This window comes from Phaethon lepturus, unplaced genomic scaffold (genome assembly GCF_000687285.1).
Source record: "Phaethon lepturus isolate BGI_N335 unplaced genomic scaffold, ASM68728v1 scaffold3841, whole genome shotgun sequence".
Taxonomy (NCBI): Eukaryota; Metazoa; Chordata; class Aves; order Phaethontiformes; family Phaethontidae; genus Phaethon; species Phaethon lepturus.
The window spans coordinates 10665-66289 of record NW_010518295.1 but is presented as its reverse complement, the minus strand read 5'-3'; the positions used below and the strand labels follow the sequence as shown (position 1 = coordinate 66289).

General features: G+C 40.6%; 1 protein-coding gene across 1 annotated transcript; it reads right to left on the bottom strand.

The window, feature by feature from the left end:
* Positions 1–4683: 4683 nt before the first annotated feature.
* KIAA0922 (KIAA0922 ortholog) lies at positions 4684–51757 on the bottom strand. The gene is made up of 33 exons (XM_010296663.1): positions 51693–51757; positions 50598–50721; positions 49447–49563; positions 47358–47473; position 46040; positions 40957–41034; positions 38912–39065; positions 36539–36597; positions 36069–36177; positions 35010–35115; positions 34202–34355; positions 33373–33543; positions 33026–33095; positions 30957–31074; positions 30061–30202; positions 28937–29046; positions 27233–27305; positions 24986–25128; positions 24334–24476; positions 23809–23995; positions 22599–22784; positions 20869–21018; positions 19685–20301; positions 17315–17469; positions 15868–15992; positions 14167–14324; positions 13101–13286; positions 11931–12009; positions 10781–10866; positions 9312–9432; positions 7561–7649; positions 6581–6723; positions 4684–5095 (listed from the first exon to the last, which is right to left on the bottom strand). Exons 1-33 carry the CDS (start codon positions 51749–51751, stop codon positions 4817–4819), a joined length of 4608 nt encoding a protein of 1535 aa, XP_010294965.1. The 5' UTR covers positions 51752–51757; the 3' UTR covers positions 4684–4816.
* Between the last annotated feature and the right edge of the window lie 3868 nt (positions 51758–55625).

The following is a 55625-nucleotide window of genomic DNA, read 5'->3' as shown; positions in this document are numbered from 1 at the left end:
TGCCGCAGCGCGGCGGTCCTGGGGAGACAGCCCACCCCAGGGTGCTGCAGAAGAGGACGTGCTAAGCCCTGCCCAGAGCCGTCTCCCCCATAGAAGGGGACGGGCAGGCGGAACACGGGGATGAAGCAATCGACGGTACAAGGAAGACGCGCCCACGGCAATGGGGAGGTGCCGCCGTGCACCTTTTCCACAGCTTGCTGAAAGCAAAACAAGTACGTGGCGAGGGCCAAAGAAGATGGGGGTGACTTGATGACTAAGAAAAACAAACAACGGGTGTTCGCCAAGGCAGAGAGGGAAGAAAGCAAATGCTTGGAAAGCAAGGCCCAACCTACCATCGTGAAGACCGGCCAAGAGCTCACCTGGCAGGACGGCAGCGCTGGCTCTGCAGGAACCACGGCCTTCCAGGCAGCACCGGGGCTTCTCCCGAGGCAGGGAGAAGTTGGGTGCTGGCGCTGACGGCTCGGCCAGCCCCAGCGCAGGTGCTGAGCACCTCCCCGCTTCCTCCCCTTCCGCGGATTCGGAGAGTTAACAGCTCTCTCTTAATGAGCTCATTTGCCCGCTGGCAATCGGATCTCTCAGCTGCCCTCGGAGCTTTCAGGCTCATTTCTGCAAGTGCAGCAGCGAGCTGCTTGCCGGTCATTGCTCCTTGGAGCGGCTGGAAGGGTCCTGCACGCCCAGGTCCAGCTGCAGGAGCTGCAGGACAGACCCGCCAGCCGCCCCCCTGCTCCAGATCAGGTCGGGAGAGCGAGCAAGGATGGCGCTGCCCGGGTGCGCCTGCCTTCGAGGCCGCCTTCCCGCGCGCTTTCACACTCACGCATGGTATTCGCAGCTCGGTCTGGCCAGCCTGTTGCTCCCAAGCAGCTCAAACCTGGCTCCCGGGCCAGAGCGCTGGTGGCCAGGCTGCTGGGCAGCCCAAATCCCTCCCTTCAGAAGCAAGCTCAACACCGTACCAGCCCCACTTACCAAGAAACAGGGTCCCAGCAGAGCACTGCCCTCTCCTACGGCAGGAGAAGCTGCGTTGGACGCTCCTCTTCCCTTAGCTGCCCGGCTTAGCGCTGAGACGGGCTTGCTGCACCCTAGCCAGGCTGGGGCAGGTGGACACCCGTGCAGTAGATGCTGGCTTTATCCAAACGCTGCCTCTCACAGGACCTATAAACCTTCATAAGACGTGCCAGGAATATTCCCTGGCTCCAGGATGGAAATTCCGGACAAACTAGGCAGGCTTGGCCAAGATGTCCCGTGTGTCCTGCCCAAGGAGGGTGACACCTTGGGACACCCAGCTCCCAACGCACACCTAAGAAGCTGCAAACCCGCTGGGAGCAGCCGTGGCTGTCACTTCTCCCAGCTCTCTTTTCAAGAAAACACTGAATGTCCTGAGTTTATATAGCGTTTGCATTGGGACAGAAATCAACCCTGAAAGCTAGGAACCCTTCATGATTTCCCCCTCCCCCATAACCAGCCCTTATGAGAACTGTGCAAGCTATTCCTTTTCTACACTGGTATTTTTGTTTGTGGGGTTTTTTTTCCCTTTGCAGTCTTCAGCATTTCTTGGGTTAACTGAGAACTCCTTTTGCTGACGTTCTCAAAAAAGTGGTACCAGTTTCAGAGAGATCAGTGAAGCTCCCAATCTTGCTATAAGGAATTCCTGGCACAAGGCAAGAAATTGGGAATTATTTTGCTTACGACAATGAGATGTCTTTAGAGCAACCTCTCCAGTTTCACTCTAGTAGAATTACAATCATTTTGGTACAAAGAAATTTGTAGTGGAATTATTTATTTCAACTTAACTGTAGGAGGAATGATTTTTTAACTGAGCTCAAATCCACTTGCATTCAGTGGATTGCTAATTAAGCTACAGATGTCTCCTGATGGCAGCAATTATTCCTGGTAACCTTAATAAGCTTGTTACATTCCTTAGTTATTGTTATGAAAAGTTATATGAAATACTTTGCCTAATACTACACAGCTCCCAGGGGAATTACTTCTTGTGATCTGTTCTGGTGTGATTAAAGAGAATTATTGTTTTCTTTCTTAGCAGTATTTCTCAAGTTTGTTGTGGCTCATTTCCCTTGCCTTTTGCTGGCACTTTAACAACTCTGACCAACTTTTTCAGAGAGGTCTTCTTTCCCAAACATTTCTAGCTTTTTTTGCTCTCCCTGAACTCCCCTGTGTCTTTGCTTGGTTTATTGCATGGTTTTTTCCCTCTTTTCTTTCAGTGATTTATTCTGTCCGGAACATACACGTTACAAGAGGGACTCACTCGGTGCTGATCAGAACTCTGTAGGGTTTTGTCGTTGTTGTTGTTACAGTTTGTTGCAGATGGAAGAAGAGCATCTCCTTACACGGGTACTTGAGGAAAAGCTTCACTTCAGTGCATGGAAAACACAGATCTCCTTAAAATAATTAACAGCATTAACAGAATGAGCTGGGTAAGTTAAGTAAGCACAGCTTTGCATGTCCTCTCTTCTCTCCTGTGCCTCTGCATGTCCAAAATTCAATGAACATGCTACACAACAAGCAACATTATCCAGGGAATAAAGAACTTCACTGCATTTCAAACTGTATTACCACTTTTTTTTCCCTCCTCTGTATTTATTGTGTTCGCACTCCCTCTCTATTCCACCCAAAATCTCCTGCCATAGGCAAGGGGTGCACAGGAAGCACGTCAGTGGTTACAATAGCTTCTCATGGCTTAGTACTGATTTCAGAAGCATCGAAGTTCATATGGACACGTGAACTTTCCTTCAGAATCACAAGCAATTACAATTAAACTCCACAGTCAAACAGATGCCTGCCCAGTACAACGCATCACGGAAAGCAGCCCAAGGCTCCAAGCGTTAGCTCCTGATCAAGCCATTAAAATACCAGGGTTTTGAAAAGCATTCAGTGATGATCCCATTTTTCTGACATCGAAACCAAGGGAAGGCTTAGGAGCACCATCCACAGAAGCAGCTAAAGCAGGTAAATGTAGCAGCTTTTGACTATCCCCACCCAGTCGCCACCTCTTTTTGAGCTAACTCGAAGTAGAGTTAGCACAGGAGAGCATAGCTAGTACAGTATCTTTCAACAAAGCTTTGTTTGCAGGAATTGTTGATGTACTAAAACAAACTTCTTGCGGAAACGGGCTGTTTCTGGTGAAACATTTCAGGATCTGGGATGGCGTTTCTGGCTGAAACCAGCAAGTCAGAGGGGCTAGTCTGACAGCTCAGCAACATGGTGAGACTGGCTGGGCCAGAATTCAGGTTTGGGAGCTCAGACTGCCGAGGAGCCTGGCATGCAGGCTGTCAGCTATTTTGCGTTGCCTCTTCTGCTCTGCCTTCAAATAAAAACAAATGTGAAAGCCTCAACATTTTGGTGTCAAACGGAGGTCCTGTCTTCCAGTCAATCCAAGTTCAAAGGGCAAGAGGAAAACAATTAAAGTACCAAAAGTAAGAAACTCGCTCAAGTTCACAGAATCCTCAAAATGGTGACCAGACCCTGGTGGTCTCTAGTCTGACCTCCCATGAGGAGCAATACACTGCCGCCACCACCACCACAGCAAGTCACGTCATCAACACCTCCAAGCACAGAGATGTGTCCACCCCTTGGGGCAACCCATTCTCCTGCAGCACCACCCTCCGAGAGACGTCCCTTGTGTTCAACCTGAACCTCCCACGCCACAACCTGTGACTGCTGCCGTTGGCTGTAACGCCTGCAGCCAACACACGGGCTTTGGTTCTGCCGTCTTGATGTCTTCAAGCAGCTGTACAGGCTGCTACTGGATCCCCCCTTACCCTCTCTTTCTCCAGGCTTGACAAGTCCCCTTGTCGAGGACATCTCTGAATCTAAGGGATGCCTTCGCCTTTCTCTGCCACCTATAAGGGTGAAGGTGCCCAGACATGCTCTGCCATGCCAGAACAAAGGGCCCCATGGGAACCATCTGCGGAGACAACTTAGGGCTCCACGGGAACGCTCAGCAGAGACAGCCTGCACGGTGGAAAGACTCAGCCCCGAGCTGGGTGGCAGCACTTCCCCGGTTGCCTTTCCAACTACAAAGATTCAGTCTCGTCACACGAGCTAACACAATGCTGTTCTGTTTCGGAAAGTGGTGTGAACTCCGCTCTCAAAGAAATACTTGTTCCAGTTCAAGCTTTGGTATTTTAAACAAGGGCAATTAAATGCACTGAAAATGCTATTGCAACATGAAGGCTAAAAATAAAAACACAAAATGTCAGGAGTCACTCGCAAGAAAAGTTCCTGAAAGAAACACCCACTCCCCCACGCTGCACAAGCGTAACGTCATGCAAGTGACAGCTTGCATTTTGAAGCCAGATAAACAAGCCACAACTCAGCCTTTTTTCTATTGCCAGAAGTTTACACCCACAAATAACTATGTCAGCAGTAGAATCTGGCACCACTTGGAAAATCTCTGATCTGCATTAACAGGTAGGTCCCCAGTGTTACTGTTTGGTACAGATGCGATTACTTTTGGGTGCAAGTTTGTACCTACAAACGCTAAGGCACTCCTAGATTATACCACAGAATGTAAACTTTAGAAGAAACATGCAGTACAGGTGCAGGAATGATTTTAAGAACCTAACACTGACCTTAAACTTGAAAAAAAAAAAATATAGCCTTCACCTGACAGAGGGGAAGGGCGTCCTGAATATGCTTTGCTTTTTAAAATGCACTGAATGCTCAGACTTCAGTAAAAAAAATTTATTTTCAATATAAAAGTGCCAAAATATCCACCAACATTGTAATCTATTCAACAACCAGCTTACTCTAGTAATCAAAATTGCAAGCATCTTTATTCACATTTTAAATCAAATTCCTTTCACACGTTTCCACAGTAACCCGAGTCCCTCGAAAGTGGGAAATTTGCATTTCGATTGGCTGCTGTAGTCCATATGTCCAAGTTCATGTAGGCACGGAAGGGGTTAAACCTCGGATAGTATTCCTGCTTACACATAACTGCCTGGTTTTCCACGTGGGTCGAGTGTTGGGTCGTGGCACTGACAGGGCAGCAGCCTTCATAAACATCACTCTGAGGTGCCCAGATGGAACCAAAAAGTCCAGACATTGGAGACAAGCTTCGGGTGCTTGAGAGGTAGGGCTGTAGGGCAAGATAAAATTATCATGGGAAACTGCAAAATGGACCTTTTGCCAACGAAAACGTGGAAATGTAGTACCGAATGGGAGGAAGCAGCATTTATGCAGAGAGCTTAGGAAACAGACAAGTAGAAAATTGCACACAAGTTTACAAAGCAATATGGTCGCTGAAAATAGTACAGCAGCGTTTGTGTGTGTGTGTGTGTGTGTGCGCGCGCGCAAATGCACTTTGCTAAATGAAGCCATATGAACTCCTCCCTGCACGGCATTGGTATTACTGTAACAGGAACACAATATTCAGTTCTGGTCAGGCTGTTAAGAAAAATAAGGGAGAAACAGAAGACGTGTGAAGAGCACCATGAATGTTTTGAGAGTTAAAAGAGAAGGACGCCTAAGAAATTACAAGAAAACGGCAGAAATACGTGTCAGTACTGAAAGACTATGCACACCGGGAGCAGAGAGGGATATTCAGTATGGAAAAGAGACTATAACTGGGAGCTAGGGAATTTAGTTAGAAAATTTCTAAAGCTTATAAAGAACCTCCTGGAGGGCAAGATGTGTTAGTCTGCAAGGAAGTCTCTCAGAGAAGGTCATGAAAGTCTTGGGACTTTTAAAACTGAATGAAACACTGAAATGTATTGTGGGGAAAAGCGCGCCGGGGAAATGAACTGAATTATCTAATGTATTTTCCAATCTCTACCTTCTGTGTTTCCTGGCATTCCTGAATAAAATATGAAATAAAGCCACGTTTATTTTAGGAAACAGTCTTCTACCAGTTTTGCCACTTTTTAACACAGCAGAATTTTCACTTTCAGAGTTGGAATTATTTCTTGCTTTATTTGGTTAGTTTTTTCAAAATAAACCTATTGTAAATAAAAAAATAATTCTAAAATAGAAGATTTGAAATATGACCAGAAGAGAAGGTGGTTACAATTAAAGACCACCTTGAACTGAAGTCACTACATTGCACTACGGGATGACATAACATGGCTAGTCTAGAGCATAACAGGTCAAAGTCAGCACTCAGAAATCTGCACAAATCCAGCTTAAATCACTTGGATTTCCTAGCAAAAAAACCTGTCAAAGTCACTGCGAGCAGCTGTCCATTCAGCTCTACAATTTCCTAATCTCTTTGGGCTTTGCTGTCAGCACTTTTTGTGTTTTACCCTCATCTGGAAAGGTCGAGTTTGATAGAAAAAAGTCTCAGTAGACTATGCAAGTCCAAAATGTTTTTCCGTATGTAAGAAGATTTTAGTCAATTTTCAGGCAAAAGGATCCGTCTTACAATTTCACAGACAAGGTCCAGTAACAACCTTGACCAACAATTGGGAAAAAGCCACGCTACCAATGCCAGCATCAGATACATACATTAGGCTACTTAAAGGATTCATGAAGATCATGTGAGCAATAGGTAGGGGAAAGACAGGAATGCACCGGGAAGCCTTTGAAGAGGCACATGAAGGCAGTGCCTCGCAGTGACAATACTCACTGTGGAGTTGACGTAACTGGCAGGCTCCCAGGCAGGTGGCATGTTGGGAGGTGCGTTCCAGGTGGAGGGACAGTTCTGGTCAATGAAGGCTGTATTCTGCACTGCTGCAGTACCTGGGAAGCCACTGGGGTAGTTCATGTTTTCTGCAGTTTATAAAAGCAGGAAGACAAAATAAGGCTTTTGCAATATGAACGCTACTAACATTTCTGTGGAGGAACATTGAATCTTCTCGGAGCGAGCCAGGCTGGAACCAACCTAAGCCTTCAGTGACTTCAGGCAGCATCAGGGCAGCACAGCAGCTAAGCGTAACAATTTCTGTTAACAAGACTACCACTCTATGTTAGGGACCCACTAACAAATTGCTATCAGGAGGACGGGATAAAGAGTTGGCAATTCTCTACTGTAGAACAGAGTCTTTATTAACCACAGAACGTGCATGGCAGAGCCTACCCAGGCTTCACTGCCAACATGCCTCAGCTCTAAGCACCCGAGGGACCACTGTGCTGCTTGTGATACTGTAGCCTGACCTTTAATTATTGCTTAGGTAATGCTAAAGAATTCTAGGTTGTTGCCAGTGTGCTTCCCAAGCCAAGAAACTCTAGCCTGGAAAGGTAATTGGTCACAAGAGGTCTTCTGTTTCACACACTGGAAGGCAGAAGCCTGCCAGAGGGAAAACAAAGAAAATTGTGCAAAAAGATTTGTGTAATACTGCGGTCACAAGCGTTTCTCTCTATTCCCTCTCAGACAGAGTCCTGTATACTGGCTTTTCAGGCTTAACTCCATATGAAGATCAGTCTTCTCGTCTGCCACACGCAGACAAAGTTTATTACTACAGAGCACCCAGTCAGCTGGAAACCGTGAAGTCCGCTTAAGCAATGAATGCCCAGACGTTTATAGACAAGCTCAGCCTTTTGTTCTACAAAAGGTGAGAGAAAAATAAACATGCTCAGTGATAATTCATAAGCTTTATTTCATCTTACCTTCTGGGAAAGCACCATATTCGTTCATCTCTAGTGGACAATACATGTTGGAAAACTGGCTGTCACAAGCTGCATTCCAGTCGATGAAGCTGTCCCAAGAAAAAGAAAAATCTGCTGTCAGAAAAAGTTCACAGAACTTCTGAAAATTATTTAGAAATACTTCTTTAATGTAAAGCTGTTGGATGCAAAACGTCTGTAACTGATGATGAGGCTTTTCACATTGTGCTTGCCAGTTCTGCCAGTATCTACTCTGTGCCACTACGTAATCACAGCGATTCTCTCACTGAGCTCTTTTTCCTCTGGGAGGATGAACAACTTGTAATGACAGCTACCAGAGTCCTGCAACACCTAACTGGGTTCAACTTCTTCCTCTGTAAAAAGAAAATAATTGTACTTCTTTCCCACAACCATGGAAATGGTAGGTATAAAGTGACATAATGTGATTCAAAATAGCAGAAAATGTAACGCATTCTCAAGTATTTGAATGCTTCAGAATAGCAACTACAACGGGGATTTCTACTTTCCCTACCACACATGTTCAAGTCCTGTTAAATATGTTTTCTAAACTACACATTCATTTGAGGGATTATACTTGTTTTAATTAAAATAATTTCAGAATTTCAAGTAGATTTTTCAAAAGTAATTCTTAAAGATATGTCAAAAGTGAAACAAGCCCTGCTATGCAGTGAGCTTGAAGAAGTTCAAATCTGGACCAAGTCTGGACCTAGTCTGGACAAGGTAGGCATATGAAAGGATTTCACGTTGTCCTAATTCAGTTTCACTATTAAGGCAAGAAGTTATCATAAGTTATCATTACTACCTATGAATAATTACATGGATTTTTCCATATACAGTCCAATTGAGATGGGTGTATGAAAAGCAAAGTAGCATAATACAGAATCTGCCACAAATCACCATATATTTCATCTGACTAGAGAGTTGGACAGACCGCTGGCCATTGCTCCCAATCGTTAGGGCTGCAGTTTGTTGACATGACAGTTAGAATTGAGGTTAGCAGGCTGGTCAGGGCCACAAGATCATCCCTCGGGGATTTCTGTGTTACCACTCTGTCATTTTAGACGACAGGGTATGACTTGAACAACTAGCCGTATTGCATTACTATGTGGTGGCAAAGTATTTCTTCTCACTAGTTTGTGGTACATCTTTCATTAATAAAATTTGTAGCATGGAGAGTCTGAAGTACAAGAATTATTCAAGTTCACTACTACAGGAAGATAAACACAAATCTACAGAGACTGAAACAGTGAGACCAACTTGTATCCTTACACCACCTTCAAACTGGACTATTTGCCTTTATTTAACAATGTCTGTTCATGCCATTTAACGTGAGTACACACTGCATAACACACCCCATAATACAAAGAAGGTATGTGTTTAGCAAGAGGGCAACGAACCTAAAAGCCAGGTTCTGGCTTTTTTTCTGCCTGGCCATGCAAAAGAAGTGGAAGAAATTAAGAGCTTTACAAAAATTATTTAATTAAATTTGAAAGAAGTTCTGGAATATCTGTATATGAGCAGGAACGCCAGTGAATTTGTCTTAGCAAAATTAATCATGATGTACTAATGGAAGAGCATAAACAACTAGCACTAAGACTGAAGTGACAGCAAGAATTTTACTTTAACTATTATCTGCCTTACAAATATTATAAGATAAGCCCAAGTGCAGCCCTCTGCACCACAGGAACCTCAAAAAAGTGTTATCCATACTGTTTATATAAAACATAACTTGCCTGTTGTGGACAGAGGGGGTTTCTTGGATCATGCACGGTATATTATTCTCAAGGTTGTAGTTTAAACTGTTGGTCAGGCAGACCGGCTGAGCAGGCCACAAGTCTCCTGTTGGGTAAAGACCTAAGAAGGGAAAAGGGAATGAAATGCACAACAACAGGAAGGAGGCTCCACAAACTCTCACTATCACAATGACACTTTATTCTCAGATCCACAAAAAGGACTGTATGCTAGATAAAAGATCCCGAGCTACCAAACAATCTATTTTTTTGTGAAAGATGAACGTCCATCTTTAAACAAATCTCAGAATTTCTATTTGTTAAAAAATGTATATAAAAAGACTTGGATTGAGTCTGAAATTCAACAAAACAGGGCAAAAAATTGCTACAGAGAGTCCTTAAATCATTAGCCACCAGCTCCAAGGCAGCACCTTTCCTCACGGCAGGATGGATGGCAGGGATGCAGTCCCCACCAGCCTCCCCTTCACCCCCACCCATCAGTCCGTAACCATCTCTGAAGTCCAACTGCACAAATGCAGTGGGAACCGGGTCGGGTTTTTAATAGACTAGAGCCATTCACAACAAACAATATGTGAATTCGTTACGGCTGTATTTAGCCCCTAGGGCAGATATTCATTGTGCTGCTCTCTACGGTCTGAGTTCCCTGACTGCCCACAGATACTTGGTTCCTATCAACTCTGCAGGAACAGGCAGCTGGAGAAAGGAAAAAGTAAAAATCAGCAGTTTCCATGAGACAACGGTTGCAAAGTTGGCTCTGTTTCATTATTTCACATGTATTATGAATATTGCTACTGTGGAAAAGGTTTAATCAGCATTTGTATCCTACCAGACACAGGTTAAGCCTACAGCAAAAGGGACAGCCATGGGCAGGCAGTTCTGCTGCCCAAAGAACCATGCGCCCTCCTAACCAGCTTTTGAACTCCACCTCACCATGTGGCCTGTCGTTTTTATGAATCCCACTCAGTAAGTTAGTATTACTTCCCTTTGATATACAAACAATGAAAACTCAAGCGTTTTAGCAGCCCAACCCAACCTCATTCACTACTGCTTTCAAAGAGAGCAAGTCCCAACTATGAAAATTTAGAGAGAAAAATGGTCCTATTTGATTTGATGACGAGCTGCTTTTTAACACAGCAAGCAGTGCTCTTGATCTCCCAACCGCATTACTTTTGGACATAAATCTGTGCAAAGCAAAAGGATGAAAAAACAAAGAACACCTAAAACATGAGTTGAAAGCTAAATGCTGTCTTCACACAGAGAAGATGCAGCAAAAAATGTCAAGGTTGCAATATTCCATTTGCTAACTTTGCTCTTAACTTGTTTAGAAGTCAGTCAAGCCCAGTTACAACAGGTCTGTCAAGTTGGTGTATACAAGTGTTATTAGCAACATAACTGAAACTGCTTGACAGAGTGTGCAGAAACCAGCTTCAGTTGTTAATAAAGTAACTGACCTTTATTTTTGTCAGGATCTGCAGCTATGTCAGTGAAATTGGGACATAAGGTTTCAGGATATTGGGGGATGCTGTTCATGTCTCTGCTGAACGAAAAGAAAATTCAGTTTCTTAAGTCTAGGCACTGTTACGTTTCATAGCGCAAAGTATTTCAAAGGAAATATACAAAGATCTAAAAAATATTCTAATGAACATCATGATTGCTATTGCTTTCCCACATTCTTTCCAAATTTTTCTCATTTTGAATTACCACGTGCAATTTTAACAGTTTGTTTTTCCAATTAAAAGCCAGCTACTTATTACACATGCAAAATACATACATACATCTTAACTACCCCACTTTTATTATCAAAGTATCAACCTATTGCAAATTAATTCAACAGCTCTTCTCTAAAATTCAAAAACAAGCTATAGTCCATGAAGATGAGCAGGATCTCTCATGTTTCAATGCTCCCAACAACCTTCCAGCAAGTTTACTTTCATGTGCATGAAGACACATGGGCACACATGATGCATCAATTTCGTATTCGTTGAATCCCATCAAAGAAACTAGTCAATATGAATGGAAAAGGAACATTTTCAAGACCAGAATCCCAGAGGAAAAGGATTAAATTACTTCTGCTAGTGAGGAGAGTCATGAATGAGAAGTGAAATGAGGACTCATAGCAATAAAAATTGTAGATGCTATTTCTACTACAGTAAAGAGGTGGAAAGGAGTGTGGGGGAGAGGGGAATCAATTTTCATGCTGTATATCCTAGGAGAACATTATTCCCATTAAAAGAATAACATCAACTTGAAAGTCTCACTCCCACCTTTTTTTTTTTTTAAAGCCATTATTACTTTAATATAACTAAGTGCTAATGGAAATGTAGTTAAGTTGCTAAGATCTGGAAGAAATGAGTTGGGAAAAATAATTTCCTTTTTTCCCCAATTTTACTGTACATTTGGAAGCATTTATCATATTTCCCCAGTATAATCCACTTTGCGTAGATCTTTTCACATACTGAAGAAGATTCTTCTTCTTCCAAGAAGTACAATTAGGTGATCACAAAACCCGACAACAGGTAGGTATAATTTATCAAAATGAGACAAGATTTCAGGTTGGTGTGTTTCTTTAATGCCTTACAGGTGTAGATTCAATTTTTTTACCTGGTATTGCAGATGTTATGAGACAGATTTAAAGTGATAGGAGTTTCAGATGGAAAGTCATTTTGTGAAATATTCTCTCCTAAAGAAAAGAATGACTGTGAAAATCGAAGATCCTAAAAAAAGAAGTATGCACAGAATATACATACACACAGACACATCAACTGTGTTAATCGAATTTTCTCGCAGACCAGAGTATCACTAACTGCATTAATTTCAAAATGTGCAATCTATGTCCACGTGTTCTTAAATGTATTTTGTAACTTGTAAGTGATTACCACACTCACAGAGAGTGGAGAGGTTCCTTGTTACTAACAAATTAATTTTGAATTTGAAATTACTTATTTTCTTTTTTCTAAGAAGCATTACAATTTTAACAAACAGAAAAGTCATGTGCACACAATCCGTTACCTATTAGATTCCAGGTTCAGATACATCACACACTATCTTTTGGTAATGTAAAGTTTATATACACAAATACACATGCACATTTTTAGATTATTCAAAACAGCTTTTTTTCAGGGACTCAAAGCTGGTTTTACTTGTGTCACTTCAGCACTTTCTTTAAAATTTACTTCTAGTGCTACATCAATCCGGATAGTGATGGTGGTGACAGGGTTTAGGCTTTCAACTATTTTAATGGTATTCAGGCATTCAAACAACTGCAGTAATGAACCACAGTTCCCATTTCTCACACTAGTCAAGTGGCTCAGGTCTCCCGACTACTTATGCCTTGAATACCGCTATCCAAACCCAGCCTCCTCACATCTGAGCTCCTTTCACACATTCCTCATTTGTGGATTTCTTAAATAGCTAAAACAGAAAGATCGTATTTTTATCAAAATAATGTGATGTAACATAAATTCAAAGGCAAAAATTGTTTTGACTAGTGATTCTCAATTCTTCCATCTTTCCAAGAAAACGTATTGTGCAGCTTGCTCAGTGAGAAGCCTGACACTTTCTCAGTGAGCCTGACAGCTCATCTTCATCTCCACAAAACTTGTGCTACTTTTTTTTTCCAAGTACCAAGTTCCTTAAACCTCTCCTCATTTTCCTGAGGGGTGCCCTATAAAAGACAAGGTACATGCCTCATGCCACAGTCCCCCTTTCCGTTCAGAAGGAAGGCTGAAACTCTGCCCACTACAGTGCAAAGGTGGTATCTGCAGAACTTACTGGATGGAAGAAAATGCCTGGCAGTAATCATGGGCTTTTTATCTCCGTCCGAACTGCTGGTACTGCTCCAGCTACCCCAGCTCCCACGACTGGCACGAACACTTCCCGATGAACTTCCGCAGTCTGAGCTTGAATCAGAACAAAACTTCTCCAAACACTTCTTTTTGGACCGTTGATAAAAGCCTTCTAAAGAAGTTGCAAAAACAAAACAACACAAAACACTTAAGAAAGCCTTTCAGCTGAAGATTCAGTGAAAAGTCATCTGAAACATGAATTCACATGGATTCTCTGAACTTCTTGATAATAGGACAGCAAGTAGTATTTACTGATAGCCTCAAGAAAAATGTGCCAGCCCCTACCAGGAGGAACTTATGATCTACACAACATCCCCAGTACAACAATTGCAAGTGAGGATACAGTGCAGTTAAGAGGCAATAGTTTGAAATAGGAAGCCCCTACTGCTCTTTGAAATATATACTTAATATTTGAAACATATCCTGGCTGTAGGAACATGCGTATTAAAAGCAACAACAAATGTTGCAAGTAACAAATTCATTAAGTGATAGATTTTCCTTTCAGGAAGGCAAAGGACAATCCTATAAACATTGATAACCTCTTCAGCCCTCCTCTTCCCAAAAGTCAAGGAAAACAGCTGATTAGAATCCTGATGGAAAGGCAGGAAGCAGGTACCCAAGCTAGCGGTGGTTTTTAAAACTGATGTGCCTATTCAAAAGGTGGCCTTTGCAATACAGCCGCTCCAATTAATACTGGCTTTAATTTGAACTCACAAGCAGACTGTCAGTCCTTCACCCGGGACTGATAGATTATGGCTTCAGACTGATCCATCTTCCGATTTGCACCACCAACCAACCACACGGGGAAAGCGTGCGGAGCCCTTCGGAAGTGAGCAGGTATTTCAGGCACTGCGTCGTGCCAGTCCCGCCGTCTTTGCGTCAGGGTTCGAAAGGGAGAGAAGTACCAGTCTCTCAAGGAACGAGTACAGCTCTACCGTCACAAAAACCACATGACATTTCTTCCCCCGGGTAAGACAATTAAGATTGCGTACCTGTTTCTCCCTGTATAGACAAGCTCCCAGCTTTCTGGTCTGCTTTACAATTTTCCCCGTTACCCTGAGGACACCAGGCTCTTATTCCAATATTCGCTCTCAGATCCGGCCTTTCAAATTCACTGCACATATGCTTCAACTCACTCTGCTCAGGGACCCTAATACAACCACACCCAAAGAAACATGTTTGCATTTTACATTTCAGCTGCATTTTCCTTTTCAGGCATTAAACACTTCAATTCACATGGCTATCGAGGCAGGATGTGGGGCAAGGCATAGGTTTAGGAGTCTTATTCCCCAACTTTACAGAAACCTAGAAAAATCTTTCCCAAAATGCAATATCCCACCACACAGCCTACTGCTTCTCAGGGGGAGAAGCAAAACAACATGTGTATGTTTAACTCCGTTCTCCAACGCACTTGCAGAAGGCACTCGGACGTTACCGTGGTAAGCACAGCCCAGCACCGTACAAAGATGGAGATACACAGAAACACGTGCCCTACGTCTAATTTGCTGGCATAAGTATAACTAGAATAAAACCATCATCTGCAGTAATCTTAAGTTTTTGCTAGTACAACAGAAATACCTGGATCCAATATCATAATCAGAGAGTATTAAGGGAAAACAAATAAAAACCAGCTGCCAAGTTTCCAGAGGAAGGAAATGGTTACATCTTAACTCAGAAAGTAGCGGCTCGCTGAATCAGTTCAAGGAACAGACGCCAAATTTCAGTGCTTTTTATCCTTCCTACTACAAAGGTGTGCATCCTGCAAAGATTTACACATGTGCTGACTTCCCACACAATGAATAGTAATTTGTTTATAATGAGTTATAACAGCCCCTTCAGATTTACAATCTCCTTGTTAAGTCCACTGACCTCAACAGGACTACTCGCAATAAAAATTAAGTCTGTGAAGGCTTTGTAGGATTGTGACCTTAATTCAAAAGGCTGGGGGAGGGGAAGGAGGAGCATTTTCTCCTCATAAGTGTTTCTATTCTAGCAGCGGTTTGTAACTGGTATTTTTTTAACAACAGTCCAAATAAATTTAAAAAAATCAACACAAAAAAAAAAAACCAACCATCAATTAAGAGTAATGTAGCTGACTTTAGAAATGCATTTAAACAAACCTCAGGGGAGGAAATAACTTCCCAAATTGCTGTCAATATTCTTTCAAGCTTAGTGCTGCTCTAACCTTTTTAATCGTTACGGCAAAAATGCAAGCCACTGTTTCTTTTCTATGGATTTCTCTTCCTCTTTCAAAACTACTAGAAGACAACATTCCCTCAGTTACTCAATATAGCAGATGCTTCTCCTGAAGGTGGAATTATTTAATCAATTTTGTTTTCCTTTTTTCACTGAAGAGAATACACGACTGGGTTTTATCCACACAAGACGCAACGGAAAGGAAGCTAACTGACCAAACTTCGGAGACAGCAAATTCCAGACTAGAACGGGGAGCGACCACCGCTGTGCAGAATGGGGTGTGTCTATGTACATGCAGATTTAGAAATGGAAAATTTTTTTTTTTTTTTTGCTGGTGATACTTAGTCGTGCACATTCTTAAAAGTTAAGGCTCAGGCCAGGATTAAAGTGTGTTTATTTAAATAGATAAAGCAATCCTGCCTAATGTACTATGCAAAACTTGTGGAAACATTACAGCAACTCTGGATTTCTTCATGATTTGGTGAGGCAATACATACCTTGTAGATACATTAACATTCTTCTTCTTATTTTTTCTAGATGTCCTATTTCTATTCCAATTCATATTTGGTACGTTTCCTTCCTTCTTCTCCTGAGGTTTCTTCTTTCTATACGCATCTTCTTGCTAAAGGTAAAAATATGAGCTGAGACAATACATACGTTATAAAATGACGTTACCTCAGTAAATGAACTCCATTGGATTTTTCTAGCTAAATTTCTCTGGACAAAATGACCCGACCCAAATGCATAGTTACTTCATGATTTAGGGCCTTTCCACAGCACATCCTCTTTCCAGCACCATCAATTTGACCAGCCTTTCCAAGACTCTTGTCCTTCAAGACACCAACTGATGATGAGAGAGAAATTTTTGAATTCCCAATGTTAGCATTTTCCCCCTCACAGCATCTAGCTCTGACTTCCAGAGAAATAAAAAAATAGGGGGAGAAAAAGAAAAGCAGTCAATAACATTCCCAATGTGCTAAAAACAAAAAACATCTGCCAGATTTATGATCAGTTTGTGTGCAAGTTCAGCAGCACTAAATCCTCCCTTTCCTCAGCAGCTGGGGGGTGGGGGGAGGCATTCATTTGAATTACAACTGAGGAAATTATGGGGTAACTTAACCAACAAATGGTTGGTTAAGAAAAATGACAATAGTCATTTTTTAAAAATGCAAGAAACCAACTGAAGCACCATCAGCCACACACAGAAAGAAGTTTGTAACAACAGTTCCCAAAACAGTTCCCTGTCTTTTCTGATACATATTCCTCAAGCATGGTAAGCAATTCCTCCTTACACCTTTTTGCCATGGGATTCCTATCCAGTAGACAGGACAGAAACATAACCCAAATTCTTGGGTTTACTAATTACCTGATGAACTTCTTTACACTGCCTGCAAGACAGGTACAGTCTGTTGTGTTTTTCATGCTCAGAAACCAGGGATAAAGAATGATCCTTCTCAGTAGCTTCACAATATGTTAAGGGGGTTTCTGCCTGCTGTATTCTCAAATGCAAATTTCTGACACAAAGCTCTGTATTTGGAGATCAGGTCTGCAAACGAAGGACGATATGCCCATCTAGGACACCTCCCCTCCGGAGTACGTTCCCACATCATTACTGCGGCTGACATCTGGCATTAGATTCCAGTATGTTTGTGCCTGCTCCGACAGTAACAAAGAATATCTCTGGTTGTGATATGGCCAATATCACAATATAAGGGCTGTTTTAATTTTTACCCAAGTTGTTGAGCATTCTATCTAGCAGCATTAATATGCAATGGCTGTGGGATGGCACGTCTGCATACTTCCTCATTCATCTGATTTAGAGTTTCAGATCTGTGACTGTAATAGTCCCTACATACACGTACATACCTATATGTGTATACATATATAAATAAAGAACAAAAAGATCATTTTAAGTTTGAAAAGCAGAAAGATCACAATACAAACCTCAGAAGAAGTAATCTCCTCTTTTGCGCAGCAGGGAGTCTCTTCCTTAGGTCCCTTATTAATCTTTTTCTCCGTGGAAGGCTTTAGGTTGATCTGCTTTTTTAAAGTCTCACAGTTTTCTGTTTCATTCCTGAGAGGCACTTGCTGGCTATTCCCTACAATTAAACAGTAACATCAGTTTGCTTGGGAAAAGAATGGGCTCCCCATCATAACTACAGTTATCTTCTACCTTTCTTTAAAAACAGACTTGTGCTGCTTTCCAAAACACTAGGAGACTAACCTCTAGGCTGATGATACTGAAAATTTCAAAATCAGAAGCTAATGCTGTATAAAAATTCTTATAGCAGTTGCAAAAACGTAGCTCTGTATTGACTCATGCTCATGGGCACACCACTCCTGGCACATGCATAAATTACCCAAGTCCTGCTCATCTCATCTGAATTTGAGCTATTTGGGTCCCAGCCATGGGTCTGTAAGGTAGAATCTGAAGCCAGAGAACACTGGACTAAAAAACCCTGCAAGCTGGGTGGGGAGGAAACTTTTCAAAAATGGGTCGATCAAAACAAGGACAGCCTCTGTTTGGAGCTTTACATCTCTGAAGTGCTCTCTGCATTCACCATGAAAACAAAGGGAAGTCATCCTTTCTTTAGGATGAGTTCTGCATTAAAAGTTGATTTTCTTGAGAGGCTTGCAAGGAAGAAGAATTATTCTTGCATAACAAAAGCCAAGAGATGAAGAAAATGAGAGGAAGCTGAGTTGCCCAGTCAAGTCACAGTCCTCCACCTGGGCCCTGCCAATGCTGATCAGGACAGAATTAACTTCAGCTCTGATCGATTCCAGGTATCTCAGGTATCTGCAATACGTCCACAGTGGTCTGCTACCGAGACTCTTGGCTGCTCTGCATGAGAAATACCATCACTTATCACACTGAACTTCTCAAATGGGAAAGGCACATAGGAACGTTTTTACGGTTTCCTATCTACCAACCAACCACAACATCTTAGCTGTGAGTCAGCCACCCTCTCCTCCCTGGAGCAGGCAGTCATGATGACTGCAAAAGGAGCCCATGTAGATGAAAGACTGGGGGAGACACCAGGCAAAGGAGGCTGCCAGAGCTCTAAAGAACACTCCGTTGCTCTCCAGCATACAAGCACACGAGAAGTACTTGAGGTCTTGAAGAGTCCTTGTTTGCACAAAAACAGGCCTGTAACTATAACCAAGAGACACACACTGCAACATGGTACATTTTACACTTTGTTTATCTCACCAAACTTCTTGAAACACAGAAATACTCACATCCCTGACAGTGCAGAAAATCGCAACTGCTAGTAGACAACACGACAGATTACTTGTAGCGCACTACCACTGAATACAAGTAACTGCCAGTACTCCTGAAACACTCCCTCAAGGTGGAAGTTTTGTCAGTGAATTGTTTGTGAGATACCAGACAATTGGTTTATGTATAACCATGATTTCCACAGCCTGTACTCAGAGTTACTTTCCTCTGCACGTAAATACAGTTAAGACATAATTACTATTTCTTCCCCCCAGCTGATTTCCTAATTCAAAGCAAAGAATGAACAACATTACAGCAGGGCCTGAAATCCCTCTGTGATGGCTCACTCACTAAATAAACAGACTGCCACAGCTACAGCAAATGCCAGTGTTCAGCATTCAACTACTCTGCTGAGTGCCTAAGTAAAGTCAAGCTTCCAGAGGACACATTCTCCTACACTGCTCTTGATTTCCCCCACGTGCTCTTGGGCTGCTCTTAAAATTTTGACTTGTGAAGCTAAGAGGTTAAGACTTACCAAGAAGCTTAATTCCACAACTAAAATAAATATGAAAATAAAAATATAGCTATGCAGTTACTAAGGGAAATGTTGATTTGCAGATTCCTACAAAATATAATTTCACAACACTCTGATGTCAGCTTTTGTTATTTTAGGTGCTTTTATCAAAGGAGTTCTGAATATCCCATATGAAGCGTACTTGCCTGATGACTCTAAAAACAGGCATCAGATTTTCAGTGGACCTGAAAATCAAGAACTGTGATGCTTCTGAATATTTGACAAGGGCAATTTGCATTTTCTAAGAAGATCTATGACATCAATTATTTTAACCATTAAAATGCTACAGCACAAGCTTGAAATCTGTAAACCAAGGCAAATTTATGATTATGAAACAAATTGTAATGCAAGCTATTTCCTTAGGCATGTAAACAGATAAATCATAGTGAACACGTAAGAAATACCACATCTCCTTGTCCCACGCAAAAGACAAAATCCTAATCACAGTGAACTCCACAGAAGATTTCACCCAGTAGTTTCAATTGACAGAAACTAAAAAAAAAAAAAAAAAAAAAATTACCGCTATTTTTCCTAGAGATTTCTTGCAGTTCTGGCTGTTGCTGAGGTGAATTTCTGGACAAGTGACTTTCAGGTAGCTTCTTGGACATCTTCACAGGACAGAACTCCTGTTCTTTGAGCTCAGCTAGATTTTCTGAAGTTTTAAGGTTAGTTTCCTTAGGAAACATACATGTTTGAAGATCTTCCTTCAGATCACACTCTGAAGAAGTATTTTTAATGAGAACTGTATTTTTCAGTGCACTTTCTTCTTTACCCAGAAAGTTTTCTGGAAGAGTTAAATTCTTGTTAACATTTATGCCATCTGCATATTTTAGAGTCACCCAGTTCTCACTGACAACATCAGTGCAAATGTCCTCTTTTGGTGCTGAGATTTGGTTCTCCACCATCTGATTTTGTTTCTCATCAGTAGTTGCAATGGCACTGCCAGCTGCTGTGTTTGGTTTCTGCTTACTGTAGTAAACTGAACATTTGTGTTTCTTCTGGGAGTGGCTGTAGGTTGCAGGACTTCTCTTTGCTGCATTCTGACTTCGGCTGGAAGAAGTGCCTACAGACAGGAAGCCCTTCCCTTTACCTTTATCTGAGGAACTATAGGAATCCATAAATGTCTTGCAGCTTCCCCTGGAGAAAAAATAAATTAGTTGAGATTTGTTTTTATCTATGAAGCTATCATGAATTGTTTTATGGGATATTTTTGTAACAAAAAGAAAGGGGGGAATATTGACAAGCCACAAAACTGCATTAGGTTGTCAGTTTATCATACCAGCTAAGCACATTCTGATTTCAGTGGGAGTTGAGCAAGACTCAAGCGTGTGTTCAGACTTCAAACACACTTACATGCCTGAGTAAGCACCTAACTGACCACTCAAGAGGGTCAGATTGAGAACCATTTTTCCATTCCTTCCACAGCTGCTGCACATGGTGCATCCTTTACTTCCACCACCCAAATTTTACTCTTTGTACTATTGACAATATACAAGATTAATAAACCCTTGAGTTCTTCCATTTCTCTTGTATGGAGATGAATATACACCACACTGAAAGCTCTCAGAAAGAAGTTGCCTGGAACACTATCTCCTTTAAACCAGCCCGCAGCAATATCAAGATACAAACAGACAGAAAGCATCGCTCCACAATAAACAGGGTACAAAAAAAGGCAATTCAAAAGAAGAAAAAAAGTATTTTTACTTGTAGGAATCAGAGCTGATTACGTTAACAGAGTTGCTGTTCTGCTGCAGTGAAGAACTAGGATTTGGCCTCTGTCTCGATTTCATGAACTCTGCTAGAATATACTGGGCTTGCTGGAAGGCTATCAGAATCACCCCGAGCAGGGACAAACTGCCAAAGAAAACAACAGATACTGGTGTCTACAGTTTTCAGGGGTATTCAGTGAAAGGGTTAAAAAGCTTCTAACAAGATGCACTTTTCAATCATTTCGTTAGTAAAGTCTAGGTAAGACAACAAACAAGAAAACTCAAAATACAGTTTAAAATAAGTAACAGTTGTAACGGTCTTTTCCTATTTTCCTTTTAGCCCTTGCTAGTTATTCTCTCAACAAAATAAATCAGCCATGAGTTTTACAAAGAAAAAAAATCTAACGAAGAAGAAATCCATTCTAAAAAAGGCAATACTTGGTTTGAAGATCAGTTAGAAGTCTCACTACAACACAATAATATATCAGAGTATGATACTTAATTTTCTGAGTACATTCTATTCATTCATAAGAGTTATATCACTATTTTGATATTTAATACTGTCTTTTCCTAGAGAAAATGCTGGCATAAAATGGGCTACAAATGCCACCATACTTCTGAACTAAAACCGAAGCTGCAAAACACCCTTTCTTTCTCTCTGGTATATTCATTGCACCAAATATCAATCGATCAGAACAAAAATCTTCACAGTGCATCAAACCACCATCTCTAGCAGGAAAACAGAATGAGCAATTCCTGATTTTTCAGATCCCTGTAGTCTCCTTCTGTTGCACCTAGAACCATGTAACATGGTATTAATTGTTGTTTGATTTGTGCTCTCACTGTTTTCAGTGTCAAAACAACAATGCAAGCAGAACAGCGTGCATCAGTATCTCAGGTATGCACCAGCACACATATGTATCACCATGACATTCACATTCACTGCTTGTTAGTACTGATTGTAGGAATTCAGGGTTGGTGTGATGAAAGCACTGGACATCATCTGTGACAAACACATCATTCAGGTCACGCTACACAGTGTGAACAGTTAGTAAAGGAAAGCAAAAAAAGAATACGCGTAGGAGCAGAAATCTTAATTGTTGTACAAAGGTACAGTCCCCTTAAAGGCAGTTTACCACGTGCAAGCAATGAGTCAGCTAACACAAGCCACATCATCTTTCTTGGGTAGCCTGTTCGGAGTGTTCTTAGCAAAAGCTAACAATGGACATGAGTATTTTTTAACAAGTGAAAGGAGGAAAGAAGCAGAAGGAAAAGCAGGTCCTCACTTGGTTGTCTGAAACTTTATAAATAATATTCATGTTTATTTTCCAGAAACACTTAAAGATAACCTACCAGTCCACTCAATTCTTTTTATGACGTTCGGATACTAATACGTTATATGTGCATCTCTACTGCAGGGGGAGTAAGTCTTCTAGCAAAGGGGAGTATCGACTGCATATTCCTGTGGGGGTATCCAAATCCTTTTTCTCTACAGCCTTAACATGGAAATTTATCAGAAGCAGCATAAAATGCTTGAGAACTCCATTGCCAGCTACTGCATCACACCTAGGCTGTCACAGCCAGCTAGCAGGACTCTCAGGAGACTTAGATGCAGTAAAGATTTAGGCCCTATCACCACTAAAAATCTAACATAAGCCAAAAGTGCTTGCTGATCTTTCACTGGTGGGCCCCTTTCCATCTGGTGCAGGAGCCCTAAAGCATTACCTTACAAAGAGGACAGTGAGCCTCCAGAAAGACTCTTCCCAGCTGGGTCCTGGCACCACATCTGCACACAGTGGTAACAGATGGTGAGGAAGAGTCACATTGAGCGTGAAGTGGAACTCCAAATCAGCAGCAGTCACCAGTGTAAGCTCACGGATTACCCACGAAGATGTAAAGTCAGGGGTGAATCTGTCAGGGAAAGCAGAAAGAGCTAGTGTCATTTTTCCATTGTGGCGCTGAATTTCATTTTCTGAAGCCACACTGATACCAAAAACCACAAAATAATCTCTGATTTAGTAACAGGAAACAAAGAAAATGAAATAAGTGACCACTGTCTGCTTAGACTATGCAGATGGCATTAGCACCTAACAGAGGTAAGACTCTGAGGCCATCTTCAAGCAGTAAAATATGTGGTTTTATTGTGACTCTTCACAATACTCTCGTTACTGTGAGTCATTTTTGTCTTCTCAACGAGGTGCACATCAACAAATCATGTTAATCAAAACACTCTTTACCAAAAGTTCAGTTGTCAAGAGTACAGGTAGCATTACTTCAGAAAGGGCCAGGTCCTAGAGTAAGTCTAGAACAAGGCTGGAAAGATAGGGAAAGCAGAAGAAAACACCAGATTTGTCTCTTCTTCCACTTATTTCCCTGAGTCATACCATGATTCTATTTGACTGCCAAGGGTACTTGCCTTTCCTATCAGTAGAGGTGATACTTGTTGTACATGAAACCGCAGTTACTATAATACAGTAATATTAACTCTGCTTATGCTTAAGTCATGACTTTCACTCAACAGGACTTAAAAAATCAGTTTTAGACTATGGGCAATGTTAGGAAAACATGACTAGATTGTGGTCAGGCTACTTGGAACAAGCTAGAGAATAACAATCAAATAAAAAAAAAAAGCCAGTGGCAAAGCATTCCTTACTCTTTTATCGTGACAACTCTTTTGCTTTAATTTATTAGTCATAATGCACTAATAAAAGCATGTATGCTGCTTTTTAAAAATAATGGAATCTCATAAAGAAACATTATTGTATTATCAATTTGCTAGTACTACCCTTATTGAAAAGGGGAAATGCTTATGAAATTTATATTCAAAGCTCACCAAATTTTGTGTGCGGGTGTGCTATTGGAGTGTCTGTTACTGAAATCAATTATTTCAAATTTCCACTTAAGTTAATTTGTCAGCAAAATTGTCAGTGCTTACACAATGCTGATTTCTCGTGATGAGTTCTGAGCCAGGAAAAATTCCTGACAGTCTAACACTTCAAATCCATATCCTTGGCAACTGTAGCCATTGATTTTCATTGATGAAATTGTTATAGGAAGAGGCCCAATATTCTCTACTTTGAAGTTCTTCGTAATGGATAGAATTTGCTTGCTGTCTTTCATTTCTTAAAGGAAAAAAAAAAAATTATTTTACAGTGCTTAAAGACTACTTTCTTATGTTTATAAATAAATTGCCATTTTTACTTTCAATTTAATAAAAAAATTCAGAAGTTACCAACATTTTAATACAGACTGTTTTGCAGTAGTGTATTTCTAGAATTTGTAACTATCCTCAGTCAGTGTTTTGAGAAAACAGAATCAACACCTCTCATGACCAAGCTCTTCAGCTTTTCCTATTTCAACATTCTGTTTACTTAACATCACTGTACCATGTACCGTATTAGTATCACTACAGAGCAACGCAGCCAGCTACAAAATCAGAGACCTGTTTCTTCTTACTCACGTCGTCTGCAGTCCATTAGTGTAGCTTCTGGCACCTTGAATCGAAGAGATCCTCCCACACCAGGTAGTCTCCCCCCTACTTTAAGCAATTCTTTGGCTCCAAAGCCTTCTACATTGACCACATCCAGAACAGTCAAGTTGTTTCTGCCATAACATAAAAATCAAGTAATCAGCCACTAAAACACAAATGAAGTTTGCAAAGTCATGGCTTTGCTATCTAGGTGCCAATCCAAGACAACAGCGTTTCAGTAACAGAATCACTGGCCACACCTGGACAGGTTTCCCCTAAATACAGGCAGGATCACTCCAGAACAAGTCACCAGTAAATTTCACACAGTGCAGGAACAAGCTTTGTAACCACTGCCACTGGATAACAACAGTGCTACCTAGTAAAAATGGTTGCTTCTTCCATTAACTCTCTTAACTTCCAGAGATAACCAACGTGTGGCTGCACATCGATCACAGATCAAGAAAAAAAGGCTCTATTTTTAAATGACTGAGACATAAGGCACAAAGACCCCTTAAGCGATTTTTATTAAACTGGGGGTATTCTGACTGTCCAATTTTGATCATTTGTCTTTGCTCCAAGATTTGGCAAATTCATTTTTACATTGAGTTGTTTGAGTCTCACTTACAACCAAAACCTGGCTTACCTGATTAAAATAAGGGAAGCTACTCTTTTGAAGTCAACCGGTGTAAAAATTACACCAACTTTTCTGGTTTCCAGTGGCTGTAAACTTAACCAAAGCAGCTCAGAACTGCATTTCTTGTTGATGAGATCCTCTTGATGGGCCTTCTGTTAAACAAAAATGCACTTCTTATTCACAAAAACCATGTGTGTTTAAAGATCTCAATAAAGAAAGCACTACATCTTTACTTCGCACCACAGAAGATATTTTTGGCAAGGTGCAACAACTGCTAACTAAGTTGTTACACAAAAGTCTTTCAATTTGACAACATAAAACATCAGATAAGGTTGTTTATTTGAGCAAAAGTTCATATTACTGCACTTATTATGAGGAATGTATTATTTCATTTTTTAAAACAGCTTTTATTTGCTCAGATGGAAAAGAAATTATAGTGTCTTTCATATTCAAGGAATCCTGAAACACTTCACAACACAATGAGAACTGACAGTATACTGATTGCACAGGGAAATGTGGCAACCATTATACCCTCAGCGTATGACTTGCAACTTGATTTAAGTGAGAAAGGGACTGCTGGCAAATATGTTGATCATTTGAGTCACTGGAAACAAGCCAAAGTGAACTCCCTACCATATTAATTGAAGACCAGAACCACCATAAGTTCACTGAGTCTAGAAATAATGTAAATTTTCTTTTGGTTTTTTTCAGTGCTGCTGTTTATTCTTTTTCCCATTAGAAAAAAAAGAAAATATCCCTAAAAGTTCCTATTCCAGAACTGGGGGTCTCCACTTAGAAAGGGGGGATCAGACACCTATAGCAGTTAAAACAACCATAAACATTACAAAATGGGCTCTTGCTTGGTTGTTTTTCAATTTATGGCTGTTGTACTAATGGCTTTTCTGATTTTTTCCAGTCCAAGATGTTTTTCTTCTTAGTGTATTTTATGAAAAAAGAACATACGAAAAAGTTTCAGAACCTGCATTTAACAGTCAATATTTATTAAAAGCAAACCACATATGGCATTTGCAAACTTCACCCTGTCACTCCCTACAAACAAAGATACGCATGCACTCAAATGTGTGCCTAACAATTCATTACACATGTATATAAAGTGACTAGGGAAATGATGACAAATCCAAAAATGTAAATATTAACAACCAGTGATTTGGTTAACAAGCCAAGATCCATCTCATACATGCCGAATACCCATCTAACCATACATGTTCCCTCTAGCTCTTCAAGTCTCTAATGAAAAACAGATATTACACACACTGATGTAAAGATTTGCCGCTATTTTTCCATTTGGAAACTCAGTCCTACCAATGTACTATTGGAACTACCTTCTCTTTTTCATTGTGTGCCTACAGGCTATGGTTTATGAACTGCTGTCTCCTCTCTGTTACAACAACTCTTACAACTGTTGCCAGAAAGGAAAGGTTAGCTTTGATTAGTATAGCAAACATAGTCTTTACTTTTTATAAGGTACTAATCTTTCATTAAGGTCTTAAAGCATATGTGCAGAAGCGTGTATCTACATAGGACACTAAAGATATGGCTGCAGCATGCCCAAACAGCAAGGAAATACATCAATTCCAGGCTTTTGCACAAACTAGAAGTCTAAGAATAAATTCTCCGGGTACCCTGGACAGTACTCCGGTCATCAGAATATGCCAACATCCCTGATACAGCATCTTCTCTATTTCTGTCATCCATGACACAACACCTCAGAGTATAACCACAGCTCAGCACTGCTGTGACACAGTCTCATGTTATCACACTCATGTTAAAAATGAGGCAATGGGAACCAGAGAGCGCCAGGACATTCCAACCTGAATCCAGGAGTTGCAATGAGACTGAGGTGAAGTGTAGAAATCCAGCCTTCTCCTCCCTTGAGCTATCAGACAGTATTTCCCTCTACTGAAAAGATTATCAGCTAGCTTCTGACATCACTGACTCAAAAGCCTAACATTTCATTGTCAACCTGGGGCTAAATGTAAGTCCCAACACAGAATACAAACGGTGGCCTCTTCAATACGTACACACACGCATACAGACATGCATACACTCCCTCCCTATAGTTTTTTTCAAAACAGACTCAAACTCTGAAAAAAAATTTACTGCAAAAATACATGCCTGACAGAAAATCAAGAAAACACTATTAAATTGCTTTAAATAGCACTTGGGAACAACTCAGCGTAGCTCGAAAAAGCTTCTAGTGTGTCTGACCACTTCTATCAAAATTAGCCATCTTACCCTGTGAGAACATTCATCCATGAGCCTGAATTCAGTGGTTGTGAAATTAATAGCTTGCACGTTTATGCCGAACCTAAATAAACCAAAACAAAAAATTAAGTGCCTCAAACCTAGTCTGTCAGAACTACACTGACTTATTTTTATATGCTGGCATTTATTCTTAAATAAAGAATACTTTCACAATTGCATTTTGGCAGATGTGAAATACAGTGGAAATATGGGTCTGCATTTCAACCGAATATACTACAAATCAGTTTTATGTGGATTCCGCACATTTGGAAAACAGACAAATGTTTGATCTCAGCATACAATATTGCAAAAGATCACAATCAAGAAATACAATTTCTAAGCCACACAAACACAAATGCCCCAAAGCTTCTTCTGCCAATATAACTGTTAAGAAATAATCATTATCAAATCCCATTCATTTACTTAAATATCCCTCTTTCTGCTCATGATTTGTTTGGGACAAATTCTTATTTTCTTTCACATACTTTGCAAATTGAATTACCTCGCAGCAGTTGATTATTTGCCTGAGAGCAAATTATAAGCATTTAACATTAAGATATTAAAAACAGACATAAGAAAACCAATAGGTAAAATTTAGATTATAGAGGACTAATGGATCTCCAGCCACTGAACTGGAAATCCACTTTTCACAACTTTCTATGACATTAGGTTAAAAAGAACCAGTCAGTGGACGTGATTTCTGGTAAACCTAGAAAATCTGCAGAAACAAAGGTGTGCAAATACAGAGAATATGTAGTTTCAAACCACTAGAAAGAGTCTATGTGGAAATTATATTTAGTATGTAAAGAGATGTAGTTTTTAACATGCATATATATATACACACACATACAGACAGACACACACACACATATATATATGCACATACACATACCTATGTAAAGAAATGAGGTTAAGGAAGCAGTTACACAGGGGTTTGGACCCCAAATAAGCAAGTTACACTTAAGCACGCGAGTAGTCCCACTGGCTCCAACTAAGCAAGTAGTCCTACCAAGTACACATTTTTTCAAAGTCAAGTGTGACAGCCAGGGCTTATTTTGGTGAACTTCAGCCCTCCCCTTCACCATGTCCCTTTATATGTTCCTCTCACTCTTAGCTATATTCCTCATTAGATCTTCTCAGTTCTAAAACAGAAAGTTCAAAACAATGTAGAAACATTTGCTTAGCTGGCCCTAAACATTTACGGTGGGGTTCCTGGCTCTGGACTGAATTTTTGTTCCTGGCTCCTGTTTCCTCTTCTTCAACCAGGGTTTTTACCTAAGAAAAAGCTAAGAAGAAAACTTTTTCTGGTGGGAAGGTTCAGTTACCTTCCTCCCCACTGATCAGTCTGCAGACCCTGTATACTTCCCAACCTGCCTTGCAGGGAGAAGCACATACCCAATTCTGCAAGTTGCTCAGGGGCAGCTTTGCACAAGTTTACAGTAAGCCTCGTATCTTAAAAGATGACCTATTATAATTTATGGCTGGCAGACGTATTGGTTTTATCAATGATAAGGTACATTACAAATCATGCACCATACAGGGAGCGGCTTATATCTTCCAAAATGGGTCAGAACATTTTCCTCACCTAAGTTACGTTTTGAAAAACTGAAACAAACAATAAGCAACAATCACAAGGCACAGCAAATAGATCTTTTAAAAGGGAAAACAGTATCCTGAGATAGTTATACTCATTACCATTTGTTGAGCAGACTCAGTGAAGCTTGGGGATCAGGGTAGTAAGAAAGAGGCAGAAGCTGCAACGTAACTGGGAAGGATGAAGGGTTTCTTAGTACAAAATATTTTACCTAAATAGTTTGGAAGGGAAAAGAAGAAGTTAAAACCTACATACTTGACAAGTGGGAGGTAAAATAATTCAGCACTGGTAATATGATCTGCATTTTCAAGGGACTTCAGCCTGGCTTCTGTCTTAATGTAATAAAATCATATGTGCACAAAACCGCATGGAACAGCAGGTCACATGTCACCACAACGTCATCATTTGCAAACACAGCTAAGAGTGCATGAAAAACTGCATGTGCAAAAATACAGCCCTCCCCCAGCCCCCAGACAACCCTTTCATCTGGATTTTGATTTTTGCAGGCACACATGAACAAACCTCTTCCACAGAAGAAGGTGAAGTTAATGAGGTGCCACCCTTTCTTACAGAAGTCTGATTGCAAGCAGGTTGTACACATTACTATAATGACTGACAATTAAATGTCACAAATGGAGTATTAAGGTAATTCACAATATGTGCATATAAAAACTATCTCCATATGACAGGTTCTGGCCCAGGCTAGGTTAGTAGTGACCTATATCTGACAAACAAGAAAGAAACAACCACCAGTGTGGTTGGAAGACACATAGCTCTGCTGATCTCTCAAGTGCTGTATTCTCTTGCGGATGTTTTACACACTTCTGTTACATAAGGCAACAGCATGAGGAAGGCCTTCCCGTAACCACATGCATCATTAACGGCAGTACATCCTATCCCTAGTCCCTTGTTCAATTATTTTATCGCAAGCATGTAACTTATACAATGATGCAAGGAAAGCCTTAACAACTAGGAACAATTGTTAGTTAAGACCTACACTGCTTTACTCCTCTCCTTGTACTAAAATATTACAACTAGGTAGCGAGAGAACTTATCAAAGAGCCAAAGGGATACAAATCTGGTGTCTTAAAATTAGACTTCAAAACATTGATCTACAAGCAGCACGAAAACGCCAAGCATCACCAAATATTAACTGCAAACTTTGTTATCTAAACAAGCTAAACACACATCAACTCAGAAAAAACATAACAACAACCATCCTCACCATACTACTTTTAACTGCTGTGGCACTGAAGTTGAGCGTAAGGCCAGGCTCTGTAGTCAACCGTGGCAAGAAAAAGGCAAAGGACTCCTCTTCAGGCTTCTTCTGGTGAATAAAGCGAGCTGATCCTAAAATACTTCTCCTGCTTTATTGGCAAAACCAAAAAGCTTTGTTAATTTTCTCTTCTTTTTTCTTTCAAACAAAGAAAAAAAAGTAGTTGCCAGGACCTATAATTACATCAGCTAATCTTTCCTTGAAAACGTACTTCACAAAATAAAGCCCATAAAGCTGCAACCTAGTAGTTAGAGAGTCAGTGTAACTTATATGCATCCCTTCAGTCTCCACTTTTCCACCTGCAACATGACTGTGGTTTTCACAGCTCCACCTCCTTATTCTGGAAAGGGGCTGATGTCCCTTGATGCACCATCTCTACAAGAATTGCTCGGTCACAGTGACTGCTCCCGTCCCACCATCCCCAGTATGCAGTATTTATTAGGCCTGGGACTAAAAACCTTAAAAGCTATTCAAAGACCACGATCCTGAAAAGGCTGCTATGTGACCTGTTGATGAAGGACTCATGCAACTCCACAAATGATCTGGTAAAACATGCTTTGACTGGTTTCACACTGGGTAGCTGTGGTGGGGTTGTTATAGTCAGAACATTATTTACATCCTAAAGTTCAGGCATATGAAATGTTTACTTATGGCTGGCAGTGCCTTGAAATGGAAGCTGGGGGTGTCTGGGGTACTCTGAAATTCCAGGTGCTTCAAGATAACTAACTTAAGTGCAGGAAGGTCAAAAATGTTTGTTCTAATTAAGAATACTTCAGAACAGAAATACTGTTTCTTACAACACTGTACTGGCTTGATTTAAGAACCTCAACAGATTCTGTACAGACCTGCAGGCTTCCCCACGTCTTATTTTTTGCCATCTTTCATAAAGTTCACTTGCAAGCTCAGAATCCACATCCCAGGCAGAACGGTCCAGAGAGAGACTCTTCTGCCAAAGCAGATTTGCTAAAACGATAACAGATTTTTCATATTTTACAGAGATAACATTTGCTCCTTCCATCAATCTACTTCTGAACGTGAGATAGCAGTATCTGCAAAAGGTCCTGACACAAAAATGAAAAAGGCAACCCACTTTTCCCCTTCAAAGCAAGTGTATGTGAGGGTATATATATTATTGTCTGTATCTGATGTGCTTAAAAGAAATACATCTGCAAAACCACAGTAATTCTACATGCAAACAAGAGTATGGATATTGCACAGGCTTTGTATGCGCTAGTAAGCCCTTTTTACTGTTGCTATTTCTAATGGATGCCATTGAAAAATCATGATGTTATCAGTAGTCTTAACACAGAACTCTCCACTGATGCCAATAAAGTATCAAGATATATACTATTCTCTACATTGTGGTACAAAATTGTAATATCACAACACAGCACGGAGCAAAACAAATCCCACAGTTTGGCAGAAATGGTGTTTTCATTTTAGCTTCTTTTTTCGAGGTGCCGATATTTTTCTCAAATTCTTCTTAAGATAAAATTGCAAGGCTTTACATCAGCCTAAAGATTAATGCCTTTTAGAAAGATAGACTCATATTGGTTCAGGCATTTTCACATAGCAGAAAGGAGTTAGAAAAGGAAATTTCTTTTGAAAGAAAACAAAAATGGCTTATTTTTAGAGTACATGTACTTAATTTTAAAATCCTTAGTGTTTAAAGTAACCAACTGAGATTGGTGATGACTGGAATAATCCAGCTACAAGTTCTTTAGGTCAGTATTTTCAGGTTTGTGCATTAGACTTTTCTATTTAACAAACACTAATATCCTAAATTAGAAGGCAGAATACCTGCACGTAAAGATCTGTTTATGTGTGTTATTAGAATGGAAAGAAAATAAGCAACAAGGACTTACTTGTATCAGCAAGTATTCCTTTATATAGATTTTTTTAAAAAAAAAACAAAAATCAAACACTTGCTTCTAAGATATGTACCTAAGTGTGCATATGTATCAGTAATTCTTCAAGCCACATGTTTCCATATGTCACTTCAATTCTCCTTTTTACATTTGACTGACTACTATTGTCTTCTTCGTATCCTCATACAAAAATACATTTTAGGAAAGCATCATCATGAAAACACGTTCAGGAGAGCACCCACTTGAACGTTTAAAGCCTATGGTACCCAGCTGCCTACTGAAATCCCTTACTGAGCAGAGATTAAAAAAACCAACACTATTCTGAATCAGTTTTCATCAGATTCAACATTCTTCAGGCAGTACCATGTCCATGTAATACTTAACACTGTATTTTGGTAAATGCCAGCCAGGTACTTAAAACAGCTCCCAGCATTACAGTATCTGGAGACAGATTCCTCAGTTCCAGAAAGAATGAGACCTCTTCTTTCTATTTCACATCATAGGGCATGAAGGATGATGTTTTATAAGCCTGATAAATGGTCTTTTGTAGAAATTTATTAAATTATGGCTGTGAGAACAAATAAAAAGGCCTTCAGATTTAACTCTGGCTAAAGGCAGGATACTGGTCAACATTTGTTGTTTGGTTTATGTCAGAGACTTCCCAAGTTCTGGACCCAGACTATGCACATTTTCTAATCACTTTGAGCTTTATCATTCTACCTTAACATCTGTGGAGAACGTGCATATGAAGAAAGCAAGGAGCAGTACACCACCAATGAGAACTTATAGGAGAGTCTTAAAATATTAAGTAAAAAAAAAGTTTCAAGACAGAACAATAGCTTAGCATATGCTATGGAATTAGAGGTCTGAAATACTGCACAGTGGACTCAGTACAGGTTACTCAAAGCCAGAAAAGTGGATGTTTTTAAAAATTAAGTACTTGGTACAAACAATTTCAATAGCCTCATTACAAGTCCTGCCACATAAAATGAACTTTCTACAATAAAACTATGGTCAGATGCCTAGAAAAAAAAAGATGAGTCTACCTGAATGAGACTTTCCCAAGTAACACTGAATATCACAGTGGGCAATGGCTTCAAAATGAAGATCTCCCTGCTGGAAAAGCAAAACAAAAAAATACAACTGACCATATGACAAAACAACAGGACAAATTCCAGTTTCTCAGTGCATAATTTGGACGAGTCAAAGAAGAGAATTAAGATTGCCTAGAGAACTGCAATTCCATCACTGTTCAAGTATAAGGGCTTGAATGGTTTCACAGAGTGGTCTGGTACTGAGTTTTCGTTTCAGGACTAAGGGACAGATTTCTGGCCTAAGAAAGAGGTTTGGTTTGCAGTGCATAACGATCATTCAACACAACTGAATACGATACCTTGGACACAGTCGAATATATCTGCAGAGGTATTTCAAACATTACTCCCACATTTGTGGCCAAACAAATACTAGAAAGCACATTTGTTACAGTGTCTTTCACACTGAGCTTCAAAGAGAATACATTCCAGCAGCCTGGAGGTAGAGTCAAAGGTTCGGCAAAGTTCAGAATCTAGAAAGAATCAAATGACAACTGAATTAGAATTAGTACAGTATTTTTGGTGCAAGTGGTACCTTGAAGAATGCAAACTTTCTCTTCCTTCACGTTTTTGCTGTTATTACACACACATATGTGCCCATAACTGATCCATACAGTGCACATATGTAAATCTCCTATCTAAATATACGAAGAGCCAATTAGATGTCTACATCATGTGCTTATTCATAAACCAGATTTGTCTGGTTTGAATCAAGCAATTGCACGAGTAAATTATTGGCTTCGCCTTCTAAACTTCAAAGCTGATCTATGTACTAAAGACTTCCATTACAGCCTATGAAGAAATGCTGAATCCTATAGAGCACAAACACACATGCAACAATTCTGAGAACAGAGCAACTGTCTATAATTTGATGCATCTGTAGCTGCAACTCAAATGAAAGAACAGTTGCTAATAAAACAATAGAAAAACAAGCCAGACAGTGAATAATGCCTATTGAGAGAGTAAGCTCTTCAGGACCTAACAGTTACAGGCATACATGTACCCTTATTTTCAACTGATTTCAACCAGCTCTGAAAACAGAGAGTTCTTCAAAGAATCTCTTTTGTATGTCAAAGGACCGTACCCTTAAATCAAAGACAAAACATTATATGAAGCAGAAATAAAGCTTACCTTTAAAATATTCTTCGTTTCTCTGGCTATGAAGACTTCATTCATACCAATGCTGAAGTCAAAATTGTTTGTAAACCATATGGACCAAAATCCTGAAATATTATGATGTGGTTCTATATGAAACAATGCTGCAGAAGGATCTACACCAAAATACCTGTAGTAAATACAGAAGAAAAATAAATACATCTGCAATTGTCCTTGAGCACACATAAGCAGTCCACACAAGAGAAGGTAACTGTAGAATTCTTGCACAATGAGGCTCTTTCAAGGTTTTAAGGAGAAAGAACAAAATTATTTTCTTTGGAATATTTGCATATAATATCAGAGTAAAAATTGAGAAGAACAACGTCCAAGAGGTAGGCAGGTAATCACTCTACCCTCTTGCTATGCTACAGTACAACATTGCCTACTGCTTTGTGATATCGCAGTTTGGATGAAATTGGCAAAAGACGACTGAAGAAATGACTTCACATTTTTTCCATAGCTATCCTGCTTCTGCGTTGGATTAACAAGGACGGTGGAAATTTTATCACAGACTCTAGCAACATTTATATGTTATGAGGTGCTAAGGCCTATCTTTTTACTGGCTCCTGAAATTCTTCCTGGATAAAATACAGAACTATTGCTTGAAATGTCACAGGTCTGTTTTGGCAAATGACACAGCAACAACAGGAATAAGCCTCTTCACTGTCCCTGGAATCGTTCAGCGGCAAAGCAAGCTAACCTCCTATCTTAAAGTAAGGTACAATATTCTTCTTGTAATACCCGTGAACGTTAACAAACAAACAAAAATCCACTGTTAACCTACCCTTCCATCACAGGACAGGAAAGACAGGCTTTTAGTGTTGTAGTGCCTTCCAACAGATTATTCTTCGTGTTGTCAGCATAAGGATTTTCACTGTCACAGGACGCAGCTGGGCAAAGAACAGACATACAGGAGAATACAACATCAGCCAGAACAAAAGCACATCCACAGTGATTTTCATGTGAGGACTTGGAAGAACACTAAAAAGGGGAACATTTGCTGGTTCTGTTCTCACACAGGTGAGCAAAGCATCTAATGGCTTATGTCCTAATTTTCAGAGGTACCATACCTTGCTTTGAGAATAATTTATGAATGGTACACATACAACAAGGCTGTGCGAAGAGCAACCTGACTATTTTTAACTACATGTCACTGGCACAGCATTCTTACTTATCAGTGCGCGCTGCCCCCTTTTAATAAAGGGAAAACTGGTCTGAAAAAAAGAATAACTTAACATATAGTCCCTTCTTTCTTCTTATTTGCCCTTTTTTTGCTAGGAAAAACAAGTCCCAATGTCATTATGAAAGCAGCCTGTTTCATAAATGTTTGAAGTCTATGCACTGCAGTCTAGTGGTCAGAATAAGAAACAGGCTGGAGTCAGGAATGCTTAAATGTTAATCTTTGCTCTTCCACAAACACGCCTAGTCTCAGGCAAGCCTCTTCAATGATTCTGCCAAGAAATGTCATAGAAAATGACCACCCAAGCACAATAGCCTTTTAGAAAATATACTGGAAACAGAAAAATAACCACAAATTATAAAAGTATGTTGAAAAAACGTAGTCAAAAATTATGCTTATTGTACAATCAGTTAACAGTTTAGCAAATGTTTTCTTCCCGTTTTTGAAATATGTATAGCTTAGAGCCTTCGACTGGCATAAGAGGAAGCATATATATACAAAAATGGTGGAAACAATTAGCAGAAAGAATTCATTCTCCTCCTCAAAAAAGTCCAGACAAGTTGATTTTGAGATCTTTCAGGGTCTCTGTCTGCTGAAAACAGACACCCTTTTATAATCAAATCCTGTTTAATCATATTATTTGTAAGTATATGTATCCTGTACCTTTACAAGAAATAGAAACAACTTTTGTAAAATTAGTAGATGATGAAGATAGCAGTACTGGCTCAAACTCCACAGGTGATCTGTCTTTTTGTGACAACTGCCGTATTTCCTGCATGAAGAAAAGACACAATGATCCTTGTAGCAGTACTACCATTATTGTTGTAGCTCCTGTATTATTGTATCTTCTTGTCAAATTTGCAAGCCAATATCTGCCATTTTCTCACATCTTTTAAATCAACCCATGGATTTTTATTCAAGTTAACAGCTATTAAAAAAAATCCATCACTGAACTACAACTCATCATCTAACGATCTATGTGTCTAGGTGTTTGGGCACATATTAAAAATACAGAAGCATGACATTTGCCACCAGCAAAATCAATCTGCTATCAGAGAGTAAGTCAGTGGGCTAAATAATTCCCCAATCAAATTCAACACCCTAAAATATGACTTCCTGAAGCCCACGATTACCTGTATATGCACAAGGCTGTTCCCAGAATGCATGACGTACACATCTACTGAGGAATCACCTGTCCAAAAGAATGAACACTGAGGTAAGTTCACCAAGGGTGGAAGCACTCTCGCTTTGACAGATACTCATATGAGAAGCAACCCTGATTTAAATTATAAAATCTTTGTGTGACAGCTACCCCTGTAAAAAGGAGGAACTATTTCACATCTTGAGCTGTCAATCGTTTCATAAAGGAATAAAAATCCACTCAAAATGTTTTTTGGCCACAAAAAAAGCTAAGCATCAACAGGGAATTATCCTTCATTATCTCCTAAATCCAAGATGGAACACAACTCCTTCCTTTCCTATGGGCAGGGAGATGGGAGGCACAGCTGAAGGAAAGAAGGATGGCTGATTCTGCCGTAACTTTCTAAGTCTAAGGGCCAACCTATCAAAAGCACGAGAGTCTCCAGTAAAAACTGTTCTGTATATATACACAGCTATGCAAGAACCTGGCTCACCTGCTATGAACAGCAAGCATTCTCAGGAGACAATGCGAAGCTGGATTTGGTGCATAACACCTTTTGGGCTTAAAACAGGAATGGTCCTATCACCTGGTAGGGTAGTAACCTATTGACTAGAGCAACAGGAGATGGGAACAACTTGGCTTTCACCGGCCAATAAGGTGGTACAGCTATATTGGGTAACCACCCTGATTCTGGCAAAGCTATGTTCCTGTCCACAGGACACTACGAAGATGTAGAGGACCAGAAGGAGGACAGAACGAGTGATGACTATTATATCAGGGTGCTGATCGACACTTCCATGAAGGAAGATGACCCGAGTTCTTGCCCTTGCTTATACTTACATTACGTCAGTAGACATGGGCTGACATAAAAGGACGTTCTTCCGATTCACCAGGCACAATTTCTAATAGTAAGTGTGCTTTGCTCAGCTGCTTGAAAGTAAGACTAAAGGTGCCAGCTTCCCAGAGAGGGTTCAAGATGTTGATTCCGAGTGAGCAGATGCTCCACATACCCATAGCTGTTTAAAGCACATACTCCCCTTTCAACCTTTCCAGCTGTCTAGTTGCCCCATGCAGACCTCGCCTACCTTCTGTCCCACTGTAGGTGCTAACACAGGTGCTGTAGACGGCGACTAACACAGCACCACATTCCCTTTTGTTAGGTCTTTCCCTCAAGACCACGTCTCTCATTTAATTACACAAGCGGAAGGCAAGCAAGCATTGCTGTTTGATATGGTAAAGCCACCACCAGTACTGATGGAGCAAGACATGGAACTTCCCACTGACAGCAAGTACCAGAGGGCTTATATGACCAACCTCTAATACAGTGAGGACTTATAATTGCATTATATTTAATAGAAAACAGCCTCAAAAGCACACTTCTAGAACTTTAACCATCAAAAGTGTTAAGAGCAAGCACCCTTGACACAGCAGATGTGAACAATTCTTTACCAGCATCAGAATAAACCTATGTCCACAACTGAACATAACAAAGCACTGGCATCTCACTGGCAGGGAAAGCTTACAGTGGGTATTTCAGTTTCAGCTCTGTGTAAATACCACATCACAGAACAGGCACACAGGGAACAGCATAAATTGTTTTGTGACTAGATCTAGAATGCAACTTCTTGAAAGACAAAAAAATAATGTCCTTTTTTACTAGTGTGTTAAAAAAATATTATTTTAATCCGGATTCTTAAGCAGTTCCTTCTTCTTCAATCAGAAACTAGAACTGGCAGAAATGTCTAAAAATGCTATTCAAACAGACTGTAAAGCTTTATAAATAATTTAAAATCCCCTGGATTTAGAGGATTTGTTCGCCCAATAAATGTAGCATAAAGAAACTGCAAGGAGTTGATTGCTTTGCCTGTGGAATTCTAGCTTACAAGAACAAATGATGCACATATCCGTATTACCTCATTACCCTACTTTCCACAACAGCCACTATCCCCACTATTTTGTACTGTACAAACCACTCTGCCTTCAACGATCTGCCTACAAATCATTCATGCCTTCTGTCCTATTATGGTTAATTTAATTAATGGGAAACCATAAATGCGGTTGTAGGAATTGAAGGACCATGACATCTTTCCATAGTATTTAAGCAAATGTATAAGCATGTGGGACTACAGAATGAAACAGATGTAGTTTACAACTTTACAATCATTACCTTTATAAAAGAGGACTACGCTTACAGTAACTCTGCCCTAAACAAAGTGGCTGACAAGCTGTGTTTAACTAAACTGATTTGTTTTCCCTTACTTGCAAAATTTGGCTGTCACTGAATTTGATTCAATTTAGCACAGCAAATTACAACTTATGTATAAAACCAAGTCTATTACAATTAACAGTCATATTTAGGACTTACCCGAGGTCTTCGTTTTTTCCATTGCTACATAAACTACAAAAAGATTCTCCAGTAAGTATTGTCTGTGCTCCACAAAATCTTGTTGGGCATTTTCCATTCTTACCATTAAGCTCATTTCTAGCAGCATTGGATCATCAGACATAAAACAGCAACTCTGGAGCGAGACAAGGGGATATCGTGTGTGTGTGGTGGGGGAGGGAATGGAAAAATTTCATTACAGTAAGGTATCTTGAGAAGTTAATCAAAGGTATTATCTAACAGACAAGGTTTCCAGCACCAAAGTACTGGCAAAAAAGGAGTAATTAGGACCTCTGCTAAAATCTCAGCAGAAACCAAAGATAGTGCAGGTACAGAGAGCACAGCAAAAACAAAGACGAAAAACAACTAAAAAGGACACTGAACCTTGAAAGAATGCAAATTTATAAACTGTCTTAGTCAGTCTCACCTCAGGGACTGCAAAACAGTTTCCTTTGTTATATCCTCTGCCTTCAATAAAATGTGCCATAAACAGACTGATGCATGTGTCTTAATGGTAGGAAGACAGTTCATGTTCACTGGTCTGTTTATAGTTAATTTTTCCAAATCCTGTGTTTTTTGTCTCCATTTCTCACTGAAGTAATTTTAAAAAAACAAACATACATGTACAATTCTTAATAGAAAACACTGTCGTCTGGCTAGAATACTTCAAATAAATACAAATAGGATCTTATTTCCTTCTCTAATTAGTGGCTGCTGTTAAGACAAGCTGAGTCTCAGCAACTACAAAGACACAGACACCATTTCGCAAAAAATTAAAGCCAACAAAGCAAAACAAAATTAGACAATCAACAGTGAGTAACATAAATTTGTCCCTGCATCACACCATGAAGGCTGCTAAACTCAGGCTCCGATGCCCTACCAAGAGGACTGATTTGCGCAGGGGGAGGAGGAGGAGAAAACCTCCACCCCTGGCACGTGAAGTGCTCTTGTCAAGCGGCACCAAACCACCTTCAGCTAATCTGAAGTGCTGCAAGGAGGTACAGCTGGAGTGGCGAAGCATCTCTGGGAATGGGATGCCAGTTCGCCACTCACACAGCATCAAAGAAACCCTCGGCACTTGAAATGGCTGCCAAGGAGCAGGAGAGGAGGCTGCTGTGGAGACTGGAGCACAGAGATGGTCTGCTCTTGGAAAGCTCGCATCAAAGAGCGGGCAGCTGCACTACGTGCAATCTCAAACGCCCAGGTGCACCTCAAGCCTAGCCTTATTCACCAATGCAACGCAAGAATCAAACATGGGAGTAAAACAGCACGGGATCACTGTGATGTGTAACGTACAGAAAAACACCTATGGAGTCTGGGCCCCATCACACTTGAAAGGTGCCGCAGACCATCGCACGGGCCTATGTATCTGATCCAGCAAAACACCCCATCAAGTACCACCATTGCTGTGAACCAACACCCATTTACTGTGTAAGGTCACTGGAGGAGAGGGGGGAAGAGGAGATTCAGATGGCACCGCCCAGGAGGAGGAGACCCACTGTCTTGAATGCTCAGAGCTTTTGGAGGGGGCTTTTTTTGCTAACGAGCTCACCCCTCCACACCTCTGCCCAAAGCCAAGGTCACCTTCAAAGCCTCCTGAGCACATGGCCCAGGCAGCCCAGACTTCAGCCTGTCAGTTCATTGCTCTGTTGTCAGTATGAGCCAGAAACTTGTGAAACGTTTCTGGAGAAAGGAAAGTACAGGAATATAATCACTTTTGTACTCCATGTAAGTAATACAAGACCTACATATTAAAATGCTTAACCTGTCGGGTTGGGTTGGGGTTTTTTGGGGGGTTGGGTGTCTTTTTCCATCTCCCGCTCTCCTAAAGGTTATAGTGTGTCACATTTAATTTATACCACAGGGTATGGTTTTATAAAAGCATAGCTAAAAGCACAATTCCCCTTTAAACTGAGACATTGAAAATTGCATTGTTGCTAAAACTTCTAGAGCTCTGAAAAGTGCCCCTCTAAACTTGGATTAAAATAAGACAACTTAAATAGATATAAAATGATAATAAAACATACCTTAACTTGCTGATATGCATCATTAGGTAAACTGCATTCAAGGTGAACACGTAAGAAACTGGCATTCATCGTTTCTGCCTGTAAGAAAGAAAAGTGAAGAAAACATCAAGCAGATTGCTTCAAAAGATGTTATCATATAAATCTGATTCACAAGCCACAATTTATAAAGATAATAGGGCTGTTTTGGCATATGCACGACAGACACCTAAGGAAATTTTTTAAAATAAATACAATTGCTCTGTACAGTAGGCCAGCAATCAATCTGCAATTCTCAGGCACTCCACCAGGATCTACTTACTTATCAAACTATTATTAGTCATGACTACTAAATATTTATACAGCATCAACATAAGCAACCCTTATAAACGTTCATTTGTCAATAAACTGTATTCAACAGAGTCTTTTTTGTATAATATAAAAGCTTCTTTCCTTGTTTTCTGTATATTTTCTTTGTTGATCGGGTACTGAAATATAGTTGCTAGGCCAAGAGCATAACGCTTCTTGGACATGGTCTAATATGAAGGCATCAAGCCAAAATGGACAGACAGAAAATACTTCTTTCACCTTTTTATTGATTGGAAAGGGAAAAGAACAGAAAAGAAGACACTGATTGTGCCATGTATCTCATAAATCTAATGGAGCAACAGCACTGACAAAGCCAAGCATAGTTCATGAAAGCTATCTGGAAACCTGGACCGCCAAATTACTTACGCAAAATGCTCAGCCAGTGTATCTTGATTCTTCATTTAAAAAAAATTCATACTGGCGGTCCTGTCACACTATCAGTGCCTTAATTACAGTAAAATTACCTGGTGACTTTGAGACTGACGTGGACACCCCCTACCCCCAGTTTCTCTTGCGATACTGAACTAAATAGCTGAGTGGGGTACCTGCAGGTTCAAGTTTCTGAAGGTGTCGATGCAACTGACTTTAACTTAAAAAGTTCCCATAATTTGATGCTGAAAAGCAAAACTGGAAAGAAATTTTTTTAAAATATCCAACACCGTATTTCTTATCTCTCTGGGAAGGACGAAGTGGGCAGGGTGCATCTGAGCAGAAGAGAGTTGCCACACACACAGCATTTCATGGGGTCCAGTTTTATAAAAGCACAGCCAAAAGGAAGCCAACACACATTCCGCATTCCCGATCCAACCAGATTTCATACCAAAATGACTAGGGCTTCACACAAGAGGGCGATGTAACCTCTGCAAAGGTGGTTAAGCGGTGACCCAAACCCTGTCCCCAGCGCAGCTCTCTGAGGGATACAAACCCCTGCCACTTCCTTTCTTTTTTATAAAAGCTTTTGTCCTCATCAGATTCTGAGCACAGAAAAAACATCCACTTGATTCCAAAACACGCACTACTTACTAACCTCTCACGGCCATGCCTGCTAGTGGAGTTTTAAGGAGGCAGCAAGATAACATAAAGAGCAACTTTGGGGGTCGCTTTTCTGGTCAGATAAACCTTGATGCTTAGACTTCCCTTCTCAGTGGCTCTTGAGAGAACACTATGGCTTTCATGGTCCTAAATAAGGAGTTGTTAACCGTTATTCAATGCCATTGTAGTTTAAAACCCCACACCCCTATTAAAAAAAAAAAAAAAAACAAACCAACAGCTAAATCATATTCTTCCAACTTCTTTTTTAACTTCTTTTCTTGACCTGGCATATGGGTTTACACAGGAAACTGCTGTCACCTTAAAAATGAAGCTGCTAATATAACATGCACCGAGGGGGAAGAAATGTTACTGGAGTGTATTTGATGTTGATCTGTTTTTATGGGAATTTTTTATTTCTCTTTGTGAAGCTATCTTCAGAAAAGGAAAAGGGTTTTCATTTATCTAGGGCAGACAATAGATGCGTAACTGTCATGCCTATTATCTTACAACACTGGTACGATGGCTGTGTTAACCATAAAGAGAAGATAAAGCATCTGAGAGGAAAACACTGTCAGAAACAGAGCTTCCAAGAAGACAAACCCAGAACCATGTCCACATCTCCCAGCAGTCCAAGCACTCCGTTTACACTGTAAATATCACTGCCTATGAATCAGAGCAGAGAGCCAAGCTATGCAGGGTATGTTTGCACCAGGGGCAAACTGAAAAGGAGAGGCTTAGCACAAGGGGAAAAGTTAGGAAGAGCGCTGCGAAGCAGTACAAGCACTGCCACTTATCACCTGGTGCCTCTGTTTTGTATTAGGAACACATGCATACACGCTTGCATGTACACACACGCTCAGCACCCACGAATCCTATATGAACTGAATAGAGAAGTCTGAGAGAAGCCGCACAAATTAAAGTCTTACCACTTTTGGTAAGTTCTTACATTTAAACTTTAAAGAAACAGAGGCCTCTCTCAAAAAAAAGCTAAAAACCTGAACCATCTGATCTGCAAGGAGCCCTGCTCCCCTGGCAAATGTCTCAGATTCTCACTGGGGGACAGTACAGTAGGCAATTACTTCGGAAATAATTCATCCATCAAAAGAGAGACAGAGCATCAACAGGACGGCTGGCACAGGCCAGCTCAACAGCCACCAAGCAACCACAGACCCTATGTTGCTTTTAGGGGAAGAATTCCTTATTCTGCCTTAGGTGCCCTATCAGACATGGCCCTAATACAAGATTTTCACAGAGATATTCTTGCACCATTATCAGGACTGTAGATTTCAAAGTACTTCCTGGAGTTTGGCTACAGTATAATTAAAAAGAACAAACATTGAACAAGCCTCTCCTTCTTCCAGCAGGCTGATACTTCGAAATTTCCATCCTGGGCAGTCCCTGGCCCTACAGAGCTATTTCCACTCTGAATGGTGTTAATAAACTGTCCCTGTAATAGTGATTCAGCAGAGTTTCATCAGTTTTTGCAGGCAGTTATCAGGATGGCACACCAAGAAAACTCTACTGTCCTACTACCTTCCTTCTCCACGCCCAAGCACCGCATTTGCTCACATCTGCTTCTCTTATCCTCTGTCCATCGGCACAAAACATAGCTTAAGGAGTCTTGGGTTCCTGCTAGTACTTGCAGTGTTCCCCATTTTGTTGGTTCATAAACTCTGAGCTCCTCTGGGAAGTCAGCAAAGCGATGCCTGTGTCTCCTACAGTAAGACACCCTGCAGGCCGCTCCTCCGTTGATATTTCCAGTGTCTTTGTGCAGCGTTTTGAACACAACGAGGCAGTGATATAGCTGCCCTGTTAGTGCCATCCAAATATTAAACAATGCCAAAAAAACAGGCAACTGGAGCAAAGACTACATCCAGAAGCTGGATAAACAAAGATGACCTATATGGGCTCCACCATCTGTTACGGCTTAGTGGTAACTAGCCTCTGCCGAAGGCCACGTGGACATACTATGAATTCACATCACAGTGTTGGACACAGCTCTTCTTTCCTTCCGATGAGTGAGCCAGGAGCCCAGAAATCCGGGGATCCAGGACCACAGCCAGAGCATGCTGAACCTAAGCACTTCAAAAGCTGAAACACTGAAAAGGGGTGAAAGAGGATGAAATTCAACAGCAGAAAAGACAACTTTGTCTTTCTTTTCTTATCAATCAGAAGAGTTTCTTCTAAAAAACCTGGGGGAATGATGGAGAAAAAAGAAAGGCTTGCATACCTTTGCCTATTAAAGGATAAAAACAACCAACAGAATCAATGGAAGTTCATTTTCCACAAAAAACACAAACACAAATCTGTCACGTACTGTATTTCCAGAGGAAATACTCTACAGTGTAGAGGCAAACTTTCATCTGTAATCCCCAGGGATATATCGTATTTATAACATAAATACTCTGTAGAGGCAAAATTTCATTCATATCCCTATGTACAATTCTGGCCATTCACCTCTGACGCAAATTTTTACGAATTTGAAAAGCTGCAGAAAGGGGCTGTAAATTTGGCTAAGAAATGGACATCCCATCACTGAAGAAGATGCTACAGAGCGTGGACCATTCAGCTTGGTAAAGCAAAAGCTGAAAGATGCAATGCCACCTACAAATGCTTCTGGGTATAAGCATCAGAAGCAGGAGGGTTATATAAATTAAATGCGTATTTTAACAAACAAATATAAACCAGCCACAAAGCAATGTGGATTGAAAGTCAGGTGTAGGTTTTCAACCATCTAAGAAGTAAGAACGAGTATTTGGGGTTATGGTAACAATGCCTCCAGCAGTTTTGAGAAGCCATTTTACCAAGCACGTGATGGGACTAAATAACGTTACCTTTCTGGCCTTGATGATCAAGGGTGTATTACCAAACAGCTTAAACACAACCACCTTTAAAACAGGAGACAATAGAGGCAAAAACCCAACACACACCATGCAGCACTCGGTGAGCTTTCTCACAGGTTTCCAAGCAGTATCAGTAGACTTCAGAGGTAAGGATACCTTTAGCGTATTGAACTAGACATTGTTGCCCAAGGTTACAACTCATCCATCCCAACATGACAAGGGATGTGTAAATGAGGCTTACGCTATCCTGATCTTACACTGGTATTTTACTTCAGTTACAAATAAACAGGGGAAGGCAAATGTGCACAGTTAAGTGAGTATGACCAGTTTGTTTTAAATGGTTTTTCATTACAAGTATCCATTGTATGTTTAACAGTTATGTATCCTTAAGTTTGCAAGTGTGTAGTCACTCACCAAAACCTCACAGACCTCTCTTCCTTCCACAGCTTCTGAGTCCAAAATATTAACTGGACAAGACAGAATCATACGAATTTTCAAACGAGCTGGGCCAGACTCATTAGTAGGGTGAATTGAAGGAGGCACTTCTGGAGAGGACAGCTATGTGTAGAGCAACACTTCTCTAAAAGGAACCCAAACTCAAGCCATAATTTCCTCTTCAGTATCTAGATCTTGTCTACCACCTTCAGCAGCTGAGAAGCCCATCCCACTGCTGCAGCATTTCCATCCAAATCAGTAACATTCAGTGAACTGAAAAGTAATTCACCAGTTATAGCCTGGCACAGAAAAATTACACCCAGAGCTAGGAAAACTGAGTCAACTCTCTCTCACAACTCATCTACTGCGACAACACTGGTGCCAGGTGGTACCATGCTGCACTGCCAAACATGACCTCAAGTTTGTACTCTAGAGAAATAAAGCATAGGAAAATGTTCCTGACTATACAGTAAAGAAAATGTCAAATGCTCCCCAAAACTTCTCTACTCAGGAATTCAGACAGAACTGCAAAGCAGCAGAGACTGCATCCAAACTTCAGACAGTACCTGACAATAAGCCATCAGGCTAGATGTGAAAATGCAGCAAGACATGTCATGAACAGCATCCAAAAAAACCTTCTCAGTTCTACCCCTATTACCTCAAATTACAAAACCTGAAGATTTTTGGTTCCTTCACAAGAATCTGTGAACGCCCACAAGCAAGCACATTTGTGTGTGTACAGGAAGGAGATTTGTACAAAGGAAAAGAAAGGAAGACAAGGAAATCGTGCATTATCCTTGGGAAGAGGAAAGATTGACCTAACATATTTCAGCAGACTGAAAAATGAGACCTGCGTGAGAATTTTGCTCAAGTAGAACAGAAGACAACATCATGAAGGCAGTCAATGTAGCTTACATTTAGATAAAAGATTAAATTCTGATACGTGCTAAGATATTCTAAATAGGTTTTTAAAAAAAACTAAATCCATGTACAATACCAAAGGAAGGAAATTTCAAATATCAATTTTTCCAGTTATTCACTTGAGGGGTTTTGTATGGCCTGGAAGACAATGAAAATACCTGCAACTGCAAGCAAATGACAGAAATCGTTAAAGCTTCTTTCAAATGAAATAGTTATGCCTCGTAAATCCACTTTGCTGTATTCTCCACAGCTCTCTGCTTTAGTCAAGCTGAGGTAAGCAAAGCTGATGTCTTCAGCACTGACACTGGCAGGAGGGGATACTCCAGCCTGACTCCCAGCTCTCGTACTCATCCATGCAGCATGTTGTGCTTTCTAACTGTGGCAAACTGTTGGCACAGCCCTGCTGTGAACTGACATGGGGAACGGATCTGATGTAAAAAAAAAACAGAACAAACCCCAAATAGCCACTCCACCCCCAACTTTATAGTACAAAGTTTATTTTTTTTTTTTTTTAAGGACAGATCAATTCTCCAGTTTAGTTCAGAGCAGAGCCTCACAAATAGTTTTGTCGGCACAACTGAGAGGACAGCACACCATAGGAGTATGAACGAGAACAAGCAGGAATAGTTTAAACGCCAACGACTGTCTCATAAAAGCAGAACACCAGCGGAACACCATCACAGTAGCCCTGCATTGTGCAACCTCTCTCCTGCAGTCACTGGTACTTGGACTTTTTGTTAACGTTCCTTGCACCCCAACAACCTGAGGACAAAACCTTTTTATGTCTAAAAAGATTTACATTTTATCTCTGTCTGAAATATATACTGTACCAGTGTGTGTGATGCTTGGATGTTTTGAATGTGTGGAAGCAGTAAGTAGGCATTTGCTAGCTGAATTCTAGGTTCTTCTGGAGAAGATGTCAGAGTTCCCGTTCCAAAAACCTGGTGTTAAAAAAAAAAAGGTCATATCACAGTAAAGAGACAAAACCATTTTGCTAATAATAACAATCTTCTCTTTCAGAAGACAATTTATACATATAAAGTTCCAATGTGGAAAGTAACTATACACATATATGGCACTTTAGCACCCTCACTCTTTCAAGCACTATTACAAAAACAATACAAAGCACTCACCAGCAGAGCATCAGGTTATCTCAAAAAGAAAGTATCTAAACTCCCTTGCTATTCTTCAGGCAATTACAATATATGTATCACCATTTGGCAGTGCAGTAATTGCTGGAAAAACTTTTATTACTAGTCCAACTGCATATTGGATTCAATGGCTTTGCCTTAAAAATTGAGTAAAATAATTTTTGATCATTTTGGTTTTTAAAGTTTTCAGAGCACTGTAAGATTTGCAAGTTGAGTGTTTTTACTGCATTCATATCCCGCACCACCAAGGTTAGTTTGTGACAATGAGATGCAAGATAACGGGGGTAAAAATCATTAGAGGTTTAGAAAAATGCCTTGGAGTTTTTCACTTGTACGCAAAGATTTAATTTTTCTTTTTTTACTAGAAAAACACACGTTTTAATTAAAGAGGATAATACAATGCATTCTATGTTCACTGAAGATCTCTGACTGCAGATAGAAAATACCAGATCAAAGGGAATATGCTTTTTTTTTTTTTTTCAGTGGAGGCATTTACAAAGTACATTTTACTATAATGGTACCTCTTCACCATTCGGGTGAAGTTCCTGTACATACTTTTGCATACTAAATCCATTAGAAACATCAAATATGTTTCAAGACTTTTGGGCTCTCAAAAGCACTGTAACTGTGAATCAACCACACAAGTTATGCCCAGTTTTGAAACTCCTAAACCAAATGCAAGCTGGAATCATGGGCAGCTACTTCCTCTGTTTCAGATGACTCGTGATACTGTCCATGAAAACCAGACCCGTCACCAATTTTAGAAGCAGTCCAACAGGAGACAAACTTATATTTTGGTGACACTGACAACTGCTTCCCCACAACTTGTTGATAAAGGGCCCTAGCTGAGCTGCCCAGGCAATAAATCAAGGGGTCAGGAGTGAGTGCAAGGAGAAGAGAGATGGAAAAAAGAAAAGGTCAGTCAGTCTATAATGCACTCTTCCCTCATCCTTGATGAAAAGGTTCTGCCAAATGTGGCATTATCTCCAATAAATACTAGATAAATGCAATATTTGTATTAAAAAAACATGTATTTCAATTGAACTTACCTATGTTTCAATTTAAGGAGCTTTTTTTTCCAGCACAGTATCAAAGTATAGGAATGGAATAGCTGGATGGTTGATTAAAGCTGGAATTGTTTTTAAATCACTGAAAATCGGAGTTAGATTTTTCTTTAGGAAATCAATAAAAGCAAAGAATTTGGAATATATAAGGTCCCTCATACAAATAAAAAAAGCTTAAGACTCGCTTGAATTCACTAGCTAATCAGACAACAGACAGCTTTAATGCACAACCATTACGTTGACTTTCATGTTCTAAGGGCCTAAACCTCTCACCCTGCGCTATATCCCCAATGAGTTCACATAAAATCCTGCAGAGTAGCTGAAAACCATCTAAAATATTTCCTAAATAGATTTTTCATGACAAATGCATTCCAGCACAGTACAGTCTAGACTGCAGTATTATATGAAAACAACTAGTATTGACAGGACCATGATCTTGTAAGTACACATATACAAAACCATTTAGTTTTACTACCACAAGTAGCCCTGCTAACAGTACTAATTTTAGCCATCTACTTGTATGAGGGATCATGAGACTAGCAAAATCTGGTAGAAGGGATGAATTGTAAACATTACCCCATCTGATTTGTATTAGGAATTCAACAGACTTTGAAAGTCTCTTAAGTTCAAAATGTATGAAAATCACCTTTTAGAACACAGGTAAATCCAAAACTCAAGCTAAAAATAAAGAGTAGCTACCTGGTATGAATGTACTCCGTGAGATGAGGTATTTATAAATAATGAGCCCTCAATACTGCCTTCTTCTGTTGGCAGGAAGAGTACTCTGAAAGAGATTTTTCCCATCGCTGGAATGACCTGCAGAGACCACAAAGAAGCTTGCTTGCTTGCTTGCTTGCTCCGTGCCGGTGGTCACGACACCCACCATTCAGTCGCATGGCCCGACAGACGTTGCGACATGTACATCCCTAACCCGTAGATCCCCCTAAGCAGAACCTCAGCCCTGAGAAGTTTCATCTGCACACAACTCTCGACTCTTACTATGAAGAAGAGCTGAGACCATGCAGCAACTCGCCGCATTACGGCTGAAGCTCGGGCCCCCTCAGCCAGGAGCCCTTTTTGCACGAGAAGTTAATCATGCAGCACCAACAGCCTGTGCATGCACGACAACGCTTCCCCGCATATAGATACCTATGACAAAGTGAATCAATCCCCGCTGTGATATACAGTCAAACGAGTCAAAGCTGAACTTGGGCAACACAATTAGTAACCAAATGGGTCTAACTGAAAGAACAATGACATTTATGTCTGCGCAGCAATACCCATTCACCCAAATCAGATGAAAGCATAATAAAAACACTTTGCACATCAGCAGAGGATAAAATCTGGACTTCATCAAACTGAGATCACAGCCATTCATTCTTAACATGCGTTATATTGTTATATGTCATTAAAAAAATTCAAGAGTTAAAATAATGGTCTTAGATCATAAGGCAATTATGCTCATAATTGCAATACAAAATGCATAAAACATTTCACTGCAGTTTTTTTTGAGGAATATGCAAGACCATTCAGAAGACTGAAAATTCAAAGCTGCAAAACACCCACATGCCTGTGTATTACTGCATAATGCTGCACAGAGCAGAGTAAGATTTAAACAGCCTCTTTAACACTGAAAAATTCTTCTCTTCTCTGTTACTGTGTCTTCTCCCTTTACCAGTCTAAGTAGAATTGAGGAAAAAAATCAAAACCTAGCAAAACAGAAAAAAAAATTGGAGGTCCTACAAAAAAGCACGAAGAGAAAACACAGAATTGGAAAGCTTAGGCCAAAGGAAGCACGAAGGCTTGGCACTTGGCCATTACATAGTTTCCAAAAGTACATCAACACTCACCCGGCTATGAGCAGGAGACACATGAAACTGTCTAGTAGCTGTAAACACTGAATTCACTACAATTTCTCTATCTCTATTAGGGTTGTAGGCATGCAGCATTTTAGCTGTGGGTAACCCCAGTAATCTAAAGGAGGGGGAAAAAGAGAAAGAAATTATTCATTTTGTAAGCACGGGCAATGCACAAAAAAGCAACACACACAAATCACTCTAAAACATGTTGATATGCAACGATTTCCTAGTTGTAACTATTCTTTGAAAAGATGCCAAACAAGTTTTGCCCTCTAGTATACAAAGACAAGTAAGCAAGATTTGGATGTGAGAGGTACACTTAACCAAAACTAGTTTCAACCACTGGGAGTTTAACAAAAAAGCAACCCTTATGAGGCACAAAGTTTTTTAATAAAAAGTTTAAATAATGAGACTCCTGTTTTGTCAGCTAAAGCAACAATTCTCTTAAGGCTTTCGCTTTAGCTAATACATCCTAAAACCCAGCATCTTATACATTCATTCTGTGCATCCTCTGAAACATTCTTTAACCCACAAGGGGATCATGTTTCTTTTCAGTTACTGCTAGAACAAAGGCTGATTATCATTTAAGAATAATTTTTTAAGTTTTCTTAGAGGAGAAGTAAAAAAAAAATAAAAATCTCAAGTATTCTACCACTATGTTTTGCCTGGGACCTTCTGGATTTTATTTTCAGAAGTTAAAGGAAGCAACAAGCTCCCTCTCCACTAGGAAGGCAATTTTTCAATAAATCAGCAACCAGCATGAAGAACTGATTTGACATCCATGCAGAATCACCTGAAATGTACCCAGAATGTGTTATGGTTCCCTATTCCCTTTTCCTCCTTCCTAGAATTATGCTGTGTTATGGTTCCCTATTCCCTTTTCCTCCTTCCTAAAATTATGTTGATTTTCATTTACGAAGTACTGAAGGCAAGAAACACAGTTCCAACTCTGTGGCAATTACTGTTTGTCTTTTTTTCAGAGGATGGCGTGATCTCAGCTAATGCTCTTTACTCAAATGTAGCCCAGTATAGTTGTTCCTCCTCTCTTCATTATTAATCAAAATAACAATAACGTAAGATACTCACTGCATTCCAAAATGCAGAACTGATGGGTGAAAATGTAAGGCCTTCCCATTTGGAGGCATCTTCGCTGAGAAGCTGAAAGAAAGGGAAAATAAGCCACAATTAATATTTAGTGGGCGTGATGCTACACATTGCACGGAAGGAAGATAAGTTACAGGCTCTGGCTCTTTATATTCTAAACACATTCTATTTCCAAATCTTTTCATACATTCCTCTCATTGCCATAAGACTGACCTTTTAAGAAGGTTTCCATACAACAGCACATGCGGGAGAGATCATCCCAATAAAAGTGCAGTTTGAGAAGCATCCCATTTTAGCGGCAATGCTGACTTGGACAACCTCCCTTCCTTGCACATACCCCCTCAGTCATGCTGATACACCGATTTATGGGCTGCGCTACAGTGAACTACAGAAGGAAAACAACTTTTCATTCCCCAGTCCTGGGGAATGACAATTACGTCAGCATGGAGCAGATCCCCAGGCTCATCAACTCGACATCCACACAAGCACTTGTATGAGCACACCTGAGAGCTGCAGAGGTAGAGGAGTAAATAGCAGCTTGGGCAAAAGCTGACATCAAAAGAAATGCTTGCGCAGCTGTGGCTTTAATGCAAAAGCCAACTCATTTCTTATATGCAAAAGAGAGCAAGAAATAATGTGAAACACACACATCATCACCTTTCCTTTGCCCTAGGAAAATTCACAATAAAGTTCCCATCAGTTCTAGCACATTTTTAGCTTATTTCAACATAAGCCGATGCCCTATAACGTAGACAGAAATCCCAGGATATCTTCACCACTTTCTCAATTAAAACTTGTCCTCCACAAGTCCCAACAACCACAGTGGTAAAAAAACAAGCCCAGCACTTGTTCATTACAGCTACATACCCAGTGCTATGCTGTTAAAGACTTCCCCAGAAGCAGTCTGCATGTTGCATAGCCAGGATGAGTTTCATCTTTACTGAGTGATGCTAATAAGCATCACAGCAAGGATGAGTCTGAGAAGGGAGGGACGGACTGTGGTCTCATTAGTTATCCAGCTGCTTTGCATAATGTGTGATAGTACAGTTAATTGGTCCCCAATTTAAAAATGTAGTACTGTAACACTACACCTTTAATATATTAAAGTACCTACATAATTCTGTTGTTGTATTTGAAACCAATAGAGACATCATAATTTATTACCAGTCAGGAAAAATCAGGTTTATTATGATGAAAAGCCACAACTTTTAAGAAAACATTTCTCATTCAAGGCAGCAAACTCCCTTGCTATGTGGCAGGAGGAATGCAATATATCCAGGTAGCATTTCTGCTAGAAAATAACACAAGAACAGATGATGCAGAGCTACAAAGTCTGGGTGAATGACAGTCTCCTTCCAACCTTGTCTCTGCTCCAGCCAACTCTTGCTCCCTTCCTAGAAACACCAAATAAACCAGCACCTTCTTCCCCTTCCTCAGCAACGTATCCAGAAAGAAAGTCTGAGTATTGTTGTCGTAAACACACACAAATCAAAATTACTATTACAGTAAAAGCCCCACACGTGGGAGAAGGCACATTTCTTAAGGGCCCACAGATCCTTTTTTAATATGCGCACACATATATAGCAAAAATAAAAGTTAAGCCAGCAATTTATGCGCTATAGTATCACCTTGAACCCCATCACTGCTTAAGTTTCTGGCATCTTACAGGTATTGTTGAAATACCTTTTCCCACCAGAAAAGAAACTTTGCTAAGAAGAGCAAGAAGCTGAGTGCCCCTCTGTGCCAATTCGTGTAATCGGCAGCGGCTCTCCAAGACTTACTCATCTTCCTTCTGGGGAGCTCTAGTAGCATCAGCTCTTTTCCTCGCTCTCTGCAACAGGCACCCAATGCACAACCACAAACGCGGCTCTGTGGGGAGGAGACTGCATTGCGTTCGATGTGGGAGAGCGAGGACATGCTGTAGCACTGGTTCTGAAAAACGCACCGTATTACTGCTCGGACAACAGTCACAGCCAACCCTTTAGCAGCCAAAAAATGGGAAAAGCCCTCTGAGAGCAGCAACAGCAGGACCCTAGGGCTGCCATCCCACTGCTTCTGGTGAAGGCAGCCTTGACCTGGGATGGCTGAAGCTGAGCCTCAGCTAATGAACTTCACAAGCTCTCGAGATGACTCCTGAGCATGGAGGTAATTTCAGAGCATCCAGGCACGCTGCCCCCCAGCAGCCCCAGGAACAGGAACGTGGTTACAAGACATCCACCTTCCACTCTGCACCCCGTAAAAGCTGCTGAATTGCCCCGAGCCCCAGCCTGGCCCCGAAAGCAGCACAGCCACATTCCTGCGGCGCTGTGCTCACAACCCTGCCCGCTGGCCAGCTCCAGGGCGTCTGCACCGCTCGCTTATCAGCGGCCCCAAAGCAGTGCCAAAAAATAAATTGAGAGCCGAGTTTATTCAACAGCAAGACTAGTGGACAGAGAAATCCACCACTTCCGTAGCTTTTTGGGTTTTGGGTTCCCCCCCTTCCAAGGGAGAAGACAACAGGTTGGAATAGCAGGAACGGGCAGGGAGCTACTCTGCCCATCACACCTGAACAACCAGGATGCATTTTAAAGCCCACTGCTATAGAGAGAAAGGGACAGGCCCGTCTACTTTAGAAGTTTAATTCTCCAATGCGCTACCGAAAGTCTCCCAAAGCCAGCTGGAAGCTGGCAGAACACCCTTCTCCATCCCCACACTCCAAACACAGTTCAACACATTCAGATCTCTGCAGGGGATCTGACAGGGAAATAAATGTCAAAGGTAATTTATTAAGACATTTAAAAGTTGAATTCACTTTTTAGAATAAAACATGCACTTCTTGGATATTTTTTTTTTTCTTTTAAGAACCTCATCTCACTAATAGATTCACCTCAAATTATGCCAAAAATTTCTCTTTTGGCTGCAGACATGTCCAAAAAAGTGCACGGGTCATTTCATGAGAATGTTAGAGGCCTGGGAAAGACACACAAATATCAATCTAAGAATGGAAGTCTTGAAACAACAAACGTGGAGAAACAGTCCTCTTCGTAACAGGAAAAGTCTGGTTTCCAACTACCCTTTAATTGCTTTTAAAATCAGCTAACATCACATTAAGCATGCCGTCTAACAAAGCCGGACTCCACACTCACTGGCATCTCTCTGTTTTTTCAGGCAGATCAGTTGAAAACTGGCTTCTGAATTATAAATTTTGATACAGCAGGTCAATTCCAAAATTTATGGGGACATTTTAAGCACAAGCAAACAGAACTGGAGGGAAACGGGAAAAAGAAAGAAAAGAGGGGAAGGGAATTCCTGGCAACAACTTTGAACATCTAGTAGTAATCATCTTTGTATCAAAAAACTAGTTTAACTGCCTCATTATCACTTACCAGCCCAACAATTCAATGCCCTTCCTCCTCTCCCCCTCCTCACAATATATTTAAAATGCTGACACCCTGGACCATCCACCTCCAGAAAGAAAATAAGAATATACAGAAAGAACAAAAGAATACAGAAAGAAAGAAAACATCTGGAACACTGGGGAGGTGAGGGAGGGCTCCACAGTCACCCAGAGCACCCAGGGCTGGGGGAAAACGGGGGGCAGGCTCTGGGGGCAAGGAGAGGGTGAGCCCAAGAGATGCGCAGCTCCAGCTCATCACCCGGATTCACACAGCTCATCACCCGGATTCTGCATCCAGCAGAGAAGGGCGAGTCCTGAGCACGCGCTACGCACGGCACCGGGGACGCCGGCCGAGGGGAAAGGCGGACGAGGAGCACGCAAACAGGGGCCGGAGGGGAAGGTGGGATGAGGAAGAGGGGTGACACCAGGGGAGCAGACCAGGACGGAGGAATGCAAGAACCCCCAAGCGCCTCTGCAAGCAGAGGAACGCGTCGCCCTAGAGCGGCAGGTTTGGTGTGGGCTTGTCTTTCAAAAGGAGC

What these genes read in the sequence shown, in the direction of transcription:
- KIAA0922 (XM_010296663.1), bottom strand. Translation starts at nt 51,751, where the DNA reads ATGCCTCCAAATGGGAAGGCCTTACATTTTCACCCATCAGTTCTGCAT. An exon ending in TGTTTCTATTTCTTGTAAAG is followed by an intron (nt 35,116 to 36,068) that starts GTACAGGATACA and finishes TTCTTTGCCCAG; the next exon opens with CTGCGTCCTGTGACAGTGAA. An exon ending in ATATGGTGCTTTCCCAGAAG is followed by an intron (nt 6,724 to 7,560) that starts GTAAGATGAAAT and finishes TATAAACTGCAG; the next exon opens with AAAACATGAACTACCCCAGT.